At 52.3% G+C, this 70,603-nt stretch overlaps 1 protein-coding gene across 1 annotated transcript; it reads left to right on the top strand.

The window, feature by feature from the left end:
- Positions 1-14,978: 14,978 nt before the first annotated feature.
- Positions 14,979-62,066, top strand: VWA5B1 (von Willebrand factor A domain containing 5B1). Its single transcript, XM_069573789.1, has 22 exons — positions 14,979-15,117; positions 17,289-17,441; positions 18,738-18,957; positions 22,977-23,122; positions 24,000-24,131; positions 24,705-24,829; positions 28,969-29,145; positions 33,965-34,075; positions 36,195-36,397; positions 37,332-37,446; positions 38,891-39,076; positions 41,328-41,511; positions 42,498-42,688; positions 47,129-47,330; positions 47,761-48,075; positions 50,574-50,711; positions 55,794-55,941; positions 56,036-56,100; positions 57,834-58,124; positions 58,951-59,020; positions 59,896-60,013; positions 61,469-62,066. Exons 1-22 carry the CDS (start codon positions 14,979-14,981, stop codon positions 61,961-61,963), a joined length of 3,924 nt encoding a protein of 1,307 aa, XP_069429890.1. The 3' UTR covers positions 61,964-62,066.
- The last annotated feature ends 8,537 nt before the right edge of the window (positions 62,067-70,603 follow it).

The raw sequence follows: 70,603 nt of genomic DNA, 5'->3' as shown, positions 1-70,603 counted from the left end.
GGATCCCTTTGAGCATCTTCACCCCCAGCCCTGGTCACTAACTCTGATCAGCAGATCTGAATACCTGTGGCCAGTGGAGCTGGCTTCTGCAACTCTCAAGCCCCAGCTGAGCAAAGCAGTAGGCTGGTTTTAACAGTGCCTTAGTCAGCCTGTGCCGCTGTAACAAAAATACTGTCAACTGAGTGGCTTAAACCATTTACTTCACGTAGTTTTGGAGGCTAGACGTCTGAGATCAGGGGGCCAGCAAGGTCAGGTTCTTGGGGGAGAAATACTTATTGCTTAACAGGCAGCTGGGTGCCTTCTTGCTGTTTGCTAGCAAGGTGGAGAAAGACAGCTCTGGTTTCTTCCTCTTCTTGAATAAACCCATCATGGGGGCTCTATACTCATGACCTCATTGAAATCTAAGTATCCCTGGGAGGCCCCACCTTCAAACACCGTCCCACTGGGCATCAAGGCCTCAAAATATGACCTTAAAGGGGATACATTCAGTCCGCAGCACAGAGGAGGCTGTGCTGCAGGAACTCCAATTCTGTTGTTACTTGCCCTTTGAGCCTCAGTCTCCTGATCCTTCAGTTCAGTTCAGCTCAGTCACTCAGTCCTGTCCGACTCTTTGCAACCCCATGGACTGCAGCACGCCAGGCCTCCCTGTCCACCACCAACTCCTGGAGCTTGCTCAAACTTATGTCCATCGAGTCAGTGATGCCATCCAACCATCTCATCCTCTGTCATCTCCTCCTCCTGCCCTCGATCTTTCCCAGCATCAGGCTCCTGATTCTGAAAATGGGGATAATAATTTATTTTGCCCCTATTTAGAAAGCTCCAATTAATTTATGGATGTGAACACACTTTGATTCTACATTGCTTCCTATGAGGTGGGGATACTCTTAATCATTCTAAGGCTCAGCGGTGGAGTTGAGAGGATGAGCTGGTCAGGGATCGGAACCCCTCACTACTTTTACTTCTGTCCTTTCAGTTCTTTGGACCTTGAAGCCTTTCCTAATATATCCCCTTTCCACGAGATTCCTCACAAGCCTATTGGAAGGTCTGGCCTTGACCAACTTTGTTCCTCATCCCATCTTCCCCAACACAGGCCGAAGCTGCCCACTCACCTTTAACACTCAGCCCTGTTTTGTTCACACAGCTTTAGCTTGGCCCCTGACACCCTGTTGGTAAATCAGACACACTGTCCAGACTTGAGGACCGCTTACTCCAGGCCAGGTACTGTGCTTGACACATCACTTAATTTTGTCATGATGATGCCAGGAGGTAGGCCTTTAATGTACCCGTTTTACAGATCAGAAACCTGAGGCTCAGAGAGGTGAAGTCACTTGTCCATGTGACTCAGAGATACAAGTCAGAGGCAGGCTTCCAACCCAACTCTGTTGGAACTGCAGAGCCTGAGCTCTTGACCCTCAGGCTCGGGGACTCCTACTTGCTTGCCTCGGGTTGGTTTCATCTCTGTTGCTAACAGCCCCAAGCTGTTAGCCCCAAGCATCAGAAAGGCTTTTCTCTTGCTTCTGTGGATTTAGCTCCAGCAGCAGCGTAGTGAGTGCAGAGGCACTGGAATGAGACTGCCAGTTCAAGTCCCAGGCGTGTCACTTACCAGCTCTGTGACTTTGGGCAAGTTTCTTAACCTCTCTTAGGTTCACTCAGTTCAGTTCAGTTCAGTTCATTTCAGCCGCTCAGTCGTGTCCGACTCTTTGTTACCCCATGGACTGCGGCATGCTAGGCCTCCCTGTCCATCACCAACTCCTGGAGTCTACTCAAACTCATGTCCATTGACTCGGTGATGCCATCCAACCATCTCATCCTCTGCCATCCCCTTCTCCTCCTGCCTTCAATCTTTTTCAGCATCAGGGTCTTTTCAAATGAGTCAGTTCTTCCCATCAGGTGGCCAAAGTGTTGGAGTTTCAGCTTCACTCAGATCATCTGTTAAGAAAACAATAATAATAATATAGGGTTAGGAGGAATCAGTGTGGTAATCGACATGAATTACTTAGCATAGTGCTTGACCCAGGGACAGCTTGTTACAAGGGTCAGGAATGTCCAACTGGCTCCCCACTCCCTGCCAACTGTCAGCTGGCACTTTACCACATGGAGTCCTAACACGAAAAGAGACACCGCAGACCTCTTCCGAGGCTCTCCTGCAAGTAAGCTGCCCCTTGAGATCCATTTCGAGGCCGCTGCCTGCATCCTCTATGGTCCATTTACCTCTTGGTTCAGATGGCTTCCTGTGGGAGTCGCCTCAATGGTGCTGATGCGGCAGGAAGAGAGCTGCGGGGCGGATCCAGCATCTGTGCCTGAAGCACGGGGAAGGATGCGCCCATCCCCGCTCCCATCCCTGCCCCCTACTCCTGGAAGGAACGTCAGAGGGGCAGGAGCCAGTTGGTCATGGAACCTACGGGTTTTGCCCCAGTCTGAGCCAAAGGATCGCAGCCACCGAGTCAGAGCAAGCAGGGTCCCCGGGGGGCACTGACTGGGCCTTGGCACGTGGACCTGACCAGCAGGCCGCAGGGAGACGTCATGCACAACCCAGGTTTTGGGACCAGACTGCTTGGATTCAAACCCTGACTACTGTGACTTGCGGTGTGACCTTGAGAGCTACCCCACCTCTCTGAGTTTTGGTTTCCTCTGCTGTAAAGTGAAGCTGATCTGCCGCACAGGGTCTTTTTTTATTATTGTTGCTTTGGCTGAGCTGGGTGCTTGTTGCAGTGGTGTGCAGGCTTTCTCTATTTGCAGTGCCCGGGCTTAGTAGCTCTGCCGCACGTGGGATCTCAGTTTCCTGACAAGGGATCGACTCTGTGTCCCCTGCACTGGAAGGCCAATTCTTAACCACTGGACCACTGGGAAATCCCCATAGGGTCTTTATGGGGATTAAATGAGATATGCCCCCAGGTTGGGCAGAAACACTCAGGACTGCCTCTGGGCAGGGACTCAACAGTCAGACATAGAAGTCAAAGTGAAGGCGGTCACTCGTGTCTGACTCTGCGACCCCATGGACTGTAGTCCATCAGGCTCCTCCATCCACGGGATTTTCCAGGCAAGAATACTGGAGTGGGGTGCCATTTCCTTCTCCAGGAGATCTTCCTGACCCAGGGATTGAACCTGGGTCTCCTATATCGTAGGCAGGTGCTTTACCGTCTGAGCCACCAGGGAAGTCAGATGTGCGGCCCCCTTAAAAAAGGAATCTTCAAGTGAGGGACCAATGCCCAGGCTTCAGCTGCCTTAAAAGAGCAGAGAACTCTCTTCTTTCTAGAGAGAACTATGGACTGTCAATTTGGGAAAGGGGTACGGGATTCATTCTCCAGGCCCATCTCTTTGTGCTGTTAAATGAAGATGCTAAGACTTGGGTGGAGTTGAGAAGTGACTTCTTATTTACTTCTGCAAAATATTGAAGGAGTGATGCAGCCTTATAGTTAAGACATCGATCTCTGAAGCTAGAGTCCCAGTTCCAGCTCCACTTATGAATATATCACTTTGGACAAGGGCTGTAACTGCTCTGGGCCTCAGTTTTCTCATCTGCAAAATGGGGATAATATCCATGCCTTACTGCACAGGGTTGTCTGGAGGGTTACCTAAGCTAATTCATGAGAAGTATTTAGAACGATGCCTGGTAGGTCTTCATTGCTCCGTATCTTTAGTATCTTTATTCTTTTTTGAATAACTATTGCAGCCACTGCTGTGCATGCTAGGAGATAGAACAAGGAACCAGACAGCTTTTGTCCTTACCCTCAGGGCATCCACCCTCAGGGGTGCTGGACAAAGACAGACACTAAGCCAGCAGCCACTCGTGGTGCCAGAGCTGAGACGTGGGCACAGGCTGTATGTGGGACAGCAGGGTCCCAATCCAGGGCCCACATGGAGTGGTTGGCAGAGCTGGCACTCAGGCCTGGGGGCCTCGACCTGTCCAGTGGCCTCAGTCTACACAGCCTCTCTCATGTGTAAGGTTTCAGCCTCACAGCGTGGCATCAAGCAGCCTTGGACCTCAAAGGGAAACTGAGGCAATGAACATATTCTTCAGTCCACACCTTGACTGGGTGCCTTGGGAAGGGGGTCCTCGTGGTGGCTGAGTGGCAGGGATGGGGGCCAGGGATGGCCACAGCTGTTCAGGACTCTCTGAAACCCCATGAACCACAGCTCACCAGGCCTCCCTGTCTATCACCAACTCCTGGAGTCCGCACAAACCCATGTCCATTGAGTCGGTGATGCCGTCCAAACATCTCATCCTCTGTCGTCCCCTTCTCCTCCTGCCCTCAATCTTTCCCAGCATCAGGGTCTTTTCAAATGAGTCAGCTCTTCACATCAGGTGGCCAAAGGGTTGGAGTTTCAGCTTCAGCATCAGTCCTACCGATGAACACCCAGGGCTGATTTCCTTCAGAATGGACTGGTTGGATCTCCTTGCAGTCCAAGGGACTCTCAGGAGTCTTCTACAACACCATAGTTCAAAAGCATCAATTCTTCGGCGCTCAGCCTTCTTCACAATCCAACTCTCACATCCATACATGACCACAGGACAAACCATAGCCTTGACTAGACGCACTTTGTTGACAAAGTAATGTCTCTGTTTTTCAATTTGCTGTCTAGGTTGGTCATAACTTTCCTTCCAAGGAGTCAGCATCTTTTAATTTCATGGTTGCAATCACCATCTGCAGTGATTTTGGAGCCCAGAAAAATAAAGTCAGCCACTGTTTCCACTGTTTCCCCATCTATTTCCCATGAAGTGATGGGCCCAAATGCCATGATCTTTGTTTTCTGAATGTTGAGCTTTAAGCCAACTTTTTCACTCTCCTCTTTCACTTTCATCAAGAGGCTCTTTAGTTTCTCTTCACTTTCTGCCATAAGGGTGGTGTCATCTGCATATCTGAGGTTATTGATATTTCTCCCGGCAATCTTGATTCCAGCTTGTGCTTCCTCCAGCCCAGCGTTTCTCATGATGTACTCTGCATAGAAGTTCAATAAGCAGGGTGACAATATACGGCCTTGACATACTCCTTTACATGGGAAATGGCAAAAACCATAGGTGCCCAGATGCAGTCTGAGTTAGGGGGAAAGTAAGACTAGGAGGAAACCCTAGTGGAAAAAGGGCATGAAAGCGGCCATCAGCACTGATGGAGAACGAGACACTGGGGCGCACACTGTGTGTGCACGAACTCGCTTGTGACCCTCACAGTGGGCGTCCCTGGCTGGTGGCTCAGTGGTAAAGAACCCACTTGCCAATGCAGGAGACGCAGGAGACGCGGGTTTCATCCCCAGGTCAGGATGACCCCATGGAGGAGAAAATAGCGACCTCGGGGATCCTTGTGGGCTTCCCCGGTGGCTCAGAGGGTAAAGCCTCTGCCTGCAGTGCGGGAGACCTGGGTTCAATTCCTGGGTCGGGAAGATCCCCTGGAGAAGGAAATGGCAACCCACTCAGGTATCCTTGTCTGCAAAAGCCCATGGACAGAGGAGCCTGGCGGGCTGCAGTCCACGGGGTCACAGAGTGTCAGACAGGACCGAGTGACTCATACTTCCACTTTCACTTCTCCTGAATGTCACACAGCAAAGATTCTCATCAGTAACTCTACCCACCAGCGCTCACGAACGTGGAGGCTTCAAATCGGAATGTGCCCCTTTCTCCCTCCTTCAGCAGGTCTGGACGCAGCCGCTTAGCTGGAAATCTCCCAAGGTGTGGGCGGCTTGGGCCTCTGCCACAAGCAGGGCCGGCCGCCCTGGATGCCCGTCCTGGCAGCACTCCAGGTCCCTCGGGCCCCACAGGCACACCAAGCGCCGCCCACAGTGGGACTGCAGCTCTGTCTGGGATGGAATCCTCCCGGCGCTGGGCTGAGATAGAGGAATTCCTGCCATCACCAAGGCCTCTTCCCACCCCTCCTTCCTGCCCCCTAGCCATTCACTCACCCACTCACTCAGAGTCCACAAACGGAGCGCTTGCTGTTTGCTTCCCTGAGTTCATTGTTGAGCAGTCTATGTGCCAGAAGCACGCTGGGGAGAGGGAGTGCCTGCCCTGAGTTCTAGGAGCTGACCGCCTCTCTGCTCGGGAGGGTGGTGTCTCTGCCTGGGGGTGCAGTCCTTGCCTGCCCAGGCCCACACCGTGTCCCACACGCATTGGCTGAAAGGACACGCAACACACCAATAATGAGATGGCTAATGCGGCAAGGGCTGGCTGTGCTGGGGGTGGGAGCGGGGTAGTTCTGTTCAGCACAGGACCCCCGAGAAGGCTTCATGGAGGTGGTGGTATTTGAGCTGGGTCTTCAAGGATGAGTCAGATCTCCTCTGGAGGAGGGGGTTGGCGTGGGGATGGCATTCCTGGCAGAAACTGGCAGCCTCAGAAGAGATATGGAAGCTGGAAAAGTCAGGCTCTTTTGGAGGAATTCAAGGGGTCTTAACTGGTTGGAGCATGAGGTAAATAAGGTGGTGAGAGGGGACACCAGAAGCACCAATTTGTTTACCTACATCGGGGCGCTATGAACCCAAGGTGGGAGGTTTAGATGAAGTGGACCAGAATTTGAGAGCCCCCGAATTCTAGAAGCTTAGAACAATCAGATCGGATCCTAGGAACCCATCAATTCTGCCCCCACTTTGATGGGAGTGTCAGTGTTGGTCACTGGGTGGGGTGGTCCTTGGGGACAGACCCTGAGTGAAGGCATTACGGCATGGACTTCCGAGAGGCGTCGACCGCAGGGCAGACAAGGCGGACCCCCGAGCCCGAGGTGAGTGGGCCAGCTCGCCGTCTGCACCTCTCCCAGGTCTGGCTGAGCCCCCTCGGCTGAGGGCCTCCAACTCTGTGGACACAATCTGGGGGCAATCTGACAGGGGTGAGGGATGAGAGGCCTCCAGAATGACTTTCCAGGTGGAGGGAGGAGGCCTCCCTTTAATGACCCGGGATGAAAGGAGATGGGGAAATGTCAGCTTCGTTGGAAGGACTGATGCTGAAGCTGAAGCTCCGATACTTTGGCCACCTGATGGGAAGAACTGACTCATTTGAAAAGACCCTGATCCTGAGAAAGATTGAAGGTGGGAGGAGAAGGGGATGACAGAGGTTGAGATGGTTGGATGGCATCACCGACTCAATGGACATGAGTTTGAGCAACTCCAGGAGTTGGTGACGGACAGGGAGGCCTGGAGTGCTGCAGTCCTTGGGGTCGCAAAGAGTCGGACATGACTGAGCGACTGAACTGAACTGAACTGAACAGCTCCAAGGACAGAATCAGAGGAGTTACTGAGATGAGCACTCGGGCAGAGACCCAAGGACATTTCCAGGGGAGCATTCTGCCCAGGGGTCAGGAAGTGGCCCCTCGGGGAGGGATGATGGAGAAGGGGAGACAGGAGAAGCCCCCAGCCCCACCAGGACCTGCCTGCTCCCACCCACTCACTTGACAGGCGTTCTCTCCTTTATCGTCCCAGTTTCCTAGGAGTGGAGCGGGGGAACCGGCATGGTCCCATTTTACAGATGTAGAAACTAAGGCACAAAACTGTTAAGTTACTTGCTTGAGGTTACACAGGAGGCACTTGGCAGGGCACAGCTGAGTAACTGGCCCAAGGTCGCCCAGAAGGAGCTATCCAGGGACTCTATCCCCAGGGAGTAGGCTAGCTCCTGGGAACTTGCTGTGGCCCCACAAGTGTCTTGCTTTCCAATTTCTTTCTGAAACTGAAAAAAGTAAATGTCCCCTGGCAGGGAAGGCATGCAGCCACACTTCTTGACCCAGGACCCCAGTGCAGGCCGTCATCACGATTGAGGCCAAGCAGAGCCCAGCACTCTTTCCCTGGCTCCTTCCCCACGCAGCCTTCCCACATCGCATCTGAATCGTCACACTGCTGCAGTCACCTGTCAGCCAGCCTCTGCGCTCCGCCTGGAACCCTGCACCCCAGGCTGTTCCAGGACAACCTGGAGGGTGGTGATGGGGCCACTGGTGGGGCTCACGGTCCAACTGGGGTCCTGGCCGCATCTTGAGAGGCATCAGAGCAGAGGAAGCCCAGGGTCCCCGGCACTCACAACCCTAGCTGACCGGAGTCCTGGACATCACTCCTCCTCCCCCTCCCTCCCTCCTTCCTTTCCGCTTCCCTGTGCTCAGCATGGACTGTGAAGCAGCTGGGGAAGGGAAAGCACAGGTGTATTTTTTTTTTTAATATTTATTGAATTATTTAGCTGTGATGGGTCTTACTTGTGGCAGGCAGGATTTTTAATCTTCGTTGCGGCATTCAGGACCTTTTGTTGCAGTATGCGAACTCAGGGCTTCCCAGGTGGCTCAGATTAAAGAATCTGCCTGCAAGGCAGGAGCCCCGGGTTTGATCCCTGGATCAGGAAGACCCCCTGGAGAAGCGAATGGCTACCCACCGTAGTGTTCTCGCGGGGAGAATCACATGGACAGAGGAGGGCCACAGTCCACAGGGTCCCAACGATTTGGACACAACTGAGCAACTAACATACTGACTTTGGCTTTTGAACTCTTAGTTGAGGCATGTGGAGTCTAGTTCCCTGACCGAGGGTCACACCCGGGCCCCCTGCATTGGGAGCACGGTGTTTTAGCCACTGGACCCGCAGGGAAATCCTGAAGTACAAGCTTTCGAGGAAGGCTGCTTCCTACCTCAGCCATCCTGACCCCTCACCAGCCATGTGGTCCTGGCTTCCAGATCCGTAACCCTCAGCTTCCCTACCTGTAACATGAGGGTGCGTGTGCGCACTAGTGATGATTGCAAAGCACTTGGTGACCCTAGGAGATGACTCCATTTCAGACCCCTCCTCTGCAGGGGCTGGGGCGCAGGAAAGGGGAGGGGCACCCCTGTTCTTCCTGTGCCCACAACCCTCAGGGGGAGACAAGCCATCGCAGAAGGGTAGTTACAGAGCTTCAAGATGCGCAAGGTGGCAGACAATGCCCAGCGACTGTGCAGACCCCGAGCAGGGCATGTCTGATGGGCTGGTGTGTCGGGGAAGGCTTCGGGGAGGAGGTGACAACAGAAGTGGTCTTGAGTGGTGAAGAGGACTTTGAAAGGCAGAGAAGAACGTTACAATCATTGCCGGAAAAGGCTCCAGTGTGGGAAGGGCACGGTGAGAAGGTCAGTGTGTTTGGAGTAAAGGGAACATGCGGGACATAATAGGAGCTGACTCGGGGTGGCAACGGGGAGCTGGTGGTGAGGAGCCTTGAGTGCTGCTCAGGAGTTTAACCTGCAGGACAGACACAACGGGGAGCCACGAAGCTCAGGGGAAAGGGAAGGCACGTGTGTGCCTGTGTGTGTTTTCACACTTGCATGTGCACCTATGAGATGACAGAGGGGACTAGGAGGAAATCAGCCTGGAGGCTGAAGGAGCAGGTAGGAGCTGGTAGAGATGGTCCAAGAGAGAGCACTGAAGCTGCCCCCATGGGGGTGGAGAGCAGAGGATGTCAGGAGGGTGTGGGCAGAAGTGGCAAGAATCAGGGAGACGCTTCCCGCAGGAGGCAGGGTAGCCTCACGGTTAAGGACCTGGGCTCTGTGGTCCTTCTGCTTTGGTTAACTCCCAGCCCAAGGCTGGGTGGGCTTAAGGAAGTTACCTCACCTCTCTGAGCTTTGGTGTTTTCAATCTGTAGCACATGGATGGTGAGAGTACCTGCTTCTGAGCTGGTGGTGGTGTTTTAGCCTCCCAGTCACGTCCAACCAGCTCTTGGCAACCCCCATGGACCATAGCCCGCCAGGCCCATCTCTCTGTGGGGTGCTGCCCGCATTGTATTGGGTTGACCAGAAAGTTCATTAGAGTTTTTCATACAGAAAATGAATTTTTCTGCCAAGCAGTATATGTGAAGCGCTCACAATAATGTTTCAGCTACTTGACAAACATTTACGGAACATCTACTCTACCCCGTAATATTCTTTGGGTGGCAGATGGAGCCAAGAAACAAGCTGAAAATTCTTGCCCTCACTGGAGGTTATACGGCATCTAGAGAGTTGGGAGACGCATTAAACAAATACAGAAGCAGAAGATACAGCCTATCCGAGGGTGATGACTGCAAAGGGAAAAAAACAAATAAGAAGAGAGAGCTGGGAAGTGCTGAGAAGCTGCTCTTAAAAGTGCCGAGTGACTCAGGTTCTGGAGATGGAGTGACCACGGGCTGTGCCTCAAGTTCAAGGACTGCGTGGCAATGGGAGGCTGAGCTGGAGCGGAGGCAGAGGCCCCTGAGATGTGGGGTTTGGAGGATAAAAGCCCGAGACGCTGCATGCATGGTTCCCACAGACGCTGAAGGCCCCCTGGGTGATGGCAGGGCTTGGGGAGCAGGGAAGCCAGGAGCGTGGGGCCAAGTGTTTGCTAAAAGGGGGGCATGGTTGGAGCCTTGAAATGGCAAGCAACACAGAGCGGGTAGGATGTAGCCGAGAGATGTCAGCCTCCCAAACTGGGGGGTGCAAGAAATAAGCACCTCCTGCTGGAGGGAGGGAAGCAGGGACAAGGACACAGACAGCCTCTCAAGGAGCCTGCTGGCTGCCAAGTGGGGTGGCGGTTAGCAGAGGGAAAAGCTGGCCAGGGGTTGGTTCAAGGGCAGGACCACAGAGCACCCTCTGTGGACGGGCGGATGGTCCGTTCAAAGATGGGCGGGACCACCGTGCTGGCTGCGAGGGTGTGTCTGGGCCCTTGACTGATAAGCTCTGGGAGGGAAGCCTAAACAGTGGATTTAATTCCAACATCTTCCCTGAGGAGCTGCCCTGGACCTGGTGGTCAGGGGACATCTCTCCCTCCCCTGGGAAATATGGGAAACTCGGAACTGGCCAGCTTTGCCCTGTGATTCCACGTATCGATTGATTCATCCAACAACATTTATTTACCACCTACTAACAGCGCAAGCACTCCTCAAGGCACTCGGGACACATCAGTGAGAGACACGGGCCCCAAATGTTTGCCCTCGTGCAGGGGAGACGGACGATACGAAATAAACACAATAAATGTTTCATATGGGGTATGTCAGTAATATGTGCTTTGGGGAAAATAAAACAGCAGGATGAGGGTTTGGAAGTGAAGCTGGGGGAACAGGTTACAAGTTTAAACCCAGGATTAAGAAGAAGGCGTGCTTTGAGCAAAGACTTGAAGGAGAGAGGGAGCTAGGGGAAAAGCATCCCTAGAAGTGGAGACACCCAGCTGGAAGGCTCTCCAGTGGGAGAACAGCCAAGCAGAGGCCCCAGTGGGGAAACCAGAGGAAACCGGCGCGGGGTCTCCAGGGGCGTGGGGAGCTGGCGGGGCAGCGAACTCTGGGACCGCATGACTGGATCCGTGACTTCTGGGGACCGCTCTGGCTGCCTTACTGGGAGTGGACACCACTGCGGGACAAGCGGGAGGCAGCTGCGGCGGAGACAAGGAGTCGGGTTTTGGATCTGTTGGCTTGCAGCTGTGTTGGGATCTGTGGCCTCTGTTAGTTCGTACCCCTCATCCGCCTTGTCCTCCACCATCTGCCCAGCGCGTAGGTGAGCACTAAAGGTTAGTGTCCCTGGGAGACTGCCCGCATTCATTCATTCATTTCACCTTGCAAACATTTATTGAGTACCTGCTGCGTGCCGGGCACTGTGCTGGGTACCTTATGCTGACTCAGTTTAATCTTCAGTGCCAGGGAAACAGGACCTACTGGCCCTTCCATTCACCTGGGATTTTGGGGGGTTTTGTTGTTGTTGTTTTTCCTTTTTCTTTCTTTTTTTTTTTTTTTGGCTGTGCTGCGCAGCATAGGGAACTTCCCCAACCAGGAATCGAACCCATGCCCCCCGCATTGGAAACACAGAGTCTTAACCACAGGATCACCAGGGAAGTCCTCACCTGGTGTGTTTTTTTTAATATAAATTTATTTATTTTAATTGGAGGGTAATTTCTTTACAATATTGTATTGGTTTTGCCGTACATCAACATGAATCCGCCACAGGTGTACACGTGTTCCCCATCCTGAACCCCCCCACCTCCCTCCCCATACCATCCCTCTGGGTCATCCCAGTGCACCACCCCTTCACCTGGCTTTATAAAGGAGGGAATGAATAACCAGAGATTAAAGCGGCTCCCTCTCTTAGAAATCCTCTTTGATACCCTCTCTCCACCCGCTGCTCTCCTCATGCCTCCTCTAAGGTCAAGGGGCCCTTCCCATGCCTCTGCCAGTCCACTCATTCCCTTTGCCCTTCCCTCTCACCTCACCAGCCCATTTTCCAGATCCCGCATCCCAGCAGTTTGGGGAAAGGTGCTCTGGCCCATCAGGAAGAAGACGAGGAGGGCAAAGGCCTGGCTACATACTGACCCACTGAGATCAGCCCCTGTCACTCTCTGGACCAATTCACACCTCTCTGTTCCCGAAGTCGAGCCTGGCTTTTCACACTGTCCAGGGGACATGGATGGCTTCCTCCCCAAGAGGTGTCTCCTGGGTGATGCCCACCGGAGCCCCAGGCTGGGATGGTTGGAGGGATGATGCTCAGACTTCCTGGCGCTGGTCCCCATCTCTTGCAGGGATACCCCTGGGGTCCTCCAGGAGAAAGTTCCACCCACGCATCCCTGGCACCCATATGTCCTTGTCCAAACTCTTGTGCAAAAAACAAACACACCTCTTTGAGACCTTGATGTCCTCACTTGCAAAGCAATGCACTTTATAAGGTTGTGAGAGTTAGATGAGATAGTAGATGTGCCTGGCGCAGTTTCAATTTTCAACAAATTCCAGCTGCTGTTGCTATTACTTCCCTCACTCCTCGTGCCCTCTACCTGAGGACTGTAAGTTCCTTAAGGATGGGGCCGTGTCTTATCTCTGCATCCCCAGTGGCTAATTCAGGACCCAGAATACAGTAGATTCCTATCAGTGCTGAAGGAACTGATAAAGATGCTGCGTGAGCTAGGCTGCTGAATTTCGAGTGCACTCTTCCAAGAGGGCACACGGGAGAGTCAGTGCTCAGTGAGTCTGCCTGTGTTAGTGACGTCCGTCACCGAAGCCCCACTCCCTGGGGAGAGTGGCCCCGGGAACTGGGTGGGCACAGGGCAGCGGGGCATGACTGGGCTGGTTGAGGCGCCCTTGGCAAAACTCCACCCCGCGCATGCATGCTTCGTCGCCCAGTCGCGTCCAGCGCTTTGTGAGCCCATGGACTATAGGCCGCCAGCTCCTCTGTCCGTGGATTCTCCAGGCAAGAATCCTGGAGTGGGTTGCCTTTTCCTCCTCCAGGGGACCTTCCCGACCCAGGGACTGAACCCAGGTCTCCTGTGTCTCCTGCACTGCCGGCTGATTCTTTACTCACGGAGCAATCGGGGAAGCACTGCCCCCACCACAGGATGAACCCAAGCTGAAGTCCAAGTTCCCCACCCATCTGGGGGTTGGCTCGCCATCAGCCTTCTGGACAGGAGGGAACCAGGAAGAGGAGGTGGGGGGAAGGAGTGTGGAGGGCCAGGGACGTGACTCTCTCAGGAAAGGAGCCCCACCATCCGGTTCTGCCCCCGGCTTCGCCCTGGGCTTTGAGACAGGAACTCCTGGGAGAAGGTGGGTGGGAATCCAGCCCTCTCTCCTGGCTCCTTATCTGCCTCCTGCTTTCAGTCAGCCTGCTGCAGATATGCCGGGGGGCTGAGAGCTGTCTGGGCTGGAGCCACAGAGAGAACATAATTAAAACGATACTCCTGGGCTGGCAGAGAGGGTGGGAGCACCCGAGGATCCTTGCTTGGGAACTCATGGAGGATGTAAAGGCACAGAGTTCCCTTCTCAGAGAAAAGACAGGGTCATCAGCAGTCACAGAACAGCCCTGCAAATAAACGGCAACAGGCTACCAGCCCACTGCGGCTCCGCCTGGCGCATCCATCACCCAGAAGAAGACCCAAAAAGGACCTCAAGTTCGTATTCCACACCCTTTGGTCGGCTTCTCTTTCTGCTCCTGCCCCCACCTCTCGAAGGCAGGGGATTGCTTGGGAGGGTCTCAGGAACCTCATAGAGAATCGGCACCCTACCCTGAAATGCGCTCTGAAGTCGCTGGTGCTGGCGTGATGACAGGCATCTTTTTGCTGTTCCTGGCTGTGCTGGGTCTTCTTTGCTGCACACGGGCTTTCTCTAGCTACAGCGAGGGCGGGCTTCCTCTTCGGTGCAGTTTGCAGGCTTCTCACTGCGGCGGCTTCTCTAGTGGTGGAGCAGGAGCCGTAGAGCAGGGGGGCATCAGTAGTTGTGGCCCATGGACTTGGTTGTTCCCCAGCACGTGGGATCTTCCTGGCCCAGAGATGGAACCTGTGTCCCCAGTATTGGCAGGCAGATTCTTAACCGCCGGACCGCCAGGGAAGTTCCCAACCACGCTTTTACTTATTCAGTCAGCACTTAGGATGCCATGCAAAGCAGCAGTAAACCAGGAGCGTGCTCTCCAAGGGGGTGATGCCTCTGCTGCTCAGTCCCTCAGTCGAGGCCGACTCTTTGTGGCCCTGTGGACTGTGGCCCGCCAGGCTCCTCTGTCCACGGGATTCTCCAGGCAAGAATCCTAGAGTGGCTTGCCATTTCCTTCTCCTAAAGGGGATGATAGATGTGGATAGCGTAATCTCATGGAGACAGGATGGGTCCCGACAGATGGAAGGAGAGAAGCTAGGCTCTGTGAGAAGGCTCAGGTGGACTGGCTTCCCTGCAAAGGGGGCCCTGAGTTGACACCTAAGGGCAGTGGGCGGTGGCTCGTTTATTTTGGCTCACAGGCTGAGCCTTGCAGGTAGAGTGTGGCAAGGACAGAGGTTTGAGAGCACACAGGTCACATCTGAGGGATGAGGTGGGAGCTGGGGGACCCACAACGTGCATCCAGCCAGGCCTCATGTCTGCAGGCCTCAGTTCCTCTACTGTGAGGTGAAAACAGAGGGCATAATCACGCCTTCTCTTCTGAGGGTGGTCGAGCGTCATTGCGGGAAGTGGTTGGGGGGAAATGGAGAGAATGATGCTCTGCTTGTCCGTGGAGGCTGAAAGGGGAGAACTGAGCCGAACGGCATCAGAGGGGGCCTTTCCCCACTTCTTGGCTTGCCACCTCTTGCAGGTCCTGAAGGCCTAGTAGCCCGCGAGATGCCGGGTCTGCTGAACCAGATCACAGGGGCTGCCTTGCCCCTCACCTCGTCTGACGTCACCTCCTTCGTCAGCGGTTATGCTCTGGGGCTCACCGCTTCCCTCACCTATGGCAACCTGGAAGCCCAGCCTTTCCAGGGTAAGGGTCCCTGCAGGCACTCCCCCAGGGCCACAGGTATGCTGAATCCCCCATCCTGACAATCATCAGCCAACTGACATCAGACAAGTCTCGTCACCTTTCTGAGCCTCGGTTTACCCGCCTGCAAAGTAGGAATACCATTTCTGCCCAACAGGTCTTAAAGCTGGGGGCAAGTCATGTCAGGATTTGAACCCAGGTTTGGGCTCCACCCCAGCCCTGTCCCAGCCCTACTGACGTCCACAAATCACGCCCACCAGTCAGATAGTCAGTTCTCCACATCCCCCAGGGAGTCTCACAGGAGGAGAGGTATCCGGACTCACTGGAAGCCAGGAGCTCCCAGTGCTAAGCGTGGCTCTTGTCCCCGTGACCTTGGGGAAGCTGCAGTCCTTCGCGACATCAGGATGCTCCCGTGTTTGTCTGGATGCCAGGGTTTGAGGGAGAAGCAGATGAGGTAATGCGTGAGGAAGGGCAGCGTGGAATGGAAAACAGTCTGCGAATGTGAGTCATCAGTGTTCGGCAGTCAGGAGTGTGTACCGACGTTCCCCTGCGAGAGCTGTTTGTAAATTGTGCTCTTGTCTTTGCATGTAAGGAAGGGAGTTACTGGAAGCCTGGCCAGGAAGGTCCTGTATAAATGATAGTTACACTTCACATCCCTTCTCATCCACAGTGATGGGGGCCTCCTGACTCCCAAACTTCACCTCTTGGGGCACCAACCCTCCAACCTGACCTGAGTGTCTGAAATCCTTTGAGTTCCCAAAAGAAACCTACAAGGGAAACTTTCCTCCCCAAAGAAATCTTCCAGGCAGAACAAAGATCAGGTCCCTCTGTTTCAGGAAACCTACAGAGGACAGCTTAATGTGAGGCTGATGGGGAACCTAAGAGACTATATTACTTGAACAGCTGTAAGACAGTCCTTCAGCTTTCCAAGTGTGGGAAAACCAGTGCCCCCATTTTACAGATGAGGAGACTGAGGCTCAGAGGGATGGGAAACTGGGATTTATGGAGAGCTCGCCATGGTCCTGGCCCTGTGCTGCCCCCGGGTTAGCGGGCTAATTAAATGAGATAAGACCTCGGTCCTCCGAGCGTGCTCCCCCAGCCATCGGCATCACCCAGAGCTGGTTGGAAACGCAGAATCTTGGGCCCTGCCCCAGAGCTACTAAATCAGAATCTGCGTTTTAACCAGACCCGCTCCCTCCCCCAGGTGACTCGTGTTTTCTCAAAGTGTAAGAAGCGCTGCACTGAGGCATGAAAACGTAGCACGCACACCGTGGGGGATGGAGCTTAGTAAACGGTGGGCATTCCTCCCAGTTTCATAAGGACCCTGAGTTTGACTCCATCATCCCCATTTTCAGACGGGGCTCCGAGGTTTCGAGATGCTGAATGTCACCAGGCTGGGGCAGCGGGCAGGGCTCAGATTAGAACCCTAGTCCTCTTCCTCCGAAGACCAGCTCCTGGGCACCACGGGTGATAATCCACCACACAGAAGTGTCTTGTTAGGCCCACACAACAGGTCACATAGAAATCCAGATTGCCGCTCTCTCTTGAGAAATCAGAAACCCTGGCCACACCAGCGGAGCCAGAAGGATGGCGGAATCTAAAACCTGGGGTGAAGGTGGAGGCGGATGCTCTGGGGAGGAGGTAGTCAGGACATTTCTCAGAGGCCCAGGGTCCACATAGGCATCCGCATGGGCGCCCCCTTCTCCCAAAGATGCAGCAGAGACCAGCCCCAGGCCAGGGCCACCGGGGGCGGATCTTGGCGCCCGCCCCGCGGTGAGTGCAGCTCCTGAAGCGGGTGGATGAGGCTGCCTGTTTTAGAGGTTCGGTCTCTTCATTCTCTTTTCTACTCCCTGGGGCCGCGAGGGTGGGGCAGGTGGGCAGAGTACTGGGTGGCGTGGTGAGCTTGCAGCTCGGTGCAGAGTGAGAGGTGGCTGGGACGGGGGAGCAGCGCCCCTGTACTACCCCGCCACTGATGTGGAGCCTGCCACTCTACGCGTCCTGTCCAGCCCTAGAGCCGGGGGGCGCCCAGCCCGAGGCCCCTCGGGAGCCCTCTAAGTGGCATGAATGCCACGGTGCCCTCACACGGCAGGCCAGGGGCTCTGGTTCCATGCCAGGGGGGCGGGCATGCCGAGCGGCACTGGGTCACCCCATGACCCTGGGCCCTGCTCTGCCAGGCCTCTTCGTGTACCCCCTGGACGAGTACACCACGGTGATCGGCTTTGAGGCGGTCATCGGGGACCGCGTTGTGACGGTACAGATCAAGGACAAAGCCAAAATAGAGGGCGGCCACTTTGAGGCTACCGGCATTCGAGCTGCGACCGTCGCAGGTAAGAGGGCTGGAGGGGCTGTGGCAGGGCCTGGTCGTGGCTGGAGTCTCGCCAGACCGAAAGGGGAGCAGTGGGATCGCGTAGAGAGAGCACTGTGCTAGGAGTCGGGAATCCTGTGTGACCGTGGCCCAGTAATTAACCTCTCTGAACTTCACCTTACTGTCTGTAAAACGGGCAATTGTCTCTCCTCTCACTTGGGAAGAGTGGTAAGGGTCAAAGAGGCAAGCGAAGGGTATTTAAGACATCTCTAACAACCAGAAAGGCATATTATCATTTAAGCTCAGAGGCTGTAGAATGAGGCATACCGGGATTTGACTGCCAGTCCTGTTGCTTGCAAGCTTAGATAAGAAATGAAGACTTGCTTTGTAAAATGTAACTAATAGTCCATTGAAATCTCGACAAAGAGCGCGCAGAACGCTCATCACTGTCACTGATGCAGAGTCGGTACTCACACAACGGCCGTGGGTTCCTGCTGTGGAGGATACTGAGGCTCAGAGGGGGAGTGCCCAGCCCAAGGTCACAGAGCATGCTAGTGGCAGAGCCAAGGCTTGCGTCCAGACCAAGGATCCTAAGATATAAAAGATTCTCACTATTGGGTCTGTGATGGAAATGAAGTTTCTTCACCTGATCATCGATGTTCAAGAATCTTTGAACACCCATGCTGTGTAAGATGTAAAGTTGCCCCCCAAGAGTTTAGGACTTACCGCAGCCTGGGAGAATCGCCAGGGCATGCCAGGGAGTGACTGCGAGAGGAAGTTGAACGTGGCCATGCCCAAAACGGTCCAGGTCATGTCAGAGGAGGAAAAGAAGGGGCCACACTGGGACCAGGGAGGTTTTCGTGGAGGGGTTGGGTGGGTGGATAAGATGGGCTAAGAAATAATGAGGGATGGGCCTTTCAGATGAAAAGAAACAGCACGGATTCTGAGGGAGGCGAGACGTTCCAGAGTAAATCCTAGGGGCACATAGTCTGAAGATGGAGATGCGACCCTCCATCGGGGTGAGTGGGTCCCAGCCTCCCACGCCCGGCAGCGCACAGAGCAGAGCACACAGGCTGGGCGCCAGACCCACGTAGGTGCAGATCCTGGTTCAAGAAATTAGTTCTTTGTTGAATAACTTGAACTCATTACACCCCCACGCTGAGCCTCAGTTTTCCCATCAGCGCACAAGCTCCTCTAACCCAACACGCAGCAAGCTTAGAGGGGATGAGAGAGAAGGGGCTCATGGCCCCTGACTCCAGGCCTGGCACGTAGGAACCACTCTGCAAATGTTCCATTATCCCTCCTTCCTGCCAACCAGGAAAGGTGGCTCTGGATGAGGATTTGGAGCGGATCCTCTTTGTGGTCAACCTGGGGACCATCGCCCCGATGGAGAATGTCACCGTGTTCGTCAGCACCTCCTCGGAGCTCCCGACGCTGCCCAGCGGGGCTGTGCAGGTCCAGCTGCCTGCTGTCTGTGCCCCGACCGTGCCCCAGTTCTGCACGGAGAGCACCGGCTCCCCCAGCCAGCAGGTCCACGGGTGAGGAGCCCTGCCAGATAAGGCCAGGGTCGTGGAGTGGGGGGTCAAGGTGTGGGGGAAGATAGAGGATATGCCGAGATGCTAAGCTCTGTAGCTGCCACCTCTCGAAGACTGTCAAAGAATCTCCCTGAAATGCCTGATGTTGGTACTGATCAGAAGTGTTGGAATTGGGATCAGAATATCCAGGCTTTATACTTAAATGCACTCAAGAGGCATTTTTGGAGCACCTACTATGTGCTAGTGGAGAAGGAAATGGCAACCCATTCCAGTATTCTCGCTTGGAGAGTCCCAGGGACAGAGGAGACTGGCGGGCTGCAGTCCATGGGGTCCCAAAGCGCCAGACACGACTGACACGGCTTAGCACGCGCGACGTGCTAGACACTGGGGGCTGTTAGGAGCACAGAGGGCACAAACGCACACGGTTCCTGACCTTTTCGGAACTTGGTGGGAGAGATCATTATCCAGCCGATAACACAACTAATGTGAACTGTTTGTGAACTTGCGCGCGTAATCAATTATGCGAAAGTGCAATGGAAGAGACGTTCATTGGCTAAGAATGTATAAGAGGGACCCAACCCCTGGCGGTCCAGGGGCCAGGTCAGTTTTCTCGGAGGAGTGAAATGTCAGCTGAGGGCTGAGCCAGGAGGCAGACAGATGAGGCACAGGGAGAAACGTTCCTAGAGGTGGAGCGGCAGGGGCAGAGACCCTGAGGCAGCAGGGACGGGGCCCGAGAGAGGAACTGAGGCACAGGTGATACGAGATGAGGCTGCAGAGATGCAGGACACCCTGCGGCCCTGGCCAGCTCTGCATTGCTCCCCAGAGCAATAAGGAGCCACTAACAACGGTTCTCAACAGGGTCGGGTAGGACATTGCAGCAGTCTCTCTGCACTCTCCCCGGCGGTGCGGAGGAGGGCAAAGGGGGCCACAGCCTGAGGCACCTGCAGCTGAGATCAGGGATCTTCCTAGTTCCCCACCTGTGGACCCGGGGGACCAGCGCCTCCTCCACAGGGAGAGAGGAAGCCCGGTTTAAGAGGCCTGCTGCGTACAGGAGATACCTTTTGAGGCAGCTTATCATTTGGTCTCCCCTGGTGGCGCAGCGGTAAAGAACCCGCCTGCCAATGCAGGAGACGTGGGTTCAATCCCTGGGTCAGGAAGATCCCCTGGAGGAGGAAATGGCAACCCACTCCAGCATTCTTGCCTGGGAAATCCCATGGACAGGGGAACCCGGCGGGTTACAGTCCATGGGGTAGCAAAGAGTCAGACATGATTTAGTGACTAAACAACAAACTCCTTAACTCCCCCTCCCCTACTCTTGTCCTGAATCTTTGAGTCAAGTTGAAATCTGGGAAGATATAAACACTGTACATATCCAGGAGTTTCATACACATACTCTGCAGGGCTCTGGGGACAGCTGGGAGCACGTGCCCACTGGGTCACAGAGGACAATGTCAACAGACTGCTAGACACCACAGGTTAAAGGGATGATCCATGGCTAGGCTGGGAAAGGGAGGAGGAGAAGGGGATGACAGAGGATGAGATGGCTAGATGGCATCACCAACTCAATGGACATGAGTTTGGGTAAACTCCAGGAGTTGGTGATGGACAGGGAGGCCTGGCGCACTGCAGTCCATGGGATTGCAAAGATTCGGACACGACAGAGCGACTGAACTGAACTGATGGCCAGGCTGGAGGGGAGAGGTTACTGCCGCCTCCCATAAGGGGCCAGCCTGGAGGGCGCGCCTCAGTCATTCCACAAATAGCAATTAAACACTCACCGTGGGACAGGACTGAGCACACACATGGGCCAGGCACTGTTTCGGGTGCTGGGAATACAGCAGTAAACTAGAGAGGCAAGGTCCCTGCCCTTAAGGAGCTAGCATGCTAATAGAGGAGACAGACAATAAAGAAATAAGCTCATACATATGTCATATGTTAGGTGATGAGTTCTATGGAGACAATCGCTACTGAGGCTGGAGACGGACAGATGCGGCGGGTGCTCGTTAGAAGAGTCAGGGCTTAGGCACCATCTGAGAGCTGGACCATAAAGAAAGCTGAGCGCCGAAGAACTGATGCTTCTGAACTGTGGTGTTGGAGACTCCTGAGAGTCCCTTGGACTGCAAGGAGATCCAACCAGTCCATCCTAAAGGAGATCAGTCCTGGGTGTTCACTGGAAGGACTGATGCTGAAGCTGAAACTCCAGTACTTTGGCCACCTGAAGGGAAGAGTTGGCTAATTGAAAAGACTGATGCTGTAAAGACTGAGGGCAGGAGGAGAAGGGGGCGACCGAAGGTGACATGGTTGGATGGCATCACTGACTTGACAGACATGAGTTTGAGTAAGCTCTAGGAGTTAGTGATGGACAGGGAGGTCTGGCGTGCTGCAGTCCACGGGGTCACAAAGAGTCAGACACAACTGAGCAACTGAGCTGAACTGAAGCAACATCTGAGGCCTGATCTGAATGAAGGGAGCAAGCCATGGAAATCATCTGGAGAAGAACACTCTGAGCCAGGAGTAGAGCAGGCAGGAAGGGCAAAGGCCCTGAGGCAGCGCCAGGCCTGGTGTGTTTGAAGAGCAGCAGGAAGGCGCGTATGAACATCGCAAACGGGAGAGGAGTGCCGGAGTCAGATCATGGAGGGCCTCGAAGTCTAGGGTGAGGACACTCGCCGGCACGACAGAGAAGCTGCTGGCACCAGCCAGTGCCGGGCCAGGGGACACAGCTCGTGGGTCAGCTGTGCAAACGCTGCCATAGTGCGTTTGTAAATGCAAGCCTGGTACATTTGAGAGGCAGGACCTAGCAGAGCTGGGGACATTCAGACCTCAGTGGGTCAAGGAACAAGATACGTGGGAGGGCACAGCTCCCCTGAGGTGGCCCTGGTAAATTTTGATTCCTGCCCACTCCAGCAGGAAAGGGGTAACAGAGGCACCCTTGGGACTGCGGGGGCTGCAGACACCTGCCTGCATCAAATTCCAAGGAAACAGTGGCTTAGATAGAGTGATATGAGAAAAAGTAAGAAAAATAGGCCATACCAAATGTTAGTGAGGGTGAGGAGGGAAACTCTCGTTCACTGCCGGAAGTGAACACGGGCCCAGCCACCTTGCAAAGTAATCTGGTGGTATTTGATGTGTGTGCTTTGACCCAGGGATCCCAGAGAAATCCTTCCATACATCCAGAAACGGCACACAGATGAGGATCTTCGTGGGGGAGGCCTGTGGACACAGCGAGGTGGAGGCAGGAAGAAACCAGGGCAATATAACAGAGGCCCTCAGGTCGTACCATTGTTGTTGTCTAGTCACTAAGTCACATCCGACTTTTTGCGACCCGGTGGACTGTAGCCTGCCAGACTCCTGTGTCCATAGGATTTCCCAGGCAAGAATACTAGAGCAGGTTGCCGTTTCCTCCTCCAGGGGATCTTCCCCACCCAGGGATCGAACCGAGTCTCCTGAATCGGCAGTCAAATTCTTTACGGATGAGCCACCAGGAAAACAAGCTGAATCACAGCAGCAGCAAAGACTTTGGTTTTCAGACCTTTAAAACACAGCATTGGGTGGAAAAAAAAGGGAAGCCGCTGAATGAGATTCCTAACACAATGCCATTTTTTCAACCAAATGTCATGGTGTCTCTTACAATGCTCTGTGCATATTCAGAACAGAAACCTCAGAGGGCAAGGCCGTGGAGTGGAGGGAAATAGAGCGGGATGAGAGCCCGGGTGAGGGACAACAGACAGAGGGCCAGATGACTTTGCTAAGCACTCACGAGAGACAGCTGCGTCATCGTATCCCTATTCAACGAGCAAACCAAGACTCGGAGGAGGAGTGGCTCAGGCAGGGGTCCCCAGCTCCCAGAGACAGAGCAGGGATTCCAGATGTGATGTGACGCTATGAAAACTGTCCCACGGCCGAGTCCGAGAGACCCAGGTGAGGATGTACGCTCTGCCAAGTGCGAGTGTGGGAACTAAGGCCAGTGCTCCCATCTTGCTGAGTCTCCTCCCCACCTCCCCTCCTCCCGGCCTCCTTCCCAGCAGAGACAAGCACTGCTTTGGCAGCCGGGCCCTGGACTCCTGGAACAGACTATGCCTGTCGACTCTCCTGGACACCGACGTGTCCAACCCCATGGAATACGAGTTCAACTTCCAGCTGGAGATTCGTGGGCCCTGCCTGCTCGCAGGTGAGCAGAGCTGCCTAGACCTCAATGGGGCTGGAAAGCAGATTCCAGGTTCCGGGGTGGGGAGAGGAAGGGAAGGAGGGAAAGCTGGCCGGCCCAGGTGGATGACAGCCTGCGGCCAACCTACCGCCCGAGAGGACACTTTCCCAAGGACAGATTTCAAGACTGGCCCCACCACCCCCCACGATGGCTTCCCTGGGGAAATGTCCACAAGGGCCTAGCAGTCCAAAGTCCAAAGTCAGAGGTCCAAGGTCCTTTCCAGGAGGCCACAGCCACAGAGATGCTTCTCGGGTCCTCCCCTGGGGTGGAGGTGGGGGTCCTCTCAGTGGGGTAACTTTCCAAATCCAGCCACCTAGATCCCACCATAGAGCTTCTGATGATGACGCTGGTCTGGGGTGAGAGCCTTGGGCACCGGAAACATTGAAAAGCTCCCAGGTGATTCTAACTGGGAGCCAGAGTCAGGCACCCCTGTTCTGATGGTTCCCCTCCCGCTCCCAGTCAAGGTTTTAAAAGAAGGTGGTTTCAGTCCATGAGTGTTCTCCCAGAGCAAGCCGACATCCCAACACGAGAGGCGTTTATGGAGTACCCTCTGATGGAGCGTGAAGCTCCTTTTGTCTCTGTGGCCTGAGAGGAAGCCACCCCTTTAACCCGCACTGGGTCCTGGGGTCAGGGCAGGAGAGGTTATCTGACCTAGCTAAGCTCCCAATTTGCAGACGGGGAGACTGAGAAGGGCTGTCCACAGTTTCGCACACCGGCAGGCCAGGAGCCCCTGACGGGGCTGGAGTGACAGTCACCTCCGGCCTGGGTCTCCCAGTCCCCCCACCAAGCTCCTCTCTCTCTGGGGACCCCTGAACCTATCCCATTTTTCTGTGCCACTCAGGGGTAGAGAGTCCCACCCACGAGATCCGAGCCGACGCCGCCCCTTCCGCAAGCTCAGCCGAGAGCATCATTGTCACCCTGGCCAACAGGCACACCTTCGACCGGCCCGTGGAGATCCTCATCCACCCCAGCGGTACAGTGCACCCAGCGGGGGCCCCCAAGGCTGCCGGTGGGAGGGAGGAGGTGCTGATCCCAGGGCACACAGACAGCTGCCCACCTCCGCCCCATGGCCAGGGAGAGGGTAGGCTACGTGGCAGAGGAGAGGAGACCAACTACTTGCTTCTGTGTCAACGTGGCTCTAGTTGGCAGAGTTGAGTGTCTCCTGCCCCATTTCAGCTCCTGAGGCCCCACTGTCTCATCCACCCATCAGTGCACTTTGCTCTCAGGCCAGCTGAACACCTAAGCTTGGTGAGACCCCCAACAGTTCTGAACCCCCAGGGAGCAACTCTTTTATCTCTTTAAGAATTCATAGAATGTCAAGAGGCAAAAAGATTAGAGCCCAGGATCACTCCCATTTTACAGATGGGTAAAGTCGAGTCACGCACTGTCCTGACTCCCAGCTAAGGAGTCTTTTCACACGCCTCAAGCGGCCAGGGATCCCATCCCCCTCTTCCAACTGGGAGTCCTCCCCACGTGAAGATCCCCCCGTCAACCAAGGTTCCCCGCGTTGCCCTCACGCTTGGACAGTGCCGTCTCCTCTCTGCAGAGCCCCATGTGCCGCATGTGCTGATGGAGAAAGGGGACATGACCCTGGGGGAGTTTGACCAGCACCTGAAGGGAAGAGCAGATTTCATCAAAGGGATGAAGAAGGACAGCAGCGCAGAGCGAAAGGTGAGAGCGGCTGAGCAGCGTCAGCAGTGGCAGAACCGGGGTGGCGCTGGGCCCCGGGCCTGCGCTGGGCCAGTGAGAAGCCTGGGCCCCAGGGTGGGGTGGGGTGACTCGCCGAGGTCGCACAGCGAGCTGACGATCCCACCTCCTGCCAGGCCACCTGCTCCTGGGGCCATCCAGGTGCCTGAAAGCATGAAAGTGGAAGTCACTCAGGAGTCTCCAACCCTTTGCGACCCCTTGGACTGTACGTCCATGGGATTCTCCAGGCCAGAATACGGGAGTGGGTAGTCTTTCCCTTCTCCAGGGGATCTTCCCAACCCAGGAATTGAACCGGGGTCTCCTGCACTGCAGGCGGATTCTTTACCAATGAGCCATCAGGGAAGCCCATCAAGGTGCCTAAGCTAGGAAAATTTTAGGCTGGTGGCACAAACGACCTTGGTCTTCTTCAGGATAGTCTGCCCCCGAAAGGCACCAAGGCCCTATGCTGGGTGCCCTCGTGGCTCCATCTCTACTTCTGGGCCTCCCTTTACCCACCTGCTGAATGGGTCTCTTGATTTGCCTTCCTCTGGGCTCATTGCTTGCTATTAGGTAAAGAATAAAGGCAGAGTCAGGGAAGCCAGAGAAACCCTCTCCCTCAGCCCGCCCCTCCCCCATGAAGTTAAAGGATAAGGGGGTCCTCAGCAGGGGCTGGGGGTGGGGAAGGGGGGTAAGAAGATGCCGAGCCTCAGCCATAAGCTACCCCCGCAGTCTCCCTCCTGCTGGTGTCACCGCACACTGCCCTGGGTCCTGAGTGCCAAGGTAGGCTCAAGAATCAGGGCACACTGCTTTTTATCATCTCCCTTTTTAGGGGAGAAAACTGCGGCTTAGCACCCACAATAACTGGTGAGCTGGGAAAAGGGAGTCGGCTTTTGTGACACTGAGGCTAAGGACACCGCCCCGCTCATGTGGGGTGGCTGTGCTGAGTGTAAGGGCCCCTCCGGCCCCTGCTGGTCTGACGGGCAGAGGGCAGTGGAGAGGAACAGACAGGAATGCAGAGAAAACCGACAGCTGATATCCTTCCCTTTGGTAGAGATCCCACCCGAAGGCCCCGGCTTGGAGGGAGATGGGGGATGGCACAGGGAAGGTACAGATGGCTCAGTGCCCACCCCTACCTTGGAGACCCTGCTGGAAACATCTGCCCTCCCAGAGGTGCCCCCAGATGAGTCAGTTGGGAGAAGAGGCTGGAGCCGGGTTCTCAGAGTAGGGGTGGCAATGCCGGGGTGCCACTGAGCTCCGAGAACTGCAGCGTGCAGCAGGGGGGAGTCAGCAGTGAGCCTCCCTGCCTGCCTGCCTGCCTGCCTGCCTGCCTGCCAAGCCTTAAATCAATTAGCTCTGGGACCGCCAGAGCAAATGAGAATTAATTTGCCACCTTGGGTTGGTTATGCAAATATCCTGTATTCTCATGAGCTTCAGGGATGACAGGCATCAACCCGCAGCTTCTAAGAAGTGATGAGTTTATTGTAATTGGATAATGGCAGCTCAAGGAGACATCAGAGAATCCTCAGCCCGAGGCCCCCACCCCCGACCCTCCGAGAGGCAAAAATCAGGCTCCTGTCACTGATGTGGCCGTTGCTGCCTCGGGCTCTGTCATCTAGAGAGCCCTGTTGGGCAGTAGCTTTTGGCTAAGGACCTCCCTGTGGGAGGGGAGGACCTGATCCCTCACCAGGGAGGGAGGTGAGCACCCAGAAGCATCAATCAGGGAGAGCTGGGTGGGCTGAGCTGTCAAAAACTGTGATTTAACAAAGTGGGGGCAAATGACACAGAGGGAGGCACAGATGGAGATGCAGAGAGAAGCAGAGTCAAAAGAGAGACAGGCTGAAAAATAAAAAAATGATACACAGGTCAGTAGCGGACAGAAGAGCCCAGAGATTCATCTGCTCATTTATTCACTCAACAGACACTAAGTGCCCTGTTAGGCATCAGGCTCTGTTCTAGGCCCTGGGAAGACCGGGAATGTCTCATCCTTTCCTCCTGGTGCTTACACTCTAGCCCAGGGAAACAGACAAGAAGCAAACAAATGAGCAAGATCAGTTAAGCAAGGACCAGGGACTGTGAAAGACCTAGAACAGGCTGGTAGGATAATGAGTGATGAGTCCTGGGCGCTGTTCCGCCAAGTGTTTAGAGGAAGCTTATCTCAAAATGAGACCTGCTGGATTGTGAAACCCTGGGAGAAGGTACAAAGAACTGGAGGCGGAATAATGGTGATGTGCTTGGAAGACAGAAATGTGCCCCCTGTGGCCTGAAGTGTGGGGCAAACACGAGGTGGACAGGCAGGCAGGGGTCAATCCATAAGGGGCTTCATGAGCCCTGGTACGGGAATGAGAGGACACTGTTGCTTAAGCAAGAGAGTAACAATGATCACACTGCCTGCTCTGCATGGAACAGATCACAGGGGAAAAAAGGAGAGGAAGGAGGCCAGGAAGGGGCTCTTGCACAGGTCCAGGCAAAGGTCCTGAAAAAAGAGAATGACGTGAAAGTTTAGTCACTCAGTCATGTCTGACTCTATGCAGCCTCGTGGACTGTAGCCGCCAGGTTCCACTGTCCATGGGATTTTCCAGGCAAGAATACTGGAGTGGGTTACCATTCCCTTCTCCAGGGGATCTTCCCGCCTCAGGAATCAGACCCAAGTCTCCTGCATTGCAGACGGATTCTTTACCATCTGAGCCACCAGGGAAGCCCAAGTTGGGTGTTTACAGTGGGGACAGGGAAGAGGGCGCGTTCAGAAGGTGTTTGAGCTACAGAACTGGCGGTCGTCTGTCGAGGGAGTAGAGACACAGAATGAGGAAGAGGGCGGGGTCAAGGACGACTCCTGGGTCTTTGCTTTAAACTACTGGGCCGGTGATGATGTCATCTATTGAACTGAGGAAGGGGCCCAGACAGACTGAGAAATAGACAGAGAGACATGTACACACAGAGACAGTCAGAGACGGAGAAAGATGGCGGGTGAGAGAGGGTGGCAGTGAGGATGGAGAAAACGGGATTTGGTGCAGAGATGACTGCAACAGTCAAAGACAGTTCAGTAGCGGCAGGACAAGGCCAGCTAAGAGAATCCATGAAAAGATACAGAATCGTGGTGGTATCCTTCCTTTAACGTTTCCAGAGCCCATCTTTATACCAAGCTCTACGTGGAGCCCTGGAGACGCAAGAAACTCAAGCATGGTCTGCCTTCAAGTAGCCCCCAAGTTAGAGGGGAGACAGAGAGATGAGCAAAAAACTCACAGTGTGAGAAATGCCTGGGTCCCCACGGCAAATAGCAAGAGTGGCAATGGTTGCTGTCCGGCAACAGTTACTCTGCTGAGCGGTGCCCTAGAAGTGTCGCATTTAGTCCATGCAACTCAGTGAGGTTTGTACTCTTGTCCTCATTTCATGGGCAAGGAAACTAGGTGATTAAGTCCATGTAAGATGGGGGCTGGATGGCATCACGGACTCGATGGATGCACGTGAGTCTGAGTGAACTCCGGGAGTTGGTGATGGACAGGGAGGCCTGGCGTGCTGCAATTCATGGGGTCGCCAAGAGTCGGACACGACTGAGCGACTGAACTGAAGATGGGGGCAGGATTTCCAAAGAGGTGAGGCTTGAAGCGCGAGTGGGAAGTCTATCCGTGGAGAGAGTCGGTAAACCAGAGAAGCCAAGGTGGGCCCGAGAGGGGCTTATCCCTGGATGTGAAGGGTAAGGAACCGCTGTTCAGCTGAGGGCCAGCTGAGGGCTGGTCTTTATTAATTGGTGTTGTGGTATCAGGGCCTTCCCATCTGCAGGCCAGCCCAGTTCACCCTCAGAACCACCCTGAGAAATGGGCCTTATTTGTCCCATTTTCCAAAGAAGCAACAGACCCTGAGGAGGGGCTGACCCAGCATCACACGGCTGGACAGTGATAGCTGAGATTCAAACCCAGGGTCTTCCTGCCTCCAAAGTCCTTGTCGCTATTGCAACCTGTGAGCATCTAGCAGAAGAGCCAGGTAGGGTCCACCTGGAAGTCTTATATGCAGAGGATGAGTGGGATTCTGATCAAACTTGGAGAGTGATGGGAGCCACCAGGGTGAGCCCCCAGGAGTAGCTCTGGGCCCCTTGAATGCTCAAGTGAGAGTTCTCCTTTCTCCTCTAGACAGAAATCATCCGGAAACGCCTTCACAAGGACATCCCCCACCATTCCGTCATCATGCTCAATTTCTGCCCCGACCTCCAATCGGTCCAGCCGAACCTGAGGAAGACCCGCGGGGAGTTTATCTTCCTTGTTGACAGGAGTGGCAGTATGAATGGGACCAACATCCAATGCGTCAAGGTACCTTTACAAGGACCCCACCCCCAGGATCTAGGGTTCCAGGGTAACCAGCTTCTCAGCACTTTCTCCTTCCACACCTGAGCCACTTCCTTAAGTGACTATCTCTGGCTAAGAGACATGACTAGCAATTTTTTTTTTATCAGTTTAGACAGAGATCTCTCTGCTCAGTGATATGAGCAGAGGTTAACTGCTGTCCATTTTCAAAGGATGAAGTCATCAGTAACTCCCCTTGGAATTCTCCACAGCTCTGTTGAGTGCCTGCTCTGGCTAAAATGCCTCACTAAGTACTCAGTGGAGAGGGATATAGAGAAGAGAGGAAGGAAATTAGCATTTGCTGAGGACCTGCTCTGAGTCAGGCTCTGTGCAGCCACTTAATGCACAGCTTGGTGTTTAATCCAGACAGTAATCCTGTGAGGTTGGTCCAGTTGTCACCATTTTCCAAATGGGAAAGCCCATCCTGAGAGTTTCAGTAATGTACCCAAGGTCAAGGTCTAAAATTAAACCCCTATCTGTCTGTTTCTACCATGTGATATCAGAGGTTCATTAGATATGCCCCCTGCCATCAAGGAATGTGTCGAATCCAGTGAAATGATTTGATTTATCTTTCCTTTTTTTTTTGTTTTTCAAATGTCTAATATGTGCAAAGCCCCAATGCTTGGAAATCCGGAAAGAGTGAAAGTGTTAATTGCTCAGTCATGTCCAGCTCTTTGCAACCTCACAGACTGTAGCCCACCAGGCTCCTCTCTCCATGGAATTCTCCAGGCAAGAATGCCAGAATGGGTAGCCATTCCCTTCTCCAGGGGATCTTCCTGACCCAGGGATGGAACCCAGGTCTCCTGCACTGCAGGCAGATTCTTTACTGTCTGGAAAGAGTGAAGTGAAATGAAGTCGCTCAGTCGTGTCCAACTCTTTGCGACCCCGTGGACTGTAGCCCACCAGGCTCCTCAGTCCATGGGATTTTCCAGGCAAGAGTACTGGAGTGGGTTGCCATTTCCTTCTCCAGGGGATCTTCCCAACCCAGGGATAGAACCTGGGTCTCCCACATTGTAGGCAGACGCTCTCCTGTCTGAGCTACCAGGGAGGGCAGGTTGTAAATACAGTTCTGCCCTCAAGGAGCTCACAGTGGGGAACTCCCTGGTGGTCCAGTGGTCAGGACTCCACGCTTTCATATGGGTTTCAATCCCTGGTTGGAGCACAAAGCCCCTACACACCATTTGGCATGGCCAAACCAAACAGAAAAACCAGAAGCTCACAGTTCAGTGAGGCTCATAGCGCTGCTAACCAAGCGCTCCCGGGAGTGTGGTCTTGATGCTTTGGAGAGTTCTGAAGGAGTGCAGGTGAAAGAAGAATAACCCCCCACACACACACATTCAGAAGCAGCCCGTCTCCTTCAGAAGATCATTCACCTCAATTATGGCATTATCCACCTCTTCCTCATATTTCCAGTTGCACAGATGTCTGCCTCCTTCTCTGGAATTATTCCCTTATTGAGGGGAAAAAGCAGATCTCCCTCGTCTCTCTCTCCCCATGGGGTCTAGCTCTGTGTTCGTGCATCAAGAGCCCTTGGTCGCTGTTTACTGAACTAGGTAAAGGATTACAGTTCAAGAGAGCAAGGAGTGAGGGACCAAGGAGAGGGCTCTGCTGTCGCCTGAAATTTTATCCCTCCCCCTAGCTTGTCCTTGGAGCAGCCTCTTGTTTCCAGGCAACAGGATCAGCAGGGAGTTGGGGGGGGGAGGTTACGTGGGATCCATGAGGTCTCCTCAGCCTTGCCATGACTGGGTTTGCTCTTGAAGTATGACAGAGCAGTCATATGTCAGATCCAAGCTCCTGTTTGAGGCCTCTTGACACTCAGGTGCAGGACTGGTACCTTTTCCCCATACCTGCCCACCTCCAGTCTTCTTGCCTGGAGAATCCCAGGGACAGGGGAGCCTGGTGGGCTGCCATCTCTGGGGATGCAAAGAGTTGGACATGACTGAAGCAACTTAGCAGCAGCAGCAGCCGCCCACCATCAAAGGCAGCAGCAAGATGGGGAGCTGTCCACAGTGCTAGAGCGCTGAAGCACGCATCAGGCCTGTGGGGCCATGTGTATTCCATTGCACAACTGTACCAATTTGTAAGACATCTCTTCAGTTACCTTAGAGTATCATGGGATCATACACCTAAAACATCTCTTAGAGAGCATTTAATCCTCTTTCCCCACCATTTTCCAAGGAAAGAAACTGAGTTCACAGAAGGCTAAGTGTTCTGCCAACATCACAGAGCTGGTGCAAGAACCTGAGCCTTCTGTGTCTTGACTTGGTGCTCATTTTCCTTACATTGCTGGCAGGGGATTATGCAGACTCTTCCACTAAGAAAAGCTCTCTTCTCTGACTGTTATTCTTGCTTCATAGCTCTGTGGGAAAAGCAATGCCTGGGTTGCAGGGTCACTTCTGCCACAGACTTGCTATGTGGCTTTGGACAAGTTGATTCTCAACTCTGGGCTTCGTTTATTCTTGATGAGAAGGGAGGATTCATTCAGGGAGGGCAAGCGTATGTCACACCCCATTCCATTCCCCCTCTCCCAAGCCCAGACAGACATCAGTAATTGACCATGATCTCCAATGGTTTATGATGTCCATCTTCTTTGTGAATTGTACCTTTTATCATTAAAAAATACTCATCTCTGTTTCATATAAAAATAAAAATATAATTGACCATGACATTTTTTTTTCAATGCTGAGCCTGGTCTCAATCTGTATATCCTTCTCAGCTTGGTGTTCCAGGCAGTTACTACCAGTTCAATGGAGTTTGTTAATGAGTGGAAATCCAGTTCCTGAATTAAAGACCTACTGTTAGAATTCCCTGACAATAGCTTTCTCTAGCTCTGACTCGAGCATCAGTCCCTGTCCCCTTGGAGTCTCTCATGCTTTCTTTTTCCAGGTCAGCTCGGGGAGCTCACAGTCATCCTTTCACAAATGGCTTTGTGTTGGGACAACCCATTCTGCTAAATGTGCCCCTGTTAGAAAAAGTCACAGAAATTACTCAAGCCACTGTCCCTTTCCCCATTGACAATGAGGCCATTTGGGGATTGCTTAAGTCTTTCGGTGGCCCATTAGGTTGAAGTTTCTGGAAAAGCTAGGCTTTGGGATATAAGAGAGAATAGAAATCTAAACAGTCACGCCAAAAGGCAAAGTTCAGTCAATTTAATTTCCTGCAGCTGGTCTCCTTCTTCAGCTACCAATTGCTGCCAAAAACATAGCTTTAAAAATTGTAATAGGTGGGAGCAGAGACAGTCTGTAGGGATCAGCAGAGTCTCCTGCTAGCAGCAATACACATTAGCAGCTAATGAAAAAATAAACAGATATTGACTTCTTTTGCAGAAAAACAAAATGTATTGACACAAGTAATAAAAGGAGATGGACAGAACATTGATGTTAATATTTACAAAGCAGAGTGGGAGAGGGGCTGCAGGGCTATGGAGCCTGAAAGACCATATGGTGTGAACGTTGCCAGTATCTACTTGCAACTGTTTCCGTCTACATTTTGGAGTATAACAGTTTGTTTCTGTGAAGCTATGCCGAGATCCCTGGGATGCCATCAATAAACTCCGTGAGGGTGGGGGAAAGCCCCTCATTCCCGAGCTCTGTGCCAAGGCAGAGACAACATGACTGAATATCTCAGTCAGTGCTGTGCTTTGAAAGCCTCAGCCCTGTTCTTAGGTTTTATGATCCAGTGCAATTCCTCAGTTTCCTCATCTGTAAAACAGAGGTATTTTTATTAATATGTATTTGACAGGGTAGGTAATAATAACCGCTTACTGAATGTTTTACTGTGTGCCATGCTGAAGTTCAGAAAAATAACATAACTAACCCAAGGTCAAGTTAGTAAAGGTGAGATGGAAACCCAGATATGTTTAACTTCAGTGTATCTTCTCAACCACTATGCTATAATATATATTATAGAGAGGAAAAGAGATGATACACAGTGCTTAGCACATAGTGACTGCTTGACATTGATCATTGCGTCGTATCGTCGGCGTCATCGATAGCGTCATCTTCCCACGTGTCACCTCCACCTTCTCTCTGCATCATTATTTTTAGAATACACCTTGCTGAAGGTCTCCTGGTGTTGCCTGGTCAAATAGGTTCAGACCCTTTAATGTTCACAGGCTTGGAGTCAGAGCGACATATTTGAGTCCCGGCTCCACTGATTTACAATCCAGATGCTCACAAACAAGCCACTCCCCCTCTCTGTGCCTCAGTTTTCTCTTGAATAAAATGACGGTGATACGGTGCCTGCCTCAAAGAGTTATTGTGAAGGTTATGTGAGATAATGCACGTAAAGTACATTCTGGGCGGTCAACAGATGAGCTAAAGAGACTCTTCCTAAGAATGTATCCCTTGTTCATGATAGTGGTGGGGGGGCGGTTCTGATCCAAAAGGCCCTGGATGAGAGCCAGACAGAAGCCTGCTCCGTGGCCAGCGAGACCAGGCCCTGTATCTCCCTTAGATGTCAATTTTGTTTTGGCGGAAGGGAATGCGTACTTCCGGCTTTCCTTACCGCTCAGGGTCATAGGAGGTGAAATGGAACTGGCAAGCTCTAACAGAATGGCTTTGAGACTTGCTACACGGATGAGGAGTTTTATGATGATGGCTTTGGCCCAGCCTCTGGTCAGCATCAGTGAATTTCTTGCTCTGGGGGAGGAAGCGATATCAGGTGCAGGCAGAGGGTGAAAGGTTACCTTGGAGGCTGCCTCTGTGCTGGTATGAGAACTTCGCTCTGTGATGGCCAAGGGAAGAACCCCTTCTGGAACCCTAAAAGTTCCTTCCTTCCCTATTAGGATGCCATGCTGGTGGCTCTTAAGAGCCTCATGCCAAGCTGCCTCTTCAACATCATTGGGTTTGGATCCACATTTAAAACCCTCTTCCCTTCCAGTCAGACCTACAGTGAGGTAAGGAGGGGGCATGGTTGGGACCAAGAGGGGTTGGGTGGTGAGGAGCGGAGGCAAGGGAGGGAAAGGAAAGAGGAGGTAACCTTAAGGCCTGCACTCAGAGGACCCTAACCCCATGTAGAACCTAGCTGGTGAGGCCAGGAGCAGAGAACCATAGGGGAGGCTCTCCCCTTGCAGGCCATCGCTGACCTCCCCCTCCCAAAAATAGGGAACATGTGGGGCAAAGTATGGGTGTGCTCAGGGAGGGAGCACAGGGAAGAGGGTGCCTTAGGCCTCCTACCCGCAAGCCTCCCTCTCATAAGAATGATGGACTCATGCAAGGTTGAGTGAAGGCGTCAATGGCAAGGGGCAGAGGACGGAATAGGCGCGCAAGGGGGCTGAGAATGGTGCTCCACAACAGCTCCACACAGCCACCACTCATGACGTGCCAACTTACAGTTGCCCTTTCTTTGTTCCTCTTTAAAAATGTAAACATCCCTGGAAAAGGTCGCACATCAGATCCTGACTGCTCAGCACAGAGGAGGTTTCCTTTTCTGATGAGTGAGGCAGGAGGTGTGGCGGAAAGACCTAGTCTAGAAGTCTTACGATTTCTCAAGATTTCCAAACCACGAGGTACAGTTTAGAACAAGCAGACCTTGGCCCCAGCAGGATGTTCAGAATGGGAACATCCTAGGGGATTCCCTCGTGGCCTAGTGGTTCGGATTCTGGGTTTTCAGTGCTGTGGCCCAGGTCCCATCCCTGGTTGGAGAACTGAGATCCCACAAGCTGTGCAGCAAGGCCAAAAAGAAGGAGGAGGGGGGTGCGTCCCTGTACAGGTCTAGACACAGGGAAGAGGGAACGGAAGGGTGGAGGGATGGATGGAAGAAGGGAAAAAGGAGGGAAGAAATGAAGGGAGGGAGGGAAAGAGAAAGAGGGGGAGAAGGTGCAGGAAACGAGAAAAGAGGGACATAGCAACCCCTTTTCAATTAAAAATAACTTCTTTATGGGTTTCTTCAATACAGAAATAATATATATTGATTGTCCCATGATTTTTAAATCTAGATAGCTGAAAAGAAAGATTTTAAACCTCCCATCATTAGTCAGAAAAAAAGAGAAAAAAAAAACATTAAGAGCTTAGTATAAATCCCTTCTTGTTCTAAGCATTTGCACACATTTTCAATAAAGATAGGATTAGCCCTCCCACACTGTCTGTATAACCTATTTTTCTAACAGAACAGCCTATCCTGAGCATATGTCCAGGCCAGTAAGTATTAATCTGCAACATAATTTCAGTAGTTGCCTAGTATCTCACTGCACAGATAGACTGACTTATTAAACTAAACCCCTGCAGCTGAGCATTTAAATTGTCCCCATTTTTTTCTATGTAGTTATCTTTGCAGCAAAGGCCTTGCATCCATCCTTAATGATTCCCTTGGAATAAATTTCTAGCCTTGCTGGTTCAAAGGGTACATATACATTTGAGGACTTTGATATATTCCATCGCTCCAAGTGTGCCTGTTGGAAGGGCTTCTTCCTGAGTGAGGATCAGGAGGGCGTGTGACATCCAGCAGGAATTTGTCCTTGCTCCGTGGCATCCATCCAATGCCAGGAACCCTTGGCCAACTGGGTCTCACAGTACTGGTCCACAAGGGCGGAAATCTGAAACCCAGATGACGGAAATGGCTTCCTCAAAGGATCCTAGGAATTTAGTGCCACCAGTCAAGCCAGGACTCGAGTCTTAAGATTTCTAGACCACTGGTCTTTCCGCCACACCTCTTGCCTCACTCATCAGAAAAGGAAACCTCCTCTGTGCTGAGCAATCAGGATCTGACGTGCTACCTTTTCCAGGGATGTTTACATTTTTAAAGAGGAAAAAAGAAAGGGCAACAGCGAGTTAATACATTGTGAGTGGTGGCATCTGGGACATTGGTAGATGGTGTTATTAGGCAGCTCACACCAGAAAATGACCACCTGTTCTTCCTGCACGTGGGGCAGAGATGAAACCAGGAAGAGGAGTCAACTCCAGTGAGGGTGAACTAAAATTCAGGGCAACAAAGGACTCATCCTCTGGGTGCTGGGCGTCTCCATGCCATATGACGGCCCTGGGGACGACCTCCCTACCCTTGACCTTTCTCTGTAGGAGAACTTGGCCATGGCCTGTGATAGCATCCAGAAAATGCGAGCTGACATGGGTGGCACCAACATCCTCTCCCCGCTCAAGTGGGTCATCCGGCAGCCAGTGCTCCGAGGCTGCCCGAGGCTTCTCTTCCTGATCACAGACGGCGCCGTCAACAACACCGGGAAGGTGCTAGAGCTGGTGCGAAACCACGCCTTCTCCACCAGGTGGGCACAGGCTGAAGGTCTAGGGCTCAGGTTTTCTGAGCTGCCCTGGGCTGGGGATGCCAGACCTGGGGTAATGTGGAAAATGCCAGAAGGAAAGGCAAGGACCCACAATTCCTCCAGTGCTTTGCTTCCAGGGTGGTGTCCAGTCCAGTTCAGTTCAGTCGCTCAGTCGTGTCCAACTCTTTGTGACCCAACGGACTGCAGCAGGCCGGGCCTCCCTGTCCATCACCATCTCCCAGACTTTATTCAAACTCATGTTCACTGAGTCTGTGACGCCATCCAACCATCTCATCCTGTGTCATCCCCTTCTCCTCCCACCTTCAAACTTTCCCAGCATCAGGGTCTTTTCAAATGAATCAGCTATTCACATCAGGTGACCAAAGTACTGGAATTTCAGCTTCAACATCAGTCCTTCCAAGGACTATTCAGGACTGATTTCATTTAGAATGGACTGGTTGGATCTCCTTGCAGTCCAAGGGACTCTCAAGAGTCTTCTGCAACACTACAGTTCAAAAACATAAATTCTTCAGCGCTCAGCTTTCTTTATGGTCCAGCTCTCACATCCATACATGACCAATGGAAAAACCTCAGCCTTGACTAGATGGACCTTTGTTGGTGGTGTGGCTAACTTCAAAGTTTGCCTTTTCCCCACAACAGTTCAGGAAGGATAAGATGCTCATGACCTTGCATCCAGGCCGCAAAGAGCAGCCTCAGCAGAGGAAGGCCTTCCTGCTTTGGCTCTGCACTGGGGTGGGAGGTGATGGGCTGTCCATGTGTGAATGAGTGTCCATGGATGCCCTTCTTCCTTCTCCCTCACCCTCTCCCTGAAGCCAGGGCCAGCTCAGAGATAGCTCATGATCTGCCCCTTTCCTATCAGGGGACAAAATGGCAGAGAAGGCGGGAAGTACCAGTCTCTTTTCTCCCCCTCTCCCAGGTGCTATAGCTTTGGAATTGGACCCAACGTCTGCCACAGACTGGTGAAAGGGTTGGCAACTGTGTCCAAGGGCAGTGCTGAGTTCCTGGAGGAGGGGGAGCGGCTGCAACCCAAGGTAGGCAGAAGGACCTCAGTCTTTTCTGGTGCTGGAACCTCAGAAGCCCAGACTGGCCACACAGCAACTCAGTGGTGGAACTGGGATTTCACCCCAAATCTGAGCTCTCCACTAGGCCACATTGCACCTCAGGGAGAATCACAGGTGGAGGCACAGAGTGGGAAATTTCTGGAGTTAGTGCAGGACACTGGATGCCCTTGTCTCCATCCTCTGGGTCATATGTTCCATTCATTCTGGGTGGGTAGGATTGGGGCTGCCAAAGGAATCACTGCCTCTTGGATATGAGTTGTGTCTGGGGTCCTTTCTGGACATGTTCCTGATGATGATAAATGATGGCTCAGAAGAATCGAAAGGGCCCAGAAGACATCAAGGCAATTAGTCTTCTCTCCATGTCCTGTATAATTGGCACAAGTAATCCAGCCCTAAGAGAGTCTCTGTGTTGGTCCATATCCTCCAGGGACAAGAAACAAGAAAGCTGAAGAGCAAGAGGTTTCTTGAGGGATTAAAATCTGTGGAAGGGAAGAGGAAACAGGGAGGAAAACTCTTTAGTCCATGCAGATGAGGCACTTGTGAAAGGGAAGGAGGGAAACAGAATTGAGCAGGGAGAGCCTCAGATGTCAGTGCAGGTCTGGCAAGGTCTTAACCAATCCACCAGGGATCTCTGGAGCAAGAGTTGCCCATTAGATCATCTGTGTTGGGTGGAAAGGCCAGGCACTGCTCATTTGCTGCCTGGCGGCTTCCAGGGAGTGGTGTAGTCTTGGTTTGAAAGCTGAGGCATTGCACGTGGAGACTGCCATCTAACTGCATTCCTTGCAGCAAAAGAGCACAGTCTGTCTCAAAGGGAAAATTGAAAGTGCATCTCTACGGCTGCCATACTCCCCAGATCATTTTTTTCTCCACCTTTGTAGTACACTTGAGGAAATCACTCTAGGGGATGCTAAGCCACTAAGTGCTAAACTAGCTGTCATTTGTTGAACACCTGTCTTGTGGCAGATACTTGAAATGCAGTATCCCAGGTAGTCCTCTCAACTACACTGAGAGGGGAGAATTACCAGCTCCCTTTAACAGAAAGGGACCCAGGAAGGTCTGTGGCCCAGGAAGACAAATTGACTTGCTCAAAATCACTGTTCGGTCTGTGTTTTGACACAACTTGCTGTATGCCCCTGGCTCATCATCATCCTACTTTGAGTCTTGGGTTTTTCTCACTTATAAATGCTAAGCTTAGAGGTGACAGCAAAGATCTGCTCCAGCTCTGACATCCTAGGAGCCTAAGAAGCTCAGATGCCTGTTCACCACTGAACAGGCCGCCCCAAGGTGTCTTGTCACTTCCTCTCTGCTCCTCCTCCTCCTGGTCACGCTCACATGGTCTTCATGCTCCTCACGTGTGCATATCCCCACTCACACATCGCCCCCCCCCAACCTGTGTTCTGACCTTGCCCAACAGATGGTCAAATCCCTGAAGAAGGCTATGGCCCCGGTCCTGAGTGATGTGACTGTGGAGTGGGTCTTCCCTGAGACCACCGAGGTCCTGATCTCACCTGTCAGCACCAGCTCCCTCTTCCCCGGAGAACGGCTGGTGGGGTATGGCATTGTCTGTGATGCCTCTTTATACATCTCCAATCCTAGAACTGTAAGTATTTTAGAAATTCCAGGAGTCGGTGGGTGTCCAGAACCCTGCCCACGAGGCCATCCTTGGCTGGAAAGACTGTTTATTTGTGGCAGCCGGGAGGGCAGACTGCTGTGGGGTATAGTTGTTAGGCCATAGGCATTCAGTCAAGTGGTGACACTGCTTGGATAAATGCTACTGTCTCAGTCTGCGGTTCTCTAGGTCCCCTGCAGCTGAAGAGCTTGGGGAACATGTTTAAAATGCAGAGCCCTTGCTCCAACCCAGGTCTACTGAATAACACTTAGCAGCTAAGGCCCAAGAACATGCATTTTACATAACTGACCCAAAGTAGGCTATGGGTATATTTGATGAACAATTCAGTTCAGAACAGCACTCATGTTTCCTCCCCCTAAACACTCGAATCCAGCCATATGTCCTTAGAAGAATTTGTGTTTTACTTCTTAACATGGGTAATTCTGTTGTACGTGGTGGCAGAAGTGGGATAAAAGTGAGGAGCTTCTCAAAGGGAGGTGAAATCCTAAATGCTAAAATGTAGAAGATTGCCCGAGAAGCTATTTTCTCACTTAGCTTCCTTCTTTACTCTTTAGTAAGTCTCTCAACTCCCCTTTAAAGGATCTGTCATCTTATTTTCTTTTTAAACCAGAGTCACAAACTAAATGCCCAGAGGGACTGGGCAGGTATAAAATGAATGAAATGAACTTGTTAGAAAAATGGAAGGGGAAAATATCATGGAGGATGGCAGACATTCCTGGCAGAGAGGACATGAGTGGTGGGGAGGAATATAGCAAACTGGATCACACAGCTCAGCTCAGTTCAGTCGCTCAGTCGTGTCCGACTCTTTGTGACCCCATGGACTGCAGCACGCCAGGCCTCCCTGTCCATCACCAACTCCTGGAGTCCACCCAAACCCATGTCCATCAAGTCGGTGATGCCATCCAACCATCTTATCCTCTGTCGTCCCCTTCTCCTCCTGCCCTCAATCTTTCCCAGCATCAGGGCCTTTTCAAATGAGTCAGCTCTTCACATTAGGTGGACAAAGTATTGGAGTTGCAGCTTCAAAATCAGTCTTACCAATGAACACCCAGAACTGATCTCCTTCAGGATGGACTGGTTGGATCTCCTTGCAGTCCAAGGGACTCTCAGAGTCTTCTCCAGCACCACAGCTCAAAAGCATCAATTCACACATCCTGTCTAAATTGTCAGCCCCTACTCAGGTCTAACAAAGGGTTGCCATGGAAGAATGTAGGCCTTGTGTTAAATGTATTTCTAATCTTTCAAGCAAAGTTAGGATTTTATTTGAAATTTTCAGATGTTATAAAGATATGGAATCTCTTAAGAACCATGGTCAGTAATGGTAAGTGTATTCTGGAGCGTGGGTTCTTCAACTGCAGAGAAAACACACTAAACCAAACACTGGTGAAGACTTTGCACAGACTAGGCCCTTCTTGGAGGTCTGGGAGGTAGTAGACGACTACCACTGCTAGCAGGGATATCAAATCCATTCTCTTCTGCTTATGCATGAGACTAGCAATGCTTTCTCCTCCTACTAGAAGAGTTGTTGGGTAAAGAGTGTGATCATGGCTTACCCTCATGAAAGGCAATCTAGAAATAACTAATAAAATTGGACATATATAACTATTCAACCCAGCAAAACCTCCTAAGAGTCAAATACATAGAAACAAAAGTGATATAATAGATTTATGGCCAAGAATTTATTGCAGTATTTTTTATGGTGGCAAAAAAATAAATGGCCACAAAGCAAATGCTTCATAATAAGGGGTGGTAGAGTATCATACAGTCAAATGTTTAAGAGAGTAGTTGATATGAAAGATTTCCAAAATGTTTTAAGCGTGAAATTCAAGGTACTGACAAAATGGAAGTAATATGGCCACAAAAACCTTTATATTTTTATAGTTTATATCACGGGGAATGGAATGAGGGCAAGATGGTTCACACTATTGTTTTTGTTTATCTATTTGAAGACAGCAATAGCGTTTAGAATTACATTTTTAATTTAACAAAGAATATAATTATAAATATAAACAGCATAAGTGATATGGAAAGCCATTTCCATTCATCATCCCTTAAACAGCAGTCTGCCTAAATTCCCCGAGCAAGCAAAACCGTTGCCTATTATTCTGGTTCTTCAAAGGTGGAGCCTCCACCGTCTCCTCTCACACCCCTTGCTGCCCTTTGGACGTCCTTCTTGACACCTAGCCTCACTCTAAGTCCTCTTTCCTCTTCCTCCCTCCAGGACAAGAGAAGACGATACAGCATGCTGCACTCTCAGGAGTCCGGCAGCTCTGTCTTCTACCACTCACAGGATGAGGGGCCCAACCCAGACAGCGGGGACTGTGTCAGGAGCGTGGGGGCACCGTTCAGCCCGAGACAGGCCAAAGACACCCAGCCGTCCAGCGGGGACGCCACCCCCAATCCCGGTTAGTTGGCTGCTGTTTGTACTTCACGCCCTTCTCCAGGGAAGCCACGATTGCTACATTTTTACTGAGTACCTACTATGTGCTAAGTACTTACTAACAATCTCAGTGAATGGTTAGCAGCTGCAGAGGCGGGTTACTATTACATCAGCTTTACAAATGAGGAAACTGAGACTTGGAGAATTTTAGCAACTCAGCTAACTAAGCTTACGGAACTCGAAAGAGGGAGAGTACAGATAGTCTATATCCATCTTCCTCCAAAACTTCTTTATGGCATTAGTTTCCATTCGTAGGGTATTTACTGATCACCTACTAAGGCTAGATCCTGAGCACAGAATGGGAAGCAAAGATGGCTCAAACGTGGCACCTGTCCCTCAGAAGCCTTCCGACTTTGAGAAAGACACAATTGTCCTTGATTCTGTTAGAAAGCAGAGTGACAAGGACCATAGGAAAGTTTAACAAACTGTAGGAATCCCAGGGAAAGGACCAGCCGGCAGAGGATAGTAGCAAAGACATGAGAAGGGCACCAGTTCTTAGAAGTGGGGAGGGGAGATTCCAGGCAGCAGGCACTGCCTGAGCTAAGAGGTCGAGGTGTCGTACCTAGAGACCACACACACAGCCGGTAGGTTTGGGGCACAGATGCCTGGAAAAGGAGTAGAGAGAGTGGCTGGGCAGATAGATTAGAGCTAGGTTGGGCAAGGCTTTGGATGCCAGGTGAGGCGAGACCCCGCACATGTTTCAGTAGGTAAGTGAACGTGAAAGTCACTCAGACGTGTCCCACTCTTTGCGACCCCATTGACTATACAGTCCATAGAATTATCTAGGCCAGAATACTGGAGGGGTAGCCTTTCCCTTCTCCAGGGGATCTTGCCAACCCAAAAGGTAAACAGTGGAAACCTCAAGAAGTATCCAAGCAGGCAAGGGGTCTATTAGCCCCTCTCTCTTTCTCCACCCTGATGGTTTGCTTCTCTGTCACCACTCCTGCCCAGGTCTAGACCTCTCCCAGCGACGGCGGGCATATAGCACCAACCAGATCACCAACCATAAGCCCACCCCAAGGACCCTCATAGCCAGTGACCCCACAACGGCTACCAGGAGATACCCACTGCGGAAAACCAAGCTGCAGGACCTCACCAACCAGACCAGCCTGGATGCTCCGTGGTGGCAGATTGATTTGCAGGTACCCTAGCAGGGAATTTTGGAGTTAGGGGTCACCATAGATGGGAGGAGCTGTGTCTCCTGCTTCAGTCGGAAGGATGGAGCTTGACTGCAGTTTACACTGACATGAGTCAGTTCCTCCTGTTTCCAAATCTTTGCCTACCTGACCTCCAACTGACACCTTCCTAATAATGATACCCACCGGTCAATGACATCACATATTCTCTTCTCACAGAACTTCCCAGCTGTCAAACAGCACCGCATTTGCACCCTCATTTGATTTTACAGTGCCCCTGGGAAAGGAGGGAGTGTAGGAGCTAGCACCCCCACTCTGTGCAGGTGTGGAAAATGAGGGTCGCAAAGTAAAGTGACTCACCCAGGGTCACTCAGCCAGTCAGGGGATTGCAACCCAGGACCTTTTGCCTGCAAAGCCCTTGCTTTCCCCTCTTCATCCCTTTCTGCGCCTTCTGAAAACCTCAAGGGTTGTGCATTCATCCAGGGCAGAGATCATCTCAGAGTTAGAGGCACAGCAGGACCAGTTATCCAGTGTCCAGCTCGACTAGGGTTTCTCAGTCCCCACACTATTGAAGCGGTAACTCTCGGTTGTGGGGCTGTCCTATGTACTGCACAATGTCAGTCAGCTTCCTTGGCCTCTATCCACTGGTTGCCAGTAACACTACCATCCCCAGTCGGGACAACCAAACATGTCTGCAGACAGTGCCAACTGTCCCCAGGGCAGGGCAGCAAAATCACCAGGTTTGAGAAACACCGTGGTAACCTGAATGGATGTTTGCTATGATCTGTATGCCTTGGCCCATTTTCTTACAAATGGGCTTTGCATAGCATTGTCATTGTGAGTCTGTGGTTCCATAAATGTAGCCTTTCATCCTCCCATTCCCCCCAATAACCCCATCCCTCCCCATCTCCACATATACATAAGCCCTCTGCTCTCCCCAGCGATGGAAACACTGCCACCTTGTCCCTGAAGGTGCTTCTCTGTGCTTAGCCAGAAACCATTCGATGCGGTTAGAAGACACTGACTTTGGAGTCAGACAGACTCTGCTCCTTAAGCACGTTGCTTAACCTCTCTGAGCCCCAACTTTTCATCTCTGCAAAGGAGAGACTAGCTTGTCAGACGATTGGACCAAGAGTCAGCATCAGATGTTTACTGGGAGCCAACCGTAGGTGGAAGACTCTCGCAGCATCTGCTGATAAGAGATAAAGTAGCTAGTGCAGCACCTGGCACACAGTAGGTGTCATTTTTTTTTTTAGTTTCTCTTTTTAATGCATTTATTTTTAACTGAAGGGTAATTCTTTGCAATATTGTTTCTCCTGTGCATCAACATGAATCAGCCATAAGTAAACATATGTCCCCTCCCTGCTGAACCTCTCTCCCACTTCTCAGCCCAGCCCACCCCTCCAGTTTGTCATAGAGCACTTGTTTGAGCTCCCTGACTCACACAGCAAATTCCCCCTAGCTGTCTATTTTACATGCGGTAGTGAGTACGTTTCCAGGCTGCTCTCTCCATTCGTCCCTCCCTCTCCTTCCCTGCCTGGGTCAACAAGTCTGTTCTCTACATCTGCGTTTCCATTGCTGCCCTGCAAATAAGTTCATCAGTACCATCTTTCTAGATTCCATAGATATACACCTGTTAATATGTAACATTTGTTTTTCTCTTTCTGACTTACTTCACTCTGTGTAATAGGCTCTAGGTTTATCCACCTCATTAGAACTGACTCAAATGTATTCCTTTTTACAGCTGAGTAATATTCCATCGTGTATATGTAACACAGTTCTTTATCCATTCATCTGTCAATGGACATCTAGGCTGCTCCCATGTCCTAGCTATTGTAAATAGTGTTGCAGTGAAGGTTGGGGTACATGTGTCTTTTTAAGTTGTGGTTTTCTCAGGGTATATGCCCCGTAGTGGGATCGTTGGGTGAAATGGTATCCTTTATGCACAGTTCTGCTTGGTGAGAGCGCTGGACAGTTCGGCTTCTCTCCTGCTCACTTCTGACCCATCTTTGTTTATTGCTCCCTATCCCCTTCTTGATTTCTTCCACAGCGTGATAATCCTCAGTATACTTACGTGAAAGCGTATGTATGCACACACACGCACACCCTCCCTGCAGCCTATGGATGGCTGAAGGGCGCTGAGTCTTAGACTATTGTTGCTGTGGAACCTGTAGCAGTCTGTTTCTCAGTGTGGTGGTGACCGTGGAGCAGGAGTGAGGGGAATCCCAGTCTCTGATGGGGATGAAGGGGTTAAGGACATCCTGGGACTCAGTAGCCTTGTCTGGGTACCAGTTCCCACTGAGGCCATCCTAAGAGGGGCCAGTCTCTTTCACCTCCCACACCCTTGTATCATCCCCAGGACCTCAGGCCCAGAGGAAACAGGAAGGCCATCTCTAACCCCTGCCCCCAAGAAGCCCCCTCTACTGGGAAAGCACAGTCCTCTTTCCAGTAAATATTTGATAGAGATGAGAAAGACTCTGTGGTTAACCATTAGTCTAAAAACTAAGGGGCAGTATTTGTCTCTGTTATACCCAAGTGTCTTTGTTCCCCTACACCCTCCTCCTTCCAGGCAGGTGTACATGTTCCCAGAGGTACAACTTTTATTTTTAACTAATTTAACATTCTTCAATTACAAAAGTAATACATACTTAGGGTTCTCAATAATTTTTAAAAAACCTCAAACAGTTCGGTTGAATATAAAGTCTAAGTGCCCCTCTCTTGTGCCTTGTACCCACTTGGTTTGGGGCATTTCCTTCCAGAAATACTGCACACACTCAAAAACACACATATGTAACACACATATATGTTTTGAATAATCACATATACAAATTGGTCTCCAATTTACTTTTTAAATGTCTTTTTAATTCACTTCTTATATGCAGTAAAAATTACTCTGTTTTGTGAACATCTCTATGAGTTTTGACAGATACATGTAGTCATGTAACTCTCTCCACAATCAAAATATGGACCAGTTGAAATTTTTTTAAATATACACTTTATCTTGGATGTCTTCCTGTCTGGATACAGGTGTGGAAAAATCCACCACTTTCATTTCAGTGTTGTATGACGCTCCACTGCATAGATGTACTGAAACGAATTTTGGCTTCCTAGGTGACTCAGCGGTAAAGAATCTGCCTGCAATGTAGGAGGCTCAGGTTCAGTCCCTGGGTCGGAGAGATTTCCTGGAGGACGAAATGGCAACCCACTCCAGTATTCTTGCCTGGGAAATCTCACGGACAGAGGAGCCTGGTGGGCTACAGTCCACGGGGTCACAAAAAGAGTCCAGCGTAACTTAGCGACTAAACCACAACGACCATGATGTATACACCATCCCCTATCAACGGCCGTTTAGAAAGTTTCCAGATTCTCACTTTCTCAAACAGTCCCACAATAAATATACAATACATGCACATGGATATTTTCATCCTCGTGTGTTGCCACAGAATTAAATTCCTAAAAGTGGAATCGCTGGGTCAGAGGAGCTTGTGCATTTTCAGTGCTGACAGATGGCACATTGCTAAATCGCTCCCCCACAGGAGTGCTTCAGCGCAGTGGCCCATCAACAGTCCATGAGAACTCCTGTCTCCTCCTTGGCAACAAGGGTGTCATCAAACATTTAAATATTTGCTAATCCATAGATGGAAAAATCATAACTTATTCCAATGTAGAGCAATGCTCCTGAGACTGAGCATGTTTTCACAGGCTTATATAATACTTTTCTCATAAAAGCATTTTGTTGAAAATGATCTTTGTCATGCATGCTGCAAATATATTTCCCAGTTGACTTCTTGCCTTTTGAAGTGTTTTGTACTAGCACTGGACGGATTAAATCCACAAAACAGAAGTCCAGAAATAAAACCAAATGTTCATGACAGCTTTGTCAGGATAGAGGCGGGAACTGATAAACTGCAGGGACTCGATGAATGAACTGTCGTCAATAAATGGTGATGACATTTGTACTATTCAGAAAATCAAAGAAAAGGCTGTTTTCTATTTCCTTACACCAAAATAATTTTTGTGTGAATCAAAGATTTAAACAAAAACAGAATCACAAAAATTCTAGAATTTTTTTTTTCCTATTCAGAAAGACTTTTTAGCATGACAAATGGGAAGACAAGGGGAAAGGTTGATGATTATAACCACACACACAAAGTTTTAAACTTTATGGCCAAAAACAAAACCAAAAAAAAAAGTGGGTTTAGAATATTATCCATGTACATGATTTTCCCATGGTTTTCTGTGGTTTGGACTTTATCCACGATTTGGGATTATTTGTGCCGATGTTTCTCATGGGTAGTGGAGAGCAGGTCACGTGTCCTTGGGCGCTATGGGGGCAGTCCCCAGGGAGGAGCTGTGATGTGCCAGGGAAAGAGCTGTGGCTGAGGGCAGAGGGGAGGGGCCCACCACCAGGAGCTCAGCCTTCTCCTCTTCCTCTTGCATTCTTAGCCCTTGCTGAACGGTGGCCCAGACCTGAGCCAGGGTCCCAAACTCCGGGGTCCAGGGGCCCGCAGGCCCTCTCTGCTGCCCCAAGGCTGCCAGCCCTTCCTACCCTCCAACCAGGAGACCCAGGCCTGGAGCCCCATGAAAGAGCTGGATCTTGGGTCCAATTTGAAGCCTGCCTCAGAGAGCCGCAGCCCTGGGGACCTGGGTAAGTGTCCACAGGGTCCAAGACCTGACTGGGACAAGGAGGAATCCTAGGCTGGAGCCCATCCTGGGGGAGGCGGGGCGGTGTCTGCTATGGCCCATCCCTGCCAGGGACCTCACCAACCCCTCCTTCCCAATCAACCTGGTCTTTGGGCTACCTGCGAGGCTCCCAGACGTCCTCCCTACAGAGAACTCCCCACTCTCTGGCCCCCTCAGGTACTGACTTCCTGGGAGGGGGGTCCGCCCTACTCTTGGGGACAAGCCCGTGCTACCCCTGTTCTCCTAAGGAGCGTTGTGGGTTCCCTGGGGCGGGAGGAGCGAGGCGGGACTGTCCTTGCTTAGTGTCTGCATCCGGGGAGGTATGTAATGTCCCCTGGGAGTGGACCCTCTGTCCTGCAGCTCAGATCTCAGCCCGCTGGTTCCTCCGCCCGCAGAGCCGTCCCATCACCCCTCTGCCTTCGCGACGGAGACGTCCTCCGACTGGGAGCCCCTGGCCGAGTCTGAGGAGCGGGAGAGCCCCAGCAGGCCCTCCACCCCAGGCCCCGTGCTGGGTAAGGCCGTGGTCAAGGGCCTGCGGGACAGCCAGCATTTGCAGTGGGAAGTGAGCTTCGAGCTGGGGCCTCCCGGCCCCGAGAGGGGCGGCGCGCAAGAGCCCGACCTGTGGAGCGAGACCTTCCACCACCTGGCGGCGCGCGCCATCATCCGGGATTTCGAGCAGCTGGCGCAGCGAGAGGGTGAGATTGAGCAAGGTGAGCGCCGCGGGCCCGCCCCTCCGCGCGGCCCCGCCCCCTCACCACAGCCCTGCCCCCGGTGAGGCCCTTCCCCTCACAGAGGCCCCGCCCCTTCCGCTCAGCTCCGCCCCTCATCACAGAGCGGCCCTGCCCCTCGCCTCTCTCCCGCCCATCCTCGCGGCCCCGCCCCTCCTAGAAGCCCCGCCCTTTGCCTCTACACCCGAGGCCGCCCTCTTTCCTGGCTCCACCCCTTACTTCTCTCCTCAGCCCTGCCACCCCCCAGCGCTCCACCTCCTCTCCCCATCGCTGCCTCCAGGTGCATCCCTTGACCCCCACTGTCCCCCTCTCAACACACACACACACACACACACACACACACACAGCCAAGGGGCTCCACCTCCTGCTTGATCTGCCCGGTGACCTGTTCTCTCCTCCCTCCTGCCCCCCTGCTATGGGTCCCTCAATAACTTCAGATATGCAGATGACACCACCCTTATGGCAGAAAGTGAAGAACTAAAGAGCCTCTTCATGAACGTGAAAGAGGAGAGTGAAAAAGTTGGCTTAAAACTCAACATTCAGAAAACGAAGATCATGGCATCTGGTCCCATCACTTCATGGCAAATAGATGGGGAAACAGTGGAAACAGTAGCAGACTTTATTTTCTTGGGCTCCAAAATCACTGCAGATGCTGACTGCAGCCATGAAATAAAAAGACGCTTGCTCCCTGAAAGAAAAGTTATGACCAACCTAGACAGCATATTAAAAAGCAGAGACATTATTTTGCCAACAAAGGTCCGTCTAGTCAAAGCTATGGAGAAGGAAATGGCAACTCACTCCAGTATTCTTGCCTGGAGAATCCCAGGGATGGAGGAGCCTGGTAGGCTGCCATCTATGGGGTCACACAAGTCAGACATGACTGAAGCGACTTAGCAGCAGCAGCAGCAGCAGTCAAAGCTATGGTTTTCCCAGTAGTCATGTATGGATGTGAGAGTTGGACCATAAAGATAACTGAGCCTGAAGAATGGATACTTTTGAACTGTGGTGTTGGAAAAGACTCTTGAGAGTCCCTTGGACTGCAAGGAGATCCAACCAGTCCATCCTAAGGGAAATCAGTCCTGAATATTCATTGGAAGGACTGATGCTAAAGCTGAAACTCCAATCCTTTGGACACCTGATGTGAAGAACTGACTCATTTGAAAAGACCCTGATGCTGGGAAAGATTAAAGCCAGGAGGAGAAGGGGACAACAGAGGATGAGATGGTTGAATGGCACCACTGACTCTATGGACATGAGTTTGAGCGAACTCCAGGAGTTGGTGATGGACAGGGAGGCCTGGCGTGCTGCAGTCCATGGGGTCGCAAAGAGTTGGACACGACTGAGTGACTGAACTGAACTGGACAGTAGGACTCTGGAGACACTACCATGAGGACCACCCTATTCCACCTCCCTAGCTCCTCTGGGACCACACCTCTCCTCCCACAGAACCCTCTAGGCCTAATCAGTCCGCCCATCACCCTTCGAGGCCATTTATTGAGTGTGGATCAGCTGGGGGTCAGGCTGGACAGCATAGTGACCACCGTCATCCCCATCCTTACTTATGAGTGCTTGACACAGACGAGCTGGGAGGCCGGCCGACATGAATCAAATAATTATACACACCATTAATTGAGTGCATTTGTCCTAATACTATTAAGAAGAAACAGGAATCCAAGCAATTGTATAACAAGGATGGTGGGGAGGCTCATTTACTCCAGGAACTGGAGCAAACTTTCAAGAAAGTGATTGCTGAGCTCTTGATGAAGCCTATTTGGAGAACAGATATGGATATACATAGAGAATATTTCTATTGTTTGTTATCATTTATGCCTTATTTACATAATAATACTACATGATTTTGTTTTATATTATTTGTAGTTTTGTATACGTTATTTGTTTTCTTCCCATGAGCACTTTTCCTTATAGTTTACAGGACATTTGTCCATCATTCATGCCAAGAAGACTCCTCACCTATTCAGTAGGAAGAGTCTGGACTTTGGGTCAGGCCATCCTGTGTCCTGATCTCAGGTCCATTCCTAAGTTGCTGTGTGACCCTGTGTGCCCCACTGCCCCTTTCTGGTTTGTCTCTGTGAGGCGGATCTATGGTCCTCATGCAGCCAAGGGACCTGCGGAAAGATTCTCAGCACACAGCTGCAAAATGAAAATAGAAAATACTGCCAACACAGAGATTTGGGTTTTTTAAATAACACTAAAGTTATTTAAGGAAAGTAACTGTCATTTTTATTAGCTACCTTACCTCTTTTACATTAAAATAGCCGTATTTTATGAAATGATGGTGGAGGTTTCAATAATTTTGAGAGTTTATTTTTTTAACGTCCTTAATGGCAAGTTGGTAACCCCTTAATTGTAAGGCCTGATTGAATTCCAAAGATGGGACCACTGACCTAGCCCTCCTTTTAGCCCCCTGTGAGGTAGGACTTTCCGAGTCCGCACAGTGACCTCAGCCCCTCCCTCTGCAGGGTCCAGCCGCCGCTACCAGGTGAATGCCGTGCACACCAGCAAGGCCTGCAACGTCATCAGCAAGTACACAGCCTTTGTGCCCGTGGACATAAACAAGAGCCGTTACCTGCCCACTGTGGTGGGATACCCCAACTCCGGTAAGGCAGATGCAGAGTCCTCCCAGTGGGCCGGAGGCGGGGGCTGGGGTGCACAGGAGCCTAGACCAGTGGGAAGGGGTGCAGGGAAAGGCCTAGAAGTGAAAAAGCCCCAGGCAGAGAGGGTCTAACCACCAAGGCGTAGGGGGCTCATGAGCCCTCAGGCTACTGCTCTGCAGAGGGCTGTGAGACTATCCTGCTCTCTTTTTCCCTACTAAATGAATTTGACTCTATTGTCCTTTTTCCATTTGGTATGTGTCACTGTAGAAAATTCTAAAATATTGAAAGATGTGGATGGACCTCGAGGTGATCGTACTAAGTGAAGTAAGCCAGACAGAGAAAGGCAAATATCATACGCTATCACTTATATGTAGAATCTACAAAAAATGATACATATGAACTTTTTTTCAAAACAGAAACAGACCTACAGACAGAGAAAACAACCTTATGGTTATCAAAGGGGGAAGTGGGAGAAGGATAAATTAGGAGTTGGGGATTAACAGATACACACTACTGTATATAAAATAGGTGAGCAGCAAGGACCTACTGTATAGCGTCGGGAAAGTGAAGTCGCTCAGTCGTGTCCAACTCTTTGCGACCCCATGGACTATAGCCTACCAGGCTCCTCCCTCCATGGGATCCTCCTGGCAAGAGTACTGGAGTGGGGTGCCATTTCCTTCTCCAGGGGATCTTCCCGACCCAGGGATCGAACCTGGGTCTCCTGCACTGCAGGCAGACGCTTTAACCTCTGAGCAACCAGGGAAGCCCTAAGGACCTATACTCAATATTGCATAATAGCCTACATGCAGTAGGTAGAATACGTGTAGCTGAACCACTTTGCTGTGTATCCGAAACTAGCACAACATTGTAAATCAACTACACGTCAATGGAAAATAAATAAAAATAAAATATAGAAAGACATTAAGCACATGAAAGTGACTGGAACTGACAGTCATCCCGAAATGAGTACTAATTACCCCCTTCGTGTGATCATCCTTCCAGGCTTCTGTGAGTATCCATATGTAGAGCAATCAAAAGATAGATCATTTTGCGTGAACTGAATCATACCAATATGTGCTATATCTTACAAACTCTGGGTATGGGAAATATGTTTCCACTTTTCATTTTAATAGTAACAATTCCAGTGGTAAAGAAGCTGTTGGCTAATGCAGGAGATGCGAGAGACGTGCGTTCAATCCCTGGGTCAGGAAGATCCACCAACTCCAGTATTCTTGCCTGGAAAATTCCATGGACAGAGGAGCCTAGTGGGCTACAGTCCAGGGTCACAAAGAGTCAGACATGACTAAGCACATGGCAGGGAGCAATCATCATAACAGCCAATTAGACAGTGTTCCAAAGCACTTTATATATATTAAATCATTTAATCCTCAAACAGCTCTGCAGAGAAGATACCATTACCCTCATTTTACAGATGCGGAAGCAGAGGCAAAGGGGGTGAGTCACTTCCACAGTTACACAGCGCAGAGGGCAGTCAGGCTTTAATTCACAGTGACCCGGCTTCAGAGTCTGCGCCCTAGGCTATCCCGCTCCACTGCCTCTTCAGGTTTATCTCAACCTATTTAACCAGTCCCAGGTTTGATCCCTGGGTCAGGAAGATCCCCTGGAGAAGGGAATGGCAACCCACTCCAGTATTCTGGCCTGGAGAATTCCCTGGACAGAGGAGGCTGGCGGGCTACCGTCCATGGGGTCACAAAGAGTCAGACATGACTGAGCGACTAACCCTATTATTTTTAAACCTTCTGTTTGTTCCCCCTTTTGATTATTGTAAATTATGCTGCAAAGGACCTCTTTGTACATGGTCTGGTTATCTCCTCAGGGTTAACTGACATTCAGAACTAAGATTGCATATCAAAGGATTGGCCCTTTAAAAAAAAAAAATCTTTTGACAGCTCTGCATGGGCCTGTGGGATCTTAGTTCCCTAATCAGGGATCAAACCCATGCCCCCTACAGTGGAAGCATGGATTCTTAACCACTGAACCACCAGGGAAGTCCTGACCCACCTTAAATTACTGTAACATAAGCTATCAAGCTAGCCCTGCCTTCAGAGATTATCCTGTGTTATCCACTCTCACCAACACTGAAAATTGTTTATCTTTCTAAACCTACAATCTGAGAGGGCAAAAAAGTATCTTTGGGGAATTTCTTTAGCTTCTTTGTTGAAAACTTTTCATAGGTTTATAAACTCTATGTACTTTTTCTTTCCTAAATTTCATTTTCTGTCCTTTGCAGCAGCTTTTTCTTTCAAAGCAGACCTCTTGACAGAATTGTATTTAGAAATAAAATACGCCTTTTCTAATTCCTCTTGCCCCTCTTCCCTGCTTTTTAAAAATCTATGGCACCAAAATATTCCATATTCCATTCCCTCCCTCCCTCTCTCTCTGCCTCACTTCCTCTGATTTCAGATTTTGACCAGCCACCCAAGCTGTCAATCCACTGGCCTTCTCACCCACTGGGCATTGTCACCCTGAATGATGTTCACCCCCTCTCACTCAACTCTGGCCATTTTTTAGCCTCTATAGCTAAAAAAAAACAGTCTGGGAGTTTTAGGGACCAGGCCTGTGTCTTAGTGGCTCAGACGGTAAAGCATCTGTCTGCAGTGCAGGAGACCCAGGTTCGATCCCTGGGTTGGGAAGGTCCGCTGGAGAAGGAAATGGCAGCCCACTCTAGTATTCTTGCCTGGAAAATCCCATGGATGGCAGAGCCTGGTAGGCTACCGCCCCTGGGGTCGCAAAGAGTCAGACACGACTGAGCGACTTCACTTTCACTTTCCTGTGTCTTAACCCAAGTCTCACAACCCCCTGAGGTCTGGATCAGCACTTCCCAAAGTGTGTTCCAGGAGACTGGAACCCCAGTTTCATGTCTTGTTAATGGCCATTCAGCACAAAAAAAAAACAGGAAATACCAGATTGGTGGAAAATATTTCCCAACCACTGGATTAAATCTCAAAAGTTTTCTTTACTGCAGGACTTCTCAGAGCCTTTAGGGTGCTAGTTAGTATACATCAAGAGGCCCAGAGAATGGACTACAGGATGAGTTCAGTTCAGTCACTCAGTCGTGTCCAACTCTCTCCCATAGACTGCAGCACGCCAGGCCTCCCTGTCCATCACCAACTCCCAGAGCTTGCTCAAACTCATCTCCATTGAGTCAGTGATGCCATCCAACCATCCCATCCTCTCACGTCCCCTTCTCCTCCTGCCTTCAATCTTTCCCAGCATCAGGGTTTTTTCTAAGGAATCAGTTCTTCACATCAGGTGGCCAAAGGATTGGAGCTTCAGCTTCAGCATCAGTCCTTCCAATGAATATTCAGGACTGGTTTCCTTTAGGATGAACTAATTGGATCTCCTTGCAGTCCAAGGGACTCTCAAGAGTCTTCTCTAACACCACACTTTAAAAGCATCAATTCTTTGGCATCCAGCTTTTTTTACAATCCAACTCTCACATCCATACATGACTACTGGAAAAACCATAACTTTGACTAGATGGACCTTTATTGGCAAAGTAATGTCTCTGATTTTTAATATGCTGTCTAGGTTGGTCATAACTTTTCTTTCAAGGAGCAAGTGTCCTTTAATTTCATGGCTGCAATCCCCATCTGCAATGATTTTGGAGCCCAAGAAAATTAAGTCTCTCACTGTTTCCATTGTTTCCCCTTCTATTTGCCATGAGGTGATGGGACTGGATGTTATGATCTTTATTTTTTGAATGTTGAGCTTTAAGCCAGCTTTTTCACTCCTCTTTCACTTTCATCAAAAGGCTCTTTCATTCCTTTTCACTTTCTGCCATAAGGGTGGTGTCATCTGCATATCTGAGGTTATTGATATTTCTCCCCTCAGTCTTGATTCCAGCTCGTGCTTCATCCAGCCTGGCATTTTGCATGATGTACTCTGCATAGAAGTTAAATAAGCTGAGTAATAATATGCAGCCTTGTCGTACTCCTTTCCCAATTTGGAACCAGTCCATTGTTCCATGTCCAATACTCTGTTGCTTCTTGACCTGCATACAGATTTCTCAGGAGTCAGGTCAGGTGTTCTGGTATTCCCATCTCATTAAGAATTTTCCACAGCTTGTTGTGATCCACGCAGTCAAAGGCTTTGACATAGTCAATAAAGCTTCCCTAGTGGCTCTGACAGAGAAGAGTCTGCCTCCAATGTGGGAGACCTGAGTTTGATCCCTGGGTTGGGAAGATCCCCTGGAGAAGGGAATGGCAACCCACTCCGGTACTCTTGCCTGGAGAATCCTATGGACAGAGGAGCGTGGCGGGCCGCAGTCCATGGGGTCGTAAAGAGTCAGACACGACTGAGCAACTAACAGTATGAGACGTCTTCAAAATGTATTCTTCAGTAGAACCCTTCACTTTTAGGAGCAGCTTACAAATTCGTGTTCTCCAAGGATGGAGTTCCCTAAAACTCACTGTTGGGTGTTGCAGCTTCATCCCTGATGGTGATGCTCTGGGGAGGGGAAAACTGGGACCTCAGTTGGCAAACTGGGAGAGAGGGAAACCAGATGCTTCTGAGAAAACCAACCTTTTCTAACGAACACTGCTGCTTTCTGAACATTATCTCAGCAATAGTACTTACCTGGCAAGGTGAATATTATTAGCCCCATTTTCCAGGTAGAGACACTGAGGCTCAGAGTGGTCAGCACTCCATCCAGCTAGTAAGAATTGGGGCTAGGGTTCAAACCGAGGTCATTCTGGCTCCAAAGCTCATGGTCTTGCCTTCTGCAATGCCTTCCTCCTTTTAGATAATTGACAGGCTGAAGCTAGAACCATTCTTGCCAGCCTTGAACGTGTCAGTCGCTCAGTATGTCTGACTTTTTGTGACCCCCCCCCATGGACTGTAGCCCGCCAGGCTCCTCTGTCCATGGGATTTTCCAGGCAAGAATACTGGAAAGGATTGCCATTTCCTCCTCCAGGGGATCTTCCCGACCCTGGGACCAAGCCAGGGTCTCCCACATTGCAGGCAGATTCTTTACCATCTGGTCCACCAGGGAGACCCTGGGGACAAGGCAAAAGCCTAGCACAGTTGTGCCCACCTGACCACCTTCTCCTCGTCCTCGCAAAGGTGCTGCGTTGCGGATGGTCAGCTCTCGGGTCCTGACTCGACAGTGGAAGGGCACTTCTGGATTCAGGCGGTCCCAGACCACGCTTGGCGAAGACTCAGCTGCAGGGGACAGCAAGTATCAGAATCTAAGTAAGAACTGCCTCGATGTGTTCTGAAGTCTGGGCCTCCGGGTCCCTGCAGCCTCGTGTCCGAAGCCGTGACGGACTCTCTCTGAGTCTCCACTCCGGGCCTTACGGGTCCAGAGCGAGGCCAGGCTTCCTGAATTCTCTGAGGCCAGAGACGGGCAGAGGGGCTGAGCATGGCCCAGGTATGCCGCCGGAACCAGAGAGCAGACTGGCCTCCCTGCCCACATGCCCACACCACACCCCAGCTCTCCCCTTTCAAGGCCCAGCGCCTCCAGTGGCTGTTCCCTGCTTCCAATCTCTGAGTCCTCCCAGGCACTGAAAGCCAGGAAACCTAAAAGTCAAGGGAAAGGGCAGCTCCATCTGTTCGGGTCCCACCGTCCGCTTACTCTAGGATTCCCCAAAGCTTCCTTTCGACCGTCACCAAATTTCACTGTGCCCGAAGCTTGGGTCCCTGAAGATCCATGGTTTGGTCATTTGGCGACCCTGCACACATCCACAGGATAGCCTGTGTCCTGGAGGCCTGTGTGTCTTTTTGTCCCACTACAGACAGCCTGACCGCCACACCCATCCCGACCCCTTCCTCCGTGCCCTCACGTGTACCCTGAGCATCTCCTGCCTTCCTCTGCACATGGGAAGGGCAGCAGAGGTCCCACCTGGCCGCCAGCCCCAACACCCAGACAATAGCCCTGTCATACCTGAGGGATTAGAAGGTGCTCACGGACATTGATGGGTTCAAAAAGGAATAGTGTGAGGGGGTGAAAATCCGAGGCTTTCCTCAGGGATTGAGGAGTTTTGCCCACTCCTTGGTCCCTCAGAGCCTCCAAGGGCAACCTGCTCTGCCCCCGAGTCAGGCCTGGCTCCCAGAGTCTAGAAGAAACTTCTGGTCTACCCTTTCCATCCTGTGTAGCTCAGCTCTCGGTGGCCCATGACTTCCACCAAAATCACAGGTCCCTCCGTTTCTAATTGTCTCCTAATTCATACCCGGTGTGCGCGATTGCGAAACTCCTAGTCTCCCCACACCCTTCCTTCCCTTTCCCTCCCCAAGGAGAGAATGCCTAACACTCATGGAGGGTTTTCTAGGTGCTCAGCACTACTCTCATCACCCATGCCCCTTCACCCCCATCTGAGAGAGCTTCTTTCATTTTCCACATTAAGGGCTGAGGAACCTGAGGCTCAGAGTGGGTAAGTGACTTACACGAGGGCTTGTGACTTACACAGGGGCTCGCAGCAGAGGCGCAGTAGGGCCAAGATGCGGACGAGCCCTGTCCGGCTCCAGAGTCCATGAGGCCGATTTACCACCATATTCTCTGCCTGCCGGTTGCGTCAGTCATCCAGCCACTGATTCACTTTTGTGCTCACCTTGCCCCACCCCGCACAGGCACCCAGCAGTCGACAGAGCTTCTTGCCCTCAAAGAGCTGCTAACAGGCTCAGAGGGGAGACAGGCTCAGCAGGACATATCTGCGTGTGAAGTTTTTCCCATACTTTGGATCATTCCTGAATAGTACATTGCCCATCACTCTCCAGCTGTTAAATAATAATCGTAAGAATCATCACCCCAGTACACATTTTGAATAAACAATATGTGTAATTATCATCCCCATTTTACAGATGGGGAAGCTGAGGCTCAGAGCCCTCTGACAAGTCAGTGCCACATTCTGGTGCCTCCTGGAGAACTGACGTGAACCTACCTCTCCCCCAACCACCTCCAACCACCACGTTCAGGCCTCTAACCTGTTCCCACTAAGCTGCTGAGCCCATAGCTCGGAGCTTTGCAGATTACATACCACAGGCCAGGCACTGAGCACTATCTGTGTATTATCTCATCTAATCCTTACAACACCACCAGGCAGTACTATTAGCCCCAGTTTGCAACTGAAGCTCACAAAGGAAGTAAGTTTCCCTGGGGTCACACAGCTATCCACTGGGATGGCTGGGATTTGAACCCAGACGTGTCCAACTCTTGTGGTGGAGCCGTGGCGGTGTCTCTGGGAGGTGAAGACCCATCCAAGCAGGGACAGCAACCTGGACACTGCTCTCCCAGTGCCCCACTATCGTACCAGCATCCTCCTGGGGTGTCTGGCAGGTGTCAAGGGGAGGGCCGGGTAGCTCAGGCCTCACTGGCTCCCTCTGTTGTAGACGTGGAGGAAAGTGCCCTGACACCCTTCAGTGAGAACATGGCCCGCGAGAAGTACGCTACTCCTGAAGGTGAGCACGCAGTCTGCCAGCGCTCCTGTTTTTCATTTTGATATTTATTTACTTATTTGGCTGTGCCAGGTCTTAGCTGCAATACCTGGAATCTTCAACCGTCGAGGCATGTGAACGCTTAGTTGTGGCCCATGGGATCTAGTTCCCCGACCAAGGATGGAAACCGGGCCCCTCGCATTGGGAGTGCAGAGTCTTAGCCACTGGACCACCAGAGAAGGCCCTGCCAGCTCTCCCTTGAGTTAAAATAGTCATTGATCTTTGGGCCGAGAGAGTGTCTTAACCCAACAAAGTCCTTGGTGGTTCTTTTAGTCTCCGAACAGCTCCATGCATGCTAGATAGTATTAAAGCTTTAGAGGAAGGGAACTGAGACTCAGAGCAGGTGAAATGACTTGCCCAAGGTCACACAGCAAATTGGTGACAGAGCTGGGCCAGGAATCAGGCATCCCAATTCCCAGCTGAAGGACCAGTCTCCCATCTCCCTTTGCCCAGAATCTTCTAGCAGTGTGCCCATAGAAGAAAGGCAGTGTCCCTGCTTGGGGCTGAGGGGGGGTTGGCCTGCAGCTGTCACTATCCCCACAGGTAAACTTCCAGAAAATTCAAGGGCTGCCAGCCAAGGGGGCTTGGAGGGCTGCTTCTTTGCCCAAGAACCCACATCTTTCACCCCTCCCCACACCCACTGGGTCAGAAACAGCCTCATCATTAGCTTGAATCCCTAGGCATACAGGCAAGCCCCCTGCCCCTCTCTGGGACTGTTTCCCCAGCAGGGCGGTGAGCACTGGGACAAGGTCATCTCTCAGCTCCTAACTTGCATTCTGTGGCTCTCCAGGTCCCCTGCGAGGTTTGGCCACCAACACCCTTTCTTCCTTGAAGGCCTCAGACACTCTGTTTGGATCCAGGTACGTGGGGATTTCCACTGGGGGATCCCTCTACTGCCATCCATTTTTAGGGGACTGCCCCTGGTTTAGGGGGCCAGAGGTAGGCCCAGCCTGACAGCTGCACAAACGTGAACACTTTGAAGGGTGGCAGGAAGGACCCTTGCCCAGAGACAGCACCGTCTCCAGGTGTCACACTGCTGGAATCTCCCTCCCGCCCCAGGTCCCCTTCCCACACCTCCATGGTCTCTTTGCAAATGCAGGTCCCCCCAGGAGGGCTGGCATGTGACTGTCTGACCACTGGGCTGACCAAGAACATGCTGTCAAAAGAGGGTCCCGGGATGGGATGGAGAGTTGAGAGAGAGGTGTTTTTGTGCACGGGCTGAAGCCCACCAGGCTCCCCTGTCTATGGATTCTCCAGGCAGGAACACTGGAGGGGTTTGCCATTTCCTCCAGTAAAGAATCTTCCCCACCCGGGGATTGAACCCACGTTTTACGATCCTGCATTGGCAGGCGGGTTCTCTACCACTTGTGCTACCTGGGAAGCCCTCGAGTGGGAGGGGACAGATGGATACCTGTGGCTAATTCATGTTGACGGGTGGCAGAAACCAGCACAGCTTTGTAGAGCAATTATCCTCCAATTAAAAACTTTTTTTAAAAAATAAAGAGGGTCCTAAAAAGAGTACCACCTTACCCCTCACTGCTGCTCGAGTGAGTGCCTTGGGGAGACACACTCCCTGAGCCTCAGTTTCCCCCACTGTCAAAGGAGGAGATCATCTGTCAGACCCCTTCTGGCTGGGACTTTCAGAGGCTGTTGAGGGGCCTCTGGGAAGGGAGTGGAGGACCAGGGACACCCCCGGGATGGCGGCGGTCACTCCTCCTCGGTTCTGCCCACACAGGCTGAGTCTCAACAAGTCTAGGCTGTTGACACGAGCGGCCAAGGGCTTCCTGGGCAAACCGCTGAGCAAGACTCCCGACTCAGCCCAGGGGAACCAGAGCTCTGACTACATCCCGCTGGTGAGTGCCCTAGACCCCAGACCTCAGCCCCACACGCAGCAGAGGGGCCTCTGCCTCTGCAAAGGGAGGAAGATGTAGACCTTCCTGTCCATGTAGCAGCAGAGCGGAGGATGTGCCCCGGTCCCCCGCCGGGGGTCAAGGAGGGTTGCTAAAAACCAGTGTTAGCACCACAACCACTCTCTGCAGTCTGCTATCTTGGCTTTAAAAATTCCCAGGGATCTTGCGTCCTACTCCACCATCTGTGTGTGTCTGTTTTCCAATACGTTTAAAAAAAAAAAAAAAAAAAAAGCCTTGAAAAAGAACACCCTGGGGACGTGTACTGTGTTTAGCAAGTGGCTCTGCAGACACACCAGCCTGCGGGGCAGGGTGAGGAGCCCCAGCCAGGAGTGAGTGTCTCTGAACTGAGGAGCAAGGGGGCCTGGTTTTGCCACATCTGGGGCTCAGCAAAGTTGGGGAAAGAAGGTGCTGGAAGGATGGACAGGGCGGGAGTTTCCCTGCCCTGTCCCAGCCCCTGCACACCCAAGTGCTTATGGTCACTTGGAGTCTCCAAACATCCCAGACAACAGAGCGGGAGGCGTGTAGTCATGAGGATCTGTTGAGCCAAGCACCACGCTAGACCCTGGGAGATAACCTTGAAGCAGGTGAGTGTTGTCCCTGAGCTCCAGCCTCTCAGTGTCTAGTGGGGACACCTCAAAGGAACCAGGCAGCTCTGATTGCTGGCTGCTGTGATAGGAGACACTGGGTTTGGTGGGGGAGAATGAGGGAAGGAGGAGACACCGACTCCAGGCTTGAGGATGGGGAGACAGGAGGCATGACTTCTGGAAGGATGCAAATGGTTAAGCCAAGACCTGAAGGGCGAGGGGCTGTGGCTGACAGTTTACAGAGGAGAGAGGATGCCTGAGGGCTGGAGAACAGCAGGGAGGGAAAAGAGTCAAACACAAACCAGAGCTCTGGGATTATAGCTTGGATTTATCCCAGAAGAAAATTGAAACTACTGAGTGGATGGCCTCCAAAGAGTGATGTGCCCTATGCCTTGCAGAGACCCCTCAGGACACGGAAAGGATGGGGTGAGGGTGGGGGGACAGGGAAGGTAAGGAGAGTTAGGGATAACGTGAAGTGGTAGACGGCGGAGGGAGGAAGCAGCTGGTGAGCTGCCCGGACCACAGTGGATGGTCCCAGGGCCTGAGGTGGGCTCAGCTGCCCAGGACAAGAGGCAGGTTTGGAGTGAAGAAGTTGAGCTGCGCTTGGAGGAACCATCAGTGTGAGCACCAGTGGGATAAGGTGCGGCGATGCTCAGCTGATCTGGGGGTCCTGCAAATCCCACGGGTGGGCAGGGCAAGCTGGCTGGGGGGAGGCGAATGGTTGCGCTCTGTGCGCCCAGGCTCGGCCGTGGCCTGGGGCTCCATGGGCTGAAAAGTGTGAGGCCCACTGAGGGGCTTCCCCCCACACACACAGGTGTCTCTGCAGCTGGCTTCCGGGGCCTTCCTGCTCAACCAAGCCTTCTGCGAGGCCATCCGCGTCCCCATGGAGAAGCTCAAGTGGACCTCGCCCTTCACCTGCCACCGGGTGTCACTCACCGCCCGCCAGCCCCCGAGTCCCCAGCCGTGCGCCAGCCCCGCGCCCCTGCACCCCTCCCGCGACGGCCTCTCCCAGGAGCCCCTGGCCGAGGGCAGGCCGGGCCAGGAGCCCAGGGCCATGGTGGAGCACATGGGGAAGCTGTGGGCCACCGTGGTGGCGCTGGCGTGGCTGGAGCACAGCTCCGCCTCCTACTTCGTTGAGTGGGAGCTAGTGGCCGCCAAGGCCAGCTCGTGGCTGGAACAGCAGGAAGTGCCCGAGGGCCGCACGCAGGGCACACTCAAGGCTGCCGCCCGCCAGCTGTTCGTACTCCTGCGGCACTGGGACGAGAGCCTGGAATTCAATATGCTCTGCTATAACCCGAATTATGTGTAGGGGGCGGTGGGGAGGCTGGGGAGGCGCGGGAGAGTGAGGGGAACCCCGTGGGCCTGGTAAGCGGCACTCTTGAAAACTATAGCCAATATACTGTTGCTAGAAAGAGTCCTAGACTGGCAATCGGGAGGCCTGAATTCAACACCAACTTTGCTACCACCTACCTGTGTGACTTTAGGCCAGCCCCTGCCTCATTTCTGGACCTCAGTGTCCCCACCCATAAAAGAAATGGGCGAGGTGAGGACGTTGGACTAGGTCTCGAGAATGTCCAGATTCCTTTCTGCCTGGACTTCTGAGGAGCCACAGAATTGACTGCCACTGGGGGTTGGAGAAAGACTATATACAGGTTAAGTCTCAGTTCTCTCTGGAGGAGGAGCACATGGGCAGACCACCTCCCACCCCCGACCCAGATAAAGGGTGGCTGAACAGACCCCAACCCTGAAAGTAACCAGACCTGCAAGCTTGCATGTAGGCAGGGGGAGACCACCTCCACCAGTTGCATTCTGGGACAGGCCCTTGACTCCACGGTGACAGTCCAGGACCCTAAATCCCACCGACAAACTATCTGGAGAACCATCCTCCCCAGCACTTTACGACAGTCACGTGGGGAACTTTTATTTTGGCTTGGAAGCCCTTCCTATATTTCAGTGCTGGTTTGCACATTGTGATTTCCTATTCAAACAGAGGACAAGGGGAGTTTCCCTGCAAGGTGAGGTTTAGCATAAAGCCACGTTCTGTGCAAAACCAGTCTCAAAAGAAGAGCCGTGGTCACAGAAGTCACCACTATATATAGTGGAGAAACCAGAGGCCTCCTTAAGTAATTGATACACGCTTTCCGGAATTACGTAATGCAAGCTCTATCCACTTGTCTTGAGGGGCTAGAGAGGCTCCTGGTGTCAGCTGCACTCTGGGATAGTGGAGGCCTTCTCTTGCCATAGCATGCGGTGAAAGAGAGGGAGGGGCCTTCTTTGCAACAGAGCCCATGCTTGGCTGCAGTGCATTTGGGGATGGTGGCTTCAGCTGGGCCTGTGATTTAGTCAATGAAGTGAAAGACTCTTGAAGCTTTAAAGCAGAGAGCCCCTGGGGACCTCCCTCTCTCAGGCCCGCCGTGTGGGGGACAGGTGTGTCCCAGCCTAGGATTCCCCCAGGGCCAGTGCCCGGTCACCTCTGCCCTGCAGACTCCCTTGGGGGTGGGTCTGAACCTCACCTGGGAAGCCCACCAGCTTGGGATCCCAGGCTGAGTCCACACCTTTGCCCATCCTCCTCTCCAAAGTCTTAATCTCTCCTTACCAAGTGGTCCCTTCTGGCCCAGGTCCCTGGCGTGAAGCCTTGCCCCTGCCAGATGTCCCCTTCAGGGAGACCCCATGGATCAAACACCTTCATGAAGCCCCAAGAAGACTCAGTGCCCGGTCTTCAAGGGGTGAGAGAGAAGGCGGGGTTAGCAGGACGCCCATCACACATGGAGAAAAGGCAGTCCCCTCAGGACGTGGCTCCCCACCCCGCCTGCCCCCATCCCATTGCAGAGCCCGCCCTGTCCTCCTGTGGAGCTGCCACACCTCCCTCGAGGACTCTCACCTCACCCGCCCCTCGAGGCTCTCCCCTAGTAACCTGGTGACGCATGTCCCAGGGCAGGGAAGGGGCTGGAGGTTTCATATCAGGTCCATCTGCTGCTTGGCTGGCCATTGTGCTTCAGACCCACCAGCGGGGGAGGAAGCCAGCCAGGCAGTTGCCCACCCGAAGAGGGGTGAGGGCTGGGAGCTAGCTCTGGACCTCGTCCCCAGTGCAGCCAGCAGCCCCAGCTTCAGGGGAAGGAGGACGGGGTGTGCCATCCCCCGCAAATGGAACTACTGTCAGGCTGAGAGCTGAAACGCCTGGCACTAGTTTGGGCAAGTGGCTTCCCCTCTCCGGGTGCCCCGGAGCCAGGAAGCGGGGGCTTTCTCCTGCTCCGACAGCCCCAGGTTCTCCACCTCTGAGATGGTGACCGTGGCGGGCTTGTCAGTGCGAGCCTGAACAAGTCCCACGTGGTTTCTGGGCCTCTTTCCCCCTCTACCATGACCAGCTTGGGACTGGGCTGTCCAATTTCCTGTGTTCACCCGCTTCTGGGTCTCTAAGCTCAGTGCGGACAATGACCTGGGCTCAGGTGGTCCAGTGCCTGCCCAGTATAAAACCAGTGCTGTAAGACCCCTAGAAGGAGGAACTGAGAAGCCCAGCAGGATGGTGGGCACACCCACCCCCTTCTCCAGGGAGCCACCACAGACCCTGCCCCAGTAGCAGCTGCTGGAGCCCTGGACAGCTCTGATCCACGAGCAACTCGCCGACCTCTGCACTTCCCACTTCCCCTACCCAGCACCCAAAGGTGCAGAGGAACAGATCCTCCTTGACTTCAGATAACCCAAGGGCTTTGGGGGACATCTGGATAAGAGACTTTGTTTAAAGAACTCCAGTGGTATTGACAGGACACAGGTCTCAGAAATCTGCCCCCAGGATTGCGAAGCAAAGGACCAAAGGGACTGGTTCTAAGGAAGAGGAGAGGACCTTAGGTAAATAGTACAAAAGTTCTTGTGTAGACGAACCATTGCCCCCTAATCAGGATTGATGTGGATTAATCTGGATTCTTTGTTAACCTGGCTCCTGCTTTCTAGGTCATGCAGAAGGTCGTTTATGTCCTGCCTGCCTCAAGAATCAGGAGGATACAAATGCTTAATGGCACCACTCAAAAGAATGCAGAGCTGAAAGCTGGGGAATTTAAGTGCCGTTCTAAACTCTGCCGGTAGCGTGCTGTGTGACTTCTGGCAAGGCGCCCACCTCCTCTGGGCCCCATTTCATCTTTTGCAGGAGGAGGAGGTGACGCTAGCTCAGCATTTCCAGCATTATTTCTTGGTGGACAGGTGAGTTAGCCATTCATGAGAAACTGTCCAGCAGGCAAATATGTTAGGGAAACACTAAGGAAACAGATTTCTTGAAGTCAGGACAACTCAGTCCCATGAATATATAAATATGCATTGTCAGTCTCCAGGAGGTGATTCGGGTCTCTCTCCCCCCGTTATTCAGTTGGGAACATGCTGCTAGATCTCCCTTCAGGTTCTTCAGGCATTGACATTCAAAAAGCCTTTCAGTTCAGTTCAGTCGCTCAGTCTTGTCTGACTCTTTGTGACCCCATGGACTGCAGCACGCCAGGCCTCCCTGTCCACCACCAACTCCCAGAGCTTACTCAAACTCATGTCCATCAAGTCGGTGATGCCATCCAACCATCTCACCCTCTGTCGTCCCCTTCTCCAGCCTCCAATTTTTCCCAGCATCAGGGTCTTTTCAACTGAGTCAGTTCTTCGCATCAGGTGGCCAGAGCATTGGAGTTTCAGCTTCAGCATCAGTCCTTCCAATGAATATTCAGGACTGATTTCCTTTAGGATGGACTGGTTGGATCTCCTTGCAGTCCACGGGACTCTCGAGAGTCTTCCCCAACACCACAGTTCAAAAGCCTCAATTCTTCAGCGCTCAGCTTTCTTTATAGTCCAACTCTCACATCCATACATGACTACTGGAAAAACCATAGCTTTGACTAGATGGACCTTTGTTGGCAAAGTAATGTCTCTGCTTTTTAATATTCTGTCTAAGTTGGTCATAACTTTTTTTCCACGGAGCAAGCGTCTTTTAATTTCATGGCCGCAGTCACCATAAAAAGCCTTTATTGAGAGCCTACTGTTTGCCAGACACACTGGGGCAGTGTGGTGTTCCTGTTCTTTTTGGAGGTTGGGGAGAAGCCCTTGAAGCGTGTCTCCTCTGTGAACATTTCCTCACTTCCTGGCAATCCAGGTGGGTGTGTTTTGACAGGCCACGCCCCCTCCCTGTGGTCCTGCCACCTGTGGGTGTGGCCTCAGGCCCTAAGCTTGCTTTCTCATTGGTGTGTGTGTGAGTAAAGCTGACTGTAACAGCTGGGGGCCTCCTTGTCCCTGCCTCAAAGGCCCAACCTGCTGCTACACACAGAGGCAGAGCCCTCTCTCTGAGAGCCCCTCATCAGAGGAGACCAACTCCAGATCCCAGGAAGACTGGGCCCCTCGTGTAGGCAGACTTACACTGGGCTTGGAAGTAAGTAGCATCCGTTTCCAGCCAGCACTCATGGTTTCCCAACCTGTCCCTTGCCTGTGAACCAAACCAGTGTCACCGACTGTCCTCCACTGCTGTGACTGATGGAAAGAGTAGTTGATTCCCAAACTAGCTGCTGGTGGGTTTTCTTCCGCTTCTCAGATGTTTGAGAAAGCCAGGTTCCTCCTCCTCTCTTCCTGCTTTCGGAAAGGCCTGTAGAAGTTTCCTCTAAATCCTGACTTGCCCCGGGTTTTGTCCCTACCCTTATTTGGAGGGGTCTCCTGAGATCTGAGTGCAGCCTACCCCAGGGGACCGGCCACCCAGCTCATTTGCCTAGCTAGAACCTTTGTGACAATCTGGCAACTTCCATTGTGGGGCCCAAATACTGCCTCAAGCTGTTTGCATATTGGAATGTAGGTGGTCCCCAGACACAAATGCATTCTGCATCCTTAAGGTACCCTGGGGAGGGAAAGAGAAGGGAGCTGCTACCCCAGAAGTAGGTTGTGTGTTCACTGCCATGGCATTTGGAAGATCTTTTTTTACCCCCCACCCCCCACCCCCCACCAATCTAGCAGGGACTAGAGAAAACAACGAAAATGGGCACATGGCTCAGCTGTGGCACGCTCTGCGGAGCCAGTGTAAAAATAACCAGGGCAGGGGCGGGTGCGGCACTTTGCAGCTGGATAGTCTGATCCACAGAGATCCATCCCAAGGTCGGGAACTTGGCAGCATCTCCCGGCCGGGCCTCCAGCCCCCACGATGGAGCTCCCTGACCCACGTGTTCACCCAGCCCCCAGCCTCTCCACAGCACTGCCTTCCAGGTGACTGGACAAAGCGGGATTTCTCCTGTTCATGCTGCACATCTCCTTGGCTAGGAGCCAGCTGTCTTGAGCCTACAGCCGCTTCCCAAGGCAAAGCGCCTCGTCTCACTGTGGCCGAACGCGGGCGTACCTGCAGTATAGTCTCACTCATCGCCCAGACGGCTTCAGCTCAAGTGGCATGGCCGGGGCTTGTCCCCCCACCCCAGAGCCTCAAGTGCCTACAACGCGCCACCCCACCCGCTGCCTGCTCATCTGTAACATCCCCACACTTCTCGTTCTCGGACCGCGTCTCACCTTTCTGCCCGGCAGCCAGTTCTGTAGACATTGTGGAATCCTGGACACCAGCGTCTAGCATCCACCAACCCTGTGCATCCCACCCTGGAGCTGTATGCCTGTCCCTGTTCCCAGTAGAATGGCTTCCTTGTATATTACACGGTGGCTACTGTTCTCTTAAAGGCTTTTAGCTCATAAAAACTGTTGACGATGTGACAAAAATTATACTTGAGTCTGCTCTTTTGTTCTCGAAGCTCACGCTTGGCTTTCAAACTGGGTTCAAGCGATCTTTCTGCCTCACTTAGTGCGGTTGCTTCACTCTTGATGTGGGTTCTCTCTTGGGTGACCAACTGTCCCCTCAGGTTGCCTGCAACTTAAGAGTTGGTGGAGGAGCTCCCAGGATGTGGGACTTTGAGTTTCAAAACTGGGACAATCCCAGGAAAATCAGGACAAGTTTGTCACGGTAGTTCCCCCAGATGCAGAGCCTGAGATGAGGATTCAGTGCAGATAGTGTATCCGTGTGCTTCCAGGAAACACCCTAGGCATGTGAAGAATTAAAAGAATAGCGGAGAGGACACCCATAGAGGGATCGTTACCAACCAGCTTATGACTCTGGGTGTGGACCCTCTTTTGTTCTCAGAGCTCATGCTTGGCTTTCAAACTAGGTTCAGTGACCTTTCTGCCTCACTTAGGATGATTATATTTGTCTTGACCTGGGTTCTCTCTAGGATGACCAACTGTCCCCCAGGTTGCCTGGAACTTGGGTGTGGGTTGGGGGTCCTCCCAGGATGTGGGACTTTGAGTTTCAAACTCTCTAGGAAGGAGAGAGGATGCCCATCTCAGCGCTCACAGGGAAGGAATGGGGGGCCGGCGCACCAGCTCCACTCAGCCACTGCTTGAGGGTCCCTCTTAGGGGCCTTCACCCCTTGGCATCCGTGGCCAGCCACGGGTGCACTGGCCGAGCTGACTTCTGCAGCTGGAGAAAGCCACCTGGCAAAGGGCAGGTGCTGGCAGGTCTTCAGCCGCGGTGCGCCGAGCTGAACGGAGCTGGGAGGGAGCTGACCCTGAGAGGCGCTGGCAGCACCTGCTGAGGCCTCTCTGCAGCGTTGCTTTCATCTCTGCTTTTTCGCAGTGGCCACCAGTGATCCCACAAAATATGTCCCTTAGAGAGCCACCGTGCTGCCTGGGAAGCCACCCACACTGACCCCCAAGTCAGGACGCTAAGGCTCCTTCGGAAGTCCTCTAGCAGCTGGCCTCGTTTCTTCAAAATCAGTCATCACTTGGCAGAGTCCGGGGAGAACAGTTGATTAAAACAGGAACTCCCAATGGGCCAGAAGCAGCATGCCAACAGCCCCTCGTGGAAACAATTCCAGGAGCCAAGAGGCTGAGATTAAACGGTCAGCCGAAACACTGTTCACGGGCAGCCCCCATGGGTGATTTCTCAACCAGGTTAATGGCTTTCACTAAGACAGGCCAGCCCTCTTCTCTGATCACCACCACAGCTCCACGCTGCTGGAGGACAGAGTCCTTTCAGACCTCACTGCCTTAACATGAGCCAGGCACCAGCCACCTTTGTAGGAAACTTGCAGTTGCCTGCTGGGTCCTCTTCATCCTGCAAAAGCCAGGTGTGTGTGTGAGCACGCGCATCCTGCTGGGATGGCTGTACGGGTCTCCTGGTCCCTCGTACAGGGAAAAACATGCACAGGGAAGCAGGGACTCAGGGTCTCCCCAGGAGCTCTGAAGGAGAGAATGAAGTGAACCCTGTGGTCTCTGAGCCTCTGAAGTCCTCTGTCCCACTCCAAGGCACTGAGCTCCCTTGTGCTGTGTGCTAAGTCACTTCAGTCATGTCCGACTCTGCACCCCCATGGACCGTAGCACGCCAGCCTCTGCTGTCCATGGGATTCTCCAGGCAAGAATGCGGCAGTGGGTTGCCATGCCCTCCTCCAGGGGATCTTCCCACCCCCAGCACCGAATCCATGTCTCTGATGTCTCCTGCATCGGCAGGAGGGGTCTTTACCACTAGTGCCACCTGGGAAACCGCAAGATGCCACCTGAGCTCCTTTAGGCTCCGTTCTCCTGAAACGGAGTGAAAACACTGAGTTCCAGCCTGGCTCTGCCAAGCTCTCTTGTTCTTCCAACCAGCACACTTGCTGTCATTCCCATCTGAGTCTCCCTACCGTCAGTCCCTCCTGGGAGCATCCCAACCACCCACCCAAAGTCCAGCCACCCCAGATGCCAGGTTGGAGGAAGAAAGGGACACACGTCCCCCAGGATGTAATGAGACATAGGGGATCTGCTGGGAGGGGATCCTCTCTTGTGATCTGGGGTGGAGAAGGAGTCCTGGATACCCAGGGTAGTGGCCACCCCAGCTCCTGAACCCCTGCCCTGAGATCTGGGGGACAATGTACCCTGATGGCTCCCGCAGCCATCCCAAGCCAAACTAGCCTCTCCTTTCACTACTCTCAAGGCCCCAAGATCCTCCCAGACGTGGACCCAGGGCTTGTCTGTCCTTCCTACCTGAGCCTGAATTTCTCCCCCAGAGCCAGAAACCAGGGGGCTGGCTGTCCAGCAGAGGGTGCTGTGGGCATGCACTGCCTTCCAGATCCCGGGCCTGTGGAGACATCTGGGAAAAGAGGAGCAGCAGGGATGAAGGGAGGCTTTAGAAGCTATTCCTGTCCCCTGCCAACAGTCTTTTTTTCTCTCCTAAAAATGGGTGATTCGTGATGGCCAAGAAGCCCACTGAAATGCTGTGCCGGCCGTGTATTCACCCATGTGTCCAGACACCAGACCAGCTCACCTGGGACTGCAAAGGAGAGGCGACAACCGGGTCCCTCCCTGCCCTGCCCACGTCTCCCCCTCCCCACCACGGAGAACCCCCTCCTGCCCATCCCAACTCTGTGCAAACCCGTTTCCTTCAGGACGCCCTCCCAGGCCTCCGGGAGCAGCTTCCTATTAGTGCATGCTTATTATGCATGCACGTCTCCCCCATCGTCCTTGAGAATCTCTTCCTCCGGGGCAGGGGCTGTGAGGCTCTCCAAGGGCACAAATCTCATCTCCTCCATCAGACCAGGGCGTATCCCAAACAGGGCTCTGTCTCCACCCTCGGATGCTGCACTCTCTGAGGCAACTCCTGTGTAGCCCATGGCCCCTGTTTCGGGACTCTGTTCACAGACGGTGAGCAGACCGGGGCCAGTTCTCTTCCCCCACACCCCCAAGGTGGGGGCATCTGAGCTGCCCCCAAGTCCCATGAGCCTGGCACACTGGGCAAGAGACAGATGGAATCTGATCAGTAAGAGCTCGCCTCTTTGGAAAGCAGAACAGAAGGCGGGCAGACGGGCTTTGTAAGGGATGGAGCCACCAGCCCTTGGTCTGCCCTGCACCTCTGTCCTGTCCCGCAGGTCCTCTCCTCCAGCTACATGGTCATCCGGGACCTGGTCTTCCTCACTGCCTGTCACAAGCAAGGTTC

This window comes from Ovis canadensis, chromosome 2 (genome assembly GCF_042477335.2).
Source record: "Ovis canadensis isolate MfBH-ARS-UI-01 breed Bighorn chromosome 2, ARS-UI_OviCan_v2, whole genome shotgun sequence".
NCBI classification, from domain to species: Eukaryota; Metazoa; Chordata; class Mammalia; order Artiodactyla; family Bovidae; genus Ovis; species Ovis canadensis.
This window is presented reverse-complemented; position numbering and strand designations above follow the sequence as displayed.

What these genes read in the sequence shown, in the direction of transcription:
- VWA5B1 (XM_069573789.1), top strand. Translation starts at nt 14,979, where the DNA reads ATGCCGGGTCTGCTGAACCAGATCACAGGGGCTGCCTTGCCCCTCACC. An exon ending in GGGAGCGGCTGCAACCCAAG is followed by an intron (nt 37,447 to 38,890) that starts GTAGGCAGAAGG and finishes CTTGCCCAACAG; the next exon opens with ATGGTCAAATCCCTGAAGAA. An exon ending in AGAGGGTGAGATTGAGCAAG is followed by an intron (nt 48,076 to 50,573) that starts GTGAGCGCCGCG and finishes CTCCCTCTGCAG; the next exon opens with GGTCCAGCCGCCGCTACCAG.